This window comes from Rhineura floridana, chromosome 11, assembly GCF_030035675.1.
Source record: "Rhineura floridana isolate rRhiFlo1 chromosome 11, rRhiFlo1.hap2, whole genome shotgun sequence".
Classification (NCBI taxonomy): domain Eukaryota; kingdom Metazoa; phylum Chordata; class Lepidosauria; order Squamata; family Rhineuridae; genus Rhineura; species Rhineura floridana.
This window is the reverse complement of record NC_084490.1, coordinates 34,486,015-34,558,103: the sequence shown is the minus strand read 5'-3', so window position 1 is coordinate 34,558,103 and position 72,089 is coordinate 34,486,015. Positions and strand designations below refer to the sequence as shown.

The 72,089-nt window shown below is 43.0% G+C and overlaps 3 protein-coding genes across 3 annotated transcripts; 1 reads left to right on the top strand and 2 right to left on the bottom strand.

Moving 5' to 3' along the window:
• Positions 1-26,228: 26,228 nt before the first annotated feature.
• Positions 26,229-30,799, bottom strand: LOC133367889 (olfactory receptor 13G1-like). Its single transcript, XM_061591975.1, has 3 exons — positions 30,794-30,799; positions 28,805-29,732; positions 26,229-26,257 (listed from the first exon to the last, which is right to left on the bottom strand). The coding sequence occupies exons 1-3, from the start codon at positions 30,797-30,799 to the stop codon at positions 26,229-26,231; spliced, it is 963 nt and encodes a 320-aa protein (XP_061447959.1).
• Positions 30,800-40,239: 9,440 nt separating this feature from the next.
• LOC133367888 (olfactory receptor 13G1-like) lies at positions 40,240-56,218 on the bottom strand. The gene is made up of 4 exons (XM_061591974.1): positions 55,933-56,218; positions 53,856-54,000; positions 42,317-42,332; positions 40,240-41,178 (listed from the first exon to the last, which is right to left on the bottom strand). Exons 1-4 carry the CDS (start codon positions 56,216-56,218, stop codon positions 40,240-40,242), a joined length of 1,386 nt encoding a protein of 461 aa, XP_061447958.1.
• A 4,093-nt stretch (positions 56,219-60,311) lies between these two features.
• Positions 60,312-69,249, top strand: LOC133366320 (olfactory receptor 13G1-like). The gene is made up of 2 exons (XM_061589300.1): positions 60,312-60,325; positions 68,334-69,249. The coding sequence occupies exons 1-2, from the start codon at positions 60,312-60,314 to the stop codon at positions 69,247-69,249; spliced, it is 930 nt and encodes a 309-aa protein (XP_061445284.1).
• The last annotated feature ends 2,840 nt before the right edge of the window (positions 69,250-72,089 follow it).

Below are 72,089 nucleotides of genomic sequence, written 5' to 3'. Positions count from 1 at the left end.
TCTTACCTTCATTCCTCTCTGCTGCTGTTTATTTTTTCTTAGCTGTTTTCTTTCTTTGTATAGCCTTGAATTATTTTCTGTTTCAGCATCTGGAAACCTCCAAAGCCAATTGACTATCATTAATCTGAACAATGCTGACAATTAGTTCCTATCCTGTTGTAGAGATATTTACTTTCTTAATAAAGCCATGGCATGTTTGGAATCTTTCTTTTAATCAAATAGTGGGACTATTGGGAGAAAGACCTTTGAGGCATCCCCAAGAAGGTGAGAAGTATTCTTACTACTGCTTATTTCAACTTTGGATGCATTTTCAAATACCCAACTTATCTTTCTATTTTCAGAGAATTATCTGTTCATGTGTAAGCACCACTGTTTTAAACACATTCTTAACTCCCCTGCTGAACTCTAAGAAACATAAAAGTGTTTAACACTGGCTGCATCATGACAGTTAGGCCATCCAACACGCACACACAAACACACTCTTCTCCTTCTCCTTCTTATTACTACTACTACTACAGCAACTACTACTACCCACACATCACAAGCAAGCTCCAGGGCAGGGTTACAACCATTTAAAATTCAGTATTAAAAACAGTTCAAACAAATTACAGTCCCAGGAATAGTGTTAGTCTTCAAAACACATCTCAGGTGTCAAAGGCCAAGGTAAAGAGATGGGTCGTCAGCATTTGCTGAAACTATAAAGTGAAGGTGCAATGAGGTCCTGGCTCTCCAGGAATGACTTTATTTCCTTGAGGCCAAGGTAGCAGACCTGGAAAAGCGGAGAGAGGCAGAGAGGTGTGTGAAGGAGGCCTTCAGGGACGTTATAGCTGTGTCCCACTCCAACGATGATAGCTCTCCTGCTATCATGGAGAACGATGGTCTCGGGGAAGGAGACCATCCGGAAGAGGGAAACAATCCCTTAGAAGGGACCCATTCCTTGGGGGATGAGCACCTATCCTCTTCTGATGAGGATATATTTCCAGGGGGTGGAGGGATCCTTGTAGTGGGTGATTCGATCATTAGGAACATAGACAGTGAGGTGTGTGATGGGCGTGTAGACTGCAAGGTGTTTTGCCTGCCTGGTGCGAAGGTTGCGGATATCGCCCGTCATTTAGATAGTTTGGTAGACAGTGCTGGGGAGGAGTCAGTGGTCGTGGTGCATGTTGGCACCAACGACATGGGGAAATGCAGCCGTGAGGTCCTGGAAGCAAAATTTAGGTTGCTAGGTAGGATGCTGAAAGCCAGGACCTACAAGGTGGCTTTCTCTGAAATGCTACCAGTTCCACGCGCAGGACCAGCCAGACAGGCCCAGCTTTGCAGTCTCAATGCATGGATGAGACGATGGTGTCGGGATGAGGGGTTTGGATTTGTTAGGCACTGGGGAACATTTTGGGACAAGCTGGGCCTGTACAAAAGGGATGGGCTTCATTTGAACCAGAATGGAACCAGACTGCTGGCATTTAAAATTAAAAAGGTAGCAGAGCAGCTTTTAAACTGACTGAGGGGGGAAAACCAACAGGAGCTGAGGAAGGTCCGGTTTGGAATAAACCTCCCCCCTGGGATAAAAACCAAAGAAATGATGAAATTTTAAAAGGGGTAGGCCTAGAAGTAGGCATTGTGAGAACATGGGCACAGGATATAAATTCAGAAGAGCAAAATTACCACAGGCCAAACCACAGGCCAAACCACAAGTGCCAAAGACACTTGAAGAGAGACACTGCTTACAAGTGCCTGTACGCTAATGCTAGGAGCCTCAGAACCAAGATGGGAGAACTGGAGTGCTTGGTCTTAGAGGAGAGCATTGATATAGTGAGCATAACGGAGACCTGGTGGAATGGAGAAAACCAGTGGGATACGGTTATCCCTGGATATAAACTATATCGGAAGGACAGGGAAGGACGTATTGGTGGTGGAGTTGCTCTATACATGAAAGAAGGCACTGAATCCAGCAAGCTCGAAACCCCCAAAGAGGTGGACTCCTCCACAGAATCGTTGTGGGTGGTGATACCATGCCCCAGGAGGGACTTAATACTGGGAACAATCCATCGTCCCCCTGATCAAAATGCTCAGGGAGACCTTGAGATGAGATATGAAATTGAGGAAGCATCCAAACTAGGAAATGTGGTAGTAATGGGTGACTTCAACTACCCGGACATAGACTGGCCGCATATGTGTTCCAGTCATGACAAAGAAGCAAAGTTTCTAGATATTCTAAATGACTATCCCCCAGACCAGTTGGTCATGGAACCGACCAGAGGGACGGCAAGCCTGGACTTAATCCTCAGTGGGGACCGGGACCTGGTGCGAGATGTAAGTGTTGTTGAACCGATTGGGAGCAGTGACCACAGTGCTATTAAATTAAACATACATGTAAATGGCCAATTGCCAAGAAAATCCAACACGGTCACATTTGACTTCAAAAGAGGAAACTTCACAAAAATGAGGAGATTGGTAAAAAGAAAGCTGAAAAACAAAGTCCAGAGGGTCACATCACTCGAAAATGCTTGGAAGTTGTTTAAAAACACTATATTAGAAGCTCAACTGGAGTGCATACCGCAGATCAGAAAAGGTACCGCCAGGGCCAAGAAGATGCCAGCATGCTTAACGAGCAAAGTCAAGGAAGCTCTTAGAGGCAAAAAGTCTTCCTTCAGAAAATGGAAGTCTTGTCCAAATGAAGAAAAGAAAAAGGAACACAAACTCTGGCAAAAGAAATGCAAGAAGACAATAAGGGATGCTAAAAAAGAATTTGAGGAGCACATTGCTAAGAACATAAAAACCAACAACAAAAAATTCTATAAATACATTCAAAGCAGGAGACCATCTAGGGAGGCGACTGGACCCTTGGATGATCACAGAGTCAAAGGTGTACTAAAGAACGATAAGGAGATTGCAGAGAAGCTAAATGAATTCTTTGCATCTGTCTTCACAGTGGAAGATATAGGGCAGATCCCTGAACCTGAACTAACATTTGCAGGAAGGGATTCTGAGGAACTGAGACAAATAGTGGTAACGAGAGAGGAAGTTCTAGGCTTAATGGACAATATAAAAACTAACAAATCACCGGGCCCCGATGGCATCCACCCGAGAGTTCTCAAAGAACTCAGATGTGAAATTGCTGATCTGCTAACTAAAATATGCAACTTGTCCCTCGGGTCCTCCTCCGTGCCTGAGGACTGGAAAGTGGCAAATGTAACACCAATCTTCAAAAAGGGATCCAGAGGGGATCCTGGAAATTACAGGCCAGATAGCTTAACTTCTGTCCCTGGAAAACTGGTAGAAAGTATTATTAAAGCTAGATTAACTAAGCACATAGAAGAACAAGCCTTGCTGAAGCAGAGCCAGCATGGCTTCTGCAAGGGAAAGTCCTGTCTCAGTAACCTATTAGAATTCTTTGAGAGTGTCAACAAGCATATAGATAGAGGTGATCCAGTGGACATAGTGTACTTAGACTTTCAAAAAGCTTTTGACAAGGTACCTCACCAAAGACTTCTGAGGAAGCTTAGCAGTCATGGAATAAGAGGAGAGGTCCTCTTGTGGATAAGGAATTGGTTGAGAAGCAGAAAGCAGAGAGTAGGAATAAACGGACAGTTCTCCCAATGGAGGGCTGTAGAAAGTGGAGTCCCTCAAGGATCGGTATTGGGACCTGTACTTTTCAACTTGTTCATTAATGACCTAGAATTAGGAGTGAGCAGTGAAGTGGCCAAGTTTGCTGACGACACTAAATTGTTCAGGGTTGTTAAAACAAAAAGGAACATAATAACATAAGAACATAAGAAGAGCCTGCTGGATCAGGCCAGTGGCCCATCTAGTCCAGCATCCTGTTCTCACAGTGGCCAACCAGGTGCCTGGGGGAAGCCCGCAAGCAGGACCCGAGTGCAAGAACACTCTCCCCTCCTGAGGCTTCCGGCAACTGGTTTTCAGAAGCATGCTGCCTCTGACTAGGGTGGCAGAGCACAGCCATCATGGCTAGTAGCCATTGATAGCCCTGTCCTCCATGAATTTGTCTAATCTTCTTTTAAAGCCATCCAAGCTGGTGGCCATTACTGCATCTTGTGGATTGCGAAGAGCTCCAAAAAGACCTTTCCAAACTGAGTGAATGGGCGGAAAAATGGCAAATGCAATTAAATATAAACAAGTGTAAAATTATGCATATTGGAGCAAAAAAGCTTAATTTCACATATACGCTCATGGGGTCTGAACTGGCGGTGACTGACCAGGAGAGAGAGTTCAGGGTTGTAGTGGACAGCACAATGAAAATGTCAACCCAGTGTGCGGCAGCTGTGAAAAAGGCAAATTCCATGCTAGCAATAATTATGAAAGGTATTGAAAATAAAACAGCCGATATCATAATGCCGTTGTATAAATCTATGGTGCGGCTGCATTTGGAATACTGTGTACAGTTCTGGTCGCCTCATCTCAAAAAGGATATTATAGAGTTGGAAAAGGTTCAGAAGAGGGCAACCAGAATGATCAAGGGGATGGAGCAACTCCCTTACGAGGAAAGGTTGCAGCATTTGGGGCTTTTTAGTTTAGAGAAAAGGCGGGTCAGAGGAGACATGATAGAAGTGTATAAAATTATGCATGGCATTGAGAAAGTGGATAGAGAAAAGTTCTTCTCCCTCTCATAATACTAGAACTCGTGGACATTCAAAGAAGCTGAATGTTGGAAGATTCAGGACAGACAAAAGGAAGTACTTCTTTACTCAGCGCATAGTTAAACTATGGAATTTGCTCCCACAAGATGCAGTAATGGCCACCAGCTTGGACGGCTTTAAAAGAAGATTAGACAAATTCATGGAGGACAGGGCTATCAATGGCTACTAGCCGTGATGGCTGTGCTCTGTCACCCTAGTCAGAGGCAGCATGCTTCTGAAAACCAGTTGCCGGAAGCCTCAGGAGGGGAGAGTGTTCTTGCACTCGGGTCCTGCTTGCGGGCTTCCCCCAGGCACCTGGTTGGCCACTGTGAGAACAGGATGCTGGACTAGATGGGCCACTGGCCTGATCCAGCAGGCTCTTCTTATGTTATTATTTTCTTAGGTGCCTGATGCATCTCTGTGGGGAGGGAATTTCAAAACCTAGGGATGCCAATGAAAATTCTTTCTCCTGGGCCACCTCCCCAATTTTCTGAGGGTGGAGGGACTAGAAAGGGAGTTGTGTTTCTGACCTTAACACCAAAGAGAGTCTGTAGGGAATAGGGTTGCCAGGCCAGAAGCATCCCAAACCCTGAGATTTCAGCGGTGGGCCCTTGTGATGTCATGGGTTGGGACCCAATGCTGCCAACACAGAGACAAACACATTCTCTTCTTCTTCTTCTTCTTCTTCTTCATAATATTACTACTACTACTACTACTACTACTACTATTACTACTACTACTACCCACACTTCATAAGCAGGCCCAGGGCAGGGCTAGAACAATTTAAAATTCAGTATTAAAAACAGTTCAAACAAGTTACAGTCATAGGAATAGGGCTGTTCCTCAGAACACATCTCAGGTGTCAAAGGCCAAGGTAAAGAGATGGGTCTTCAGCATTTGCTGAATGTAAAGTGAAGGTGCCCAATGCATCTCTGTGAGGAGGGAATTTGCCACCCTAGGCTTCTTTGCCACCCTGGGCTCCTGCTGGGAGGAAGGACGGGATATAAATCAAATAATAAATAAAAATAAATAAATAAATTTCACAACCTGGGGGCTGCCATAGAGAATGCCTTCTCCTGGGCTACCCCCCAAACTTCCGAGGCTCATGGGGCTACAAAGTGACTTGTGTTTTCTGACTTTAACACCAACGAGGGTCTGTAGGGAATAGGATTGCCAGGCCACAAGTATCCGAAAACCTAAGATTTCAGGGGTGGCCCCTTGTGATGTGACGGGGTCGGCCCCTAGTGATATCATTAAGCATGATATGTTAGTCATCAACCACAGTTGCTTGCAGCATACTGTTCAAATTAAAAAAAAATCTCCATTTTAAAATTAAGACAGAAATCTTAGCTAAATGAGGGTGTTCCCAGCTCCAACTGAAGTAACAGGATAATTCCTTCTTAACTGTTTAGGGGGGCTGGGTAGGAAACATGTGATCTACCCTACTTGCTTCTACCAGGAAGTGTTCAAGTGCCCTCAGGCCAGGGCAGTCACCAGAAGACCATTATTAGAAGAAGGGAGCCTAGTGTTGTCAAGATATTAGATAGGTGCACTCAGGAGTAAAGATGGATGCCCTGAAGGCTGCAATTCTAAACACTCTTATTAAGGTACTAAGCCCCATAGATCTCAACAAGTAGATATTATTGTTTCTTCTGAGTAGATATGACACCCCGCTCGCTGAGCAGCTGACGAGCGGGGCCTGGTGGCAGATGGGGGCGAAGCTGCCGCCTCCATCTTTGAATGGGGCAAAGTCACGCGTCACGCCAATTGCATGCTCACGATGTGCGGCATGGAGGGGCGGGGCTTCTGGGACTATTTAAGTCCAGCCGCCCCTCCTACCTTCCTCTTTGCAGTGCGACGTGGACGATGAGGGACGTAGCAGAGAGGAGTGCAGATGAAGTGGCAGTGGCCATTTTGGAGTAGCCGCGTGTTTGGCACCATTTTAGGGTGCTAGTTCTTGGTTGCATGGAACATGTTGCAGGCCGTTTGTAGGCCTCATTAACTTCCCCGGTGGGGCAGAGCTAGAGGCCGAAGGGGATTTGGTGGCGGGAGCTGCGACGGCTACAACAGGCATTTTAGAAGGGCTTGCTAGCCGAATGCTGCGGGACCCCCCTCCCGGCTGGTGGGGGTGGGAGGCACTTGGCGTCTTCCTGCAGTGTTGCCTAAGGGCGGTTTAAAGCAAGATCACACACTCAATCTAACTAGTATAAAGTGTTTCCAATCATTTGAAGCGAAAGCGCTCCAAGGCTTTGCATAATCAAGGCTGTTTTTCTGCAGCCAGTTAAACAAGAGTACACTCCTTAACATATACGGTAAGGGAAATAATTTAAAGTGACAGAGATAAATTAGAATAAAAGGGCTGCAGGGCTTTCAATAAATTGATCATACCTTGCAGACAGTAGCTTAATACAGGCAGTGGCTTATGCTACTGCTTTTATGATATGCAAACACCTTAAAATAAATTAGAGTAAAAGAACTGCAAGGTTTGGAATAAAAGGCTCCTACCTTGCAGGTAGTAACTTACTGTAGTTGGTAGATTATATTATTGGCTGCTGCTGTTTTCATAGTCAGTGGCTAATCATACTGATACTAACAATAATCATAATATTATTATAAGCTTGGGTGGACTTAATAATCATGCCATCCAAGAAAGGGAAAGGGGGGGCAAAAGGTAAACGGAGGGCCTCTAGGCCTCCACAAAAATGCCCTCGCCCGGCACCCAGGTCCTCTGATGAGGAGAAGGCACCACCATGGGCTGCCATCCTAGCATGCCTGGAGGCTTTAGAACAGCGGGGGAGAGTGCCGCCAACTCCCGCTCCCGGGTCAATGCTGACTGCTATGGAGCACACAGCCATGCCTGGGACTTCTACTGGAGGTGTTACCAGGCCAAAGCGAGCAAAGGAAAAGGCTCGGGGTGGCACGACTTTGGGTCAGCGACATGGGTCTGACACTAATGCCCTTGCATTGATTTTGGCAAGGCTCAAGGCACAGGAAACCTGCCAGAAAGCTACCCAGATGGTGAGTGATGGGCCTGTGGCTCCTCCTGGGCCAACAGCGGCAGTAAGAACTGGAGGAAAGGTGGTGACACCCCAGGCTGGAGTGACATCAACAGCTGCAGTGGAGTGCCCCGCTACAGGTGTGGCTGCACCGCTGATGGGAATGGGTGAGTCTGCCAGGCCTGCTCAAACAACTGGGTCACCAGGTTGGGGGTGGACTTCTCAGGGTCCATGGGTCACCAGTCCGGGTATGGTATCTGCCACTCCTTCTAGACCGGAAGTGAGTGGTACGTCTCAACCACCGCTCCATGCTGCATGCAGCCAAATTTGGCAACATGCAGGCAATGGACAGGTGATGGCATCAGCTGTGTCACCTGGTAGGCTGGCTCTGACGGCCATACAGGCGGAGGAACAGCAACTGGCAACTGCAATGCCAAGTCAGGGTAATTTGTCTGACCCGTTGGGGACGGTTGCAGCTAATGCCATACCTTTTGGGGAAATGTCTGTCACCTTAGGCTTCCACCTGCTCCCTTCGACGAAAGAAAGAATTTGGCGTGGGGAGTTATGTGGATGTCTTTTCACTATTACATAGGGAACACCCTAAAAGGGACAAAGACAAGGAGGCTGAGGGAGATGTGACGAGGCCCAGGCATAGGAAGGTGGACCACACATGGGCCAATTAGTTACCAGCGTATTTAATATACGCTGGAGTACTGATGGAGAGACAACCCCAAAAGGGTCTGTCTCTCTTAAAGTACTTGGATATAATCTACAGGGCTTATGTGGAGTTCTCAGGACTGGACTGGCTGTCTTATGACGAGGTATTTCGTATGCGGGTGGCATGCGATGGGTCTCTGCCATGGGACAAAAAGGAACCAGAGCTGTGCCTGCAATTTACGACTGTGGCCAGGGCCATGATGGGTGACAGGTGTGATAGTGGGCATTTAATGAGCAGGCAGTCGACTGCTACCCTTCCCCATGGTAATGCAGGGCAAAGAGTTCAACAATGGCTGCTGTGCTGGGATTTTAGTTCCCGAGGAGTCTGCACATGAAAACCATGTCGTTTCTGCCACAAATGTTCCATTTGTGGAGCAGCACACCCTTGTACTGCCTGCCCCAGGGGCAGGTTTTATAGAGGGGGTAACAGGGATCAACAGGGAGGTGGAAAGCAGCCCCCATCTGGGGCTGCTCAAGGAAAAGGGCCCCTCCCCAATTAAAATGCAAGTGTTGCAAAACTTGCTTGCTGGTTACCCAGCAGTTGGGGATGCACATTTTCTTTTCTAGGGGTTTTTGTTGGCCTTCCGAATTCCTTACAGTGGGCCAAGGGCCGCCTTCATGTCCCAAAATCTAAAATCTGTTATGGGCATGGAGGCAATTGTGCAAAAGAAAATTGACAAGGAATTGCAGGCAGGGCGGATGCTTGGCCCATTCCAGTCACTCCCACTCCCTAACCTCAGGGTACCCCACTAGGTATTGTGCCCAAGAAGGCAGTGGGTGAGTTTAGGCTAATTCATCATTTGTCCTACCCGCATGGACACTCAGTTAATGATTTCATTCTTGACAGTCTTTGTACAGTCCATTACACCTCCTTTGATGCTGCAGTGCGCATGATGCGCACTTGTGGCCAAGGTGCATTCATGGGTGAGTGTGACATTAAATCAGCTTTCCGCCTTCCGCCCGTCCACCCTGCAGACTTTGAGCTGCTGGGTTTCGCTTTTGCAAATAAATTATATATGGATCGAGCATTACCCATGGGATGCTCAATCTCTTGCACAGTTTTTGAGCACTTTAGCACCTTTTTGGAATGGGCTATCAAGCAAAGGTCGGGTCCGAATTCAGTGGTCCATTACCTGGATGACTTCTTATTTACAGGTAGGGCTGACACAGATGAATGCCTACACTTAATGGCCCAGTTCCAGGACCTGGCAGAGGAACTTGGGGTTCCGCTTGCCAGGGAAAAGACAGAAGGTCCAGCCTCCGTTCTGACTTTCTTGGGCATTGAAATTGACTCTGGAAAGCATTGCTGCAGGCTGCCCCAGGAGAAATTTCTAATCCTCCATAGGAAGATTGCAGAAATTACAGGCGCAAGGAAGGTTTCCTTTCCACTCTCCAGGAGTTAGCAGGGCACCTAAATTTCGCGTGCAGGGTCATCGCGCCTGGCAGAGCATTTTTAAGGTGTGTTTATGATGCCATGGTTGGGCTGTTACGACTCCGCCATAGGTTTTGGGTTACAGCAGTAATGTGCGCTGACCTTGCTGTGTGGTCCTCCTTCTTACAGGATTTCAATGGGATATCCTTCTGGAGGCAGGACCGACTCATGGAGGCTGAGTTACAGGTGCAGTCCGACACGTCTGGAGGTTGTGGCTTTGGGGTAGTATTTGGGTCTTCCTGGTGTAATGGGCAATGGCCACAGACATGGGTTCATGAAGGCTTAGACAAGGATCTGACCTTTCTGGAATTTTTCCCCATAGTGGTGGCTGCTTATTTGTGGGCCAAGAGGCTGAGGAACTCTACGGTCCATTTTTGGTGGGATAATATGGCCACGGTCCATGTTATCAACTCTCTTACATCCAGGAATGCCGGGGTCATAGGCCTTGTCTGGGCTTTTGTTCTCCAATGTCTGCATTTTAATGTTCTTTTTCAGGCACGGCATGTTCCTGGCATTGACAATAGTGTTGTTGATGCTCTGTCACAGAACCAGATGGGCCATTTCCATCAGCTGGCGCCGATGGCCAGGGCTCAGCCAGAACCTGTGCCCCCTGCAATTTGGGAGATTGGAGAGCAGAGTCAGAGAGGGCCATAAGCCTTTCCATTGCCCCCAGCATGCTTGCCAGTTACCAGAGAGCAGGTAGGGCGCTTCAGGAATTCTGGGCTGGCAAGGGCTATGCACCAGAGTGGCCTATTCGAGTGAGTCAACTGCTGGAATTCCTGGTGGATGGCAGGAGGCGGGGCCTGTCACTCTGTGCACTGCAAGGTAAGCTGGTGGGGCTTTCCTTCTTAGCTAAGGCAGGTGGTTTTCCAGATTATGCAGGGGACTTCAGGGTCTGCCACATGTTGGCAGGGTGGGCTAGAGAACACCCTGCCACACCTGATTCCCGTCGGCCTATCTCAGTAGACATTTTACTGGGCATGAGTGGTCAGTGGAACACACTTTGCTCTTCCAGCTATGAAGCCAAGCTATTCCGGGCAGTGGCCCTTATGCTGTTTTTTGGAGCTTTTTGAATAGGAGAAGTGGTAGCTGGCTCAAAGCGAAACTTATCTCATTGTGCCCTCCAGTTTGCTGAAGTCTCCATAGGAGGAGGGTGTGCTTTCATAAATCTGAGAAGGTCTAAAATGGACCAGAGGTGTAAAGGAAGGCACGTCCGGTTGGCCCCATCCTTCATTCCTAACCTCTGCCCAGTGCAGGCTTTACAAGCATTTTTAGGAGACAGGGGAGCTGGGGATGGATATTTATTTATCCATGTAAATCAGGATCCCCTATCCATATACCAGTTTTGGACATTAACAAAATGAGCATTACAGGGGCTAGGGTATGACACCTCCCAGTTTGGAACCCATTCATTCAGAATTGGAGCTGCTTCTACGGCAGCAGGTCTTGGTTTTCCCCAAGCAAGAGTACAGGCAGTTGGACGTTGGTCCTCTGATGCCTTTAAGGGCTATATTTGCCCCCTTTAGAGGGCTTGGGAATGCAAAAGCCTAAATGTTTTATTTGTTTTGACAGGTTGCTGGACAGGGATGGAGCAGATGCACATCCTCATATGTGGCCACAGCATGATCTTCTGGGCAGCCTGGAGGGCAGCGAGGTCAAGCATGGGCTCGCAGCTGGGCCTCAGTCGATGGGCTACGGTACAGTGGCTTGGCCGGTGAGGAATGCGTTGGGAGGGGCTCCTACCCACTCTGTTCCAGCAGAATGTAGTGCAGACGGCCCTGCACGTGGTGGTCATTCACCTGGGTGGCAATGACCTTGGTTTGCTGCAGGGCAAGGCCCTCAGGGTGCAGGCATGTAAGGACATGCAGGTAATAAGGCAAAGGTGGTCTTTGGTACATCTGCTATGATCAGACATGCTCCCACACAGGGTGTGGCGTGGTGTATGGGATCCTTGGGCAATTGATAAAGCACAGAAGAAGGTCAACCTGCATACTTGTTTGGCTCTTCTTGGGCACGGGGATTTAGCCATTCCGCATCCCCATATTCAGCATTCAGAGGTTGAACTGTACAGGGCCGATGGTGTTCACCTGTCGGACACAGGTAATGACTTCTTCCTGAAAGACCTGCAGAGGTGTCTGCGAGAGGTGCTTCTTGGCAGTGGGGTAAAAGGGGCTAAATAGAGATTTGTCCCCCTTTTTGTGGCGGAAGGTGCAGGAGGGAATATAGGTAAGGACAGCTAGGTGGCCCCCTTAGGCACCTTTGGAGGTGATTGGCAGTTCTGGAGGCCTGTCTGTCAGGGCTTTTCCGGCTTGAGGACAGGATATGGGCTGCCTCTGGGGCCAACTTATCTCATCTACCCAAGGGTTATCCGGCAATGGGTGGGGATGACGTAGGAAGGCTCCCCTACTCACCTACAAGGTGTGGCCTGGGTAAAAGGTAAGCACATGGGCTTGCCCTTGCCCCAGCAGGGGCTGGTCACCTGAGCGCTGTATGGCAAGCTACTTGCTTATAGTCAGTTCCCGCACCTAGGTTTCCCTCTGCAGGTCACTTTAAATTGGGTTTTGTTTGCTGTAATTTAATAAAGTGGCCCCTGTTCAACCCAAGCTGATGTCTCTGTGTTTTATTCTCCCCTCAACTGCAAATGGTTTGGATTGTGCTACTAGTAAGACTTGACTAGGAATCCTTTGCAAAGATATCAATATCAAAGCAGGGTTGGCAACCCCCTGCCTGGAATGCCCTGCCTGCCATTTAATGTGGCTGCCCCAAACCTCTTTACACACCTGACTCTTCACTGCACAGAGAGGTTTGGGAAATGAGTAAGAGTTTAAAAGATTCTCTATCCTTTCCTGCCTATCCTATAAACTCACTTTTACAGCTAACCCAATTCCAGTGAGTAATAATTTTCAGAGAGTAAACACACATGGTTTGGTTTACCTTCACAGGCAGTAGGTTGGGAACAACAGCAATTGAAGCCACACAGTATGTGAATTTTCTTTTACCACTAATGGCAAACAATCATCATGCAAACAACAAGGTTAATCATCAGTGGGTTTAAGGGAGTTCAGCTGAGCACATGGAACCACTGTTAATGAAATGCAAATATAAAAGAAAAAGGAAAGACAGTGATGATTCCCTAAATGCAACACCATACCATACCTACTGGGAGGAAGGGTGGGAGATAAATCAAATAATAAATAAATAAATACATAAATAAATAAATAAATAAATATCAACCACAAGAAGATTCCTATGAGTAAGGCAGAAAACTTAGCATCCCAGAACTGGTCAGGATTCCTATCAAAAACCAAAACTAAAAATTCCTGGCAGCCAGTTAGCCAAGGTCACATAAATCCTCATGCAGCACAACCTGATCTGGGGTCTGTAGTTAGTGCAGAATGCTGTGGCACATGAGTGAGACCCTGAGAGCACATAATATATCTGCTCTGAAATCTGCACTGGTTGTTGATTTTACTACCAGGCCAAGTTCAAGGTGTGTTTTCCATGTTACCCGTGTCACATAGCACTTGTTCTGCTCTTATAAGAAATTCAATCCTGTATTGTGGCAGCACCTCCTCTATGGAACTCCCTGCCTATTGGCATTAGGCAGGCACCTTTATTGTACTCATTTCGGCACCTGCTATAACCATTTATTTTTTTTAGGAAAGCCTACTGAGGCATGTAAACACTATTATGCTTTTTTCTGTTTTTAACTCGTTGCTGGTTTTATTATTTTGAATGTTTTAAATATCTGTTTTAACTGTTTTTGCCAATAGTTTTATTAATTCCTTCTGTGAACTGCTTTGAGTTTTTTTTACAATGAAGTGGTATATAAATTTTGGAAGTAAAATACATACATTTCAAAGTTACTGCGGCCCTTGGGTCTCTTTTCTCCTTTAGGAACAAAGGAATCTGCCTTATACCAATTCAGGCCATTTGGAACCATCTAGCTCATTACTGATGACATGAACTAGCATTGGCTCTTCAGGATTCCAGGCAATATTTTTTTCTAGAGATTGGATTTTGGACTTTTACATGCAAAGTGTGTGTCCTACCAATGAGCTACAGCACTTCCCCTGCTTAAAAATTATCTTTTAAAATTGCTCTTTTAACTTCACTAATGAATGCACAATATACTTAGTGCAGATCCACAGCATGAATTTAAAGGACATTCAACATACATTTGAAGCACATGAATCTCACCACAGAATCATGGAAACTGTAGTTTGTTACGGGCAGTGGATACTATAACTGTGAGGGGAAAACTACATTTCCCAGGATTTTTGGGGGGAATTCATGCACTTTAAATGCAAGTTGGATGTGCTTTAAATGTAATGTGTGTGTCTGCATTACTTCATAAGCTTTGCCTGCGTATAAATCATTTTAATTATATTTTAAATGGACATCAGCTCCAAAGTTTACTTGGCGATCATGGTCTACTCACCATCTCTCAGCCTAATCTGCCCCTCAGGGTGAAAACAACAGAGGGGGACCATGACTACCCCAAGCAAGAAGTGCACACTTACAATGTAGAGAAAATAATAATGTACAACCATGCTGTTAAATCAGATACATATTGAGATATAGTATGAAGAAATATTTATATATGCATGCATGCCAAAGATATGTTATTATTTACACAACCTATAAAGATATTTATAGGGCAATCCTAAGCATGTTTACTCAGAAGCATGTCCCAATGTATTCAAACAGGGAAGCATGGACATGACTGCAATCTCAAATGTTAAGAAACTTCACTCACCTAATCCAAAATTCAGAATCATGGCACTATAAGCTGTTTTGCAACTGTTTTAAACTTGTTTTGTGGTTATTGGGTTTTAAAGGGATTTGTTTCTTGTTGTAAGCTGACTTGGTTTACAACCCTACCTTACAGGGTTGTTGGAAAGATTCCATATACACACACACTGGAGATATAAAAATGCATACACTCTGTATAATAGCTTATTGTCAAAACCAGTTGGTCACTGCAGTATTTTAAAAAAAATAGTATTAGTTTCCTACCAAATAAAAGCATTGACCTTTGAATGAACAGCAGGTAATAAATTATAATTCTAATAATAATGCTTAGTCATTCATTGATTGGCAATCACTCGTGGCTGAGTAAGATTGTCTTCCAGGATAAGGTCTTTAACAGTGGGTTAAGCCAATTCTAGATCCCCACAGCCTCCCACAGTAAAGACATAGGTTTCCACATGGAAGATGGTAGTGATGAGGATTTGCTTGACGTGCCTTCCGCTTAGTTCATTTGTCCCTTTCACCTTGTACTCATGCTTCTTTAAAGTCCATAGCACCTTTGATGATGGCCGACCTCCAATTGGGACGTTCATCGGCCAAAGCTTCCCAGTTCTCAATGCTCATGTTACATTATTTTTATATTAGCTTTAAGAACATATTTAAATCTCTTTTGCTGTCCACTGATATTCCATTTTCCATCCTTAAGTTGGGAGTAAAGTAGCTGCTTTGGGAGTCGGTGACCAGGCATTCGAACAACATGGCCGGTCCAATGAAGTTGATGTTGAAGGATCATTGTTTCAGCACTGGTAGTCTTTGCTTCTTCCAAAATGCCAACATTAGTCCATCTGTCTTCCAAAGTAATTTGCAGAATTTTCCAGAGGCAGCATTGGTGGAATATTTCAAGAAGCTGGGAGTGGCATTTATAAATGGTTCATGTTTCACAGGCGTACAATAAGGTCGGTAGTACAATGGCTTTGTAAATAAGCATTTTGGTCTCCCTGCAAATATTCTGATCCTTGAACACTCTACGCTTCATTTGGGAGAATGCAGCACTCACAGAGCTCAGACGATGTTAAATTTCAGCATCAATGTCAACTTTTACAGAGACACGGCTGCCAAGATAGGAAAAGTGATCAACTTTCTCCACCGTCCCACCATTAAGCTAGATTGATGGTGCTACAGAGGGACTAAATCTCACCTGCTGATGAAGTACTTTGGGGTTTTTTTATATTAAGTGAGAGCTCAAGCTTTCCATATGCTTCTGCAAAGACATTTAGGATAGTTTGAAGATCTTTCTCTGAATGTGTGGAAACTACATTATTATCGGTAAAGCTTGGAAAAATACTTTTTTAAACTACAACTCCCATCAGCCCTAGCCAGTATGGCCACAGGATTGGGCTGATGGGAGTTGTAGTTTAAAAAAGTAACTTTTCCAAGCTCTGATCGTTGGCATATTGAAGTTCTACAACAGAGGTTGACATTACCTTACTTTTTGCTTTCAGCCTACTGAAATTAAAAGGCTTTCCATCTGTTCCATATATGATTTCCACACCAATAGGAAGTTTCCCCTTAATAAGGTGTAGAATTATAGCGATGAAGATAGCAAATAAGATAGGAGCAATGACGGATTCCTGTTTTATGCCTGATTCAACTCTGAATGGATCGCTCTGAGAGCCATTGTTATCTAAGATTGTCACTGTCATGTTGTCATGAAGGAGTCACAAAATTTACAAATTTACCAGGGCATCCAATTTTCAGAAGGATGGTCCAGAGAGTGGTTCGATTCACAGTATCAAAGGCCTTTGTCAGATCAATAACTGCCATATAGAAAGGTCAATTCAAGGTGAAGGAGGTGGGTGCTTAGCTGGATGCTTCGGGGCCTTGCCTTTTCCCTTAGGACCATACTTGCCCTTCTTAGGAGGCATGTCTTACAACAATATCCACAACCACAACCATAATAATAATAATAATAATAATAATAATAAACTAGCACCCAGAATCACCAACCTTTGACCAGGAAAGCAGACCTAGGGACTTTCCAGGCCCTATTATAGGCCCAATGATCTTCCAAAAATGGCTCCCCACTGTTCTACTGGAGTGAGCCAAGCAGATGGAGGAAGTAGCCAAAGGCATCACAGAAGATTATGACATGGACTGGGAACCAGGTGCAGGGGTAGACAGTGGGGTGGACTCTCAGGGCACCCCAGCCCCCATTCTTGACAGCTCAATCCCATTGTGCCTGAGCTCCATGTGGAAGCATCATCTGGTTTGTCACACTGTCTCCAATTGGACACACACCCATTGCCTATGCCTGAGGCGCAGCCCAATATGTCAGAAGTTCCCCGGCCGTGTGCTGCCCTGTTTCCCACACTCAAATTGACTGTTAGCAGCCCCCTCCATCTGAGGGGGAAGTCAAGTTCAAACCAACTTCGCTCCGTGCTAGGAGGCACCAGAGGCAGGAAGTTCAACAGTCAGAACTGCGGCAGAGCAAGCCTTTGTGCATGAGGGCCAAGTCTACTTTAGCTGACTCAGGAGCAGCACCCTGTTGCTGAGCCAATGTCTTAGAGCAGTGAACTCATGCTTAGTCAGAGTAGAGCATAGGTGAGTTCCTAGAAAGAGTAGCTATGTGCATGAGGTGCACTGCTTTTGATGTATCTATTACTTTAATAAAAAGAGAAGAAGTCACAACTGAGCCTCAGTCTGAATCCCGAGACTTCAGAGAGCATAGTTTGACTCAGCCATCACCTCTTCCAAATGGCGCCACCATGATGGATAGAATGGAAGCAAGGGACAGAGCAGGGGTGGACATACAGATTTAGTCGAGATGTTCACTAAGTGCTGAAATGTTTGTGTATTTGTTCCTGTTTATTTTTTTGGTATTATTTCATTTATGAGTATATTTCCATATGCATTTGTCTACAACTTCTACATTATTTGGGCCATTATTGATTATGCAAACCTAATCCATTAATGTATCTCATGTAACAGTAAAGTTTAATGTTAAAATGAACATAAATTTGATGTAGTTCTTAAACGTTTTTACTTCGAATTCTATTGTTTTCTTACCGAATTTTCACTTTAACCACATGAAACTATGTATAAATGTAAATACATTTAGGCTGTGCGTATGATATTGTAATTTAAAGGTGTAATGTTAATTTTGCCAGTTGTTTATGTCACTACTATTGCCATTACATTCAGTGATATATGGGAATTACGATTTACAAGTAACAGTACAAAAAACATTTCTAAGGATTCTGTATGGTCTGGTACGGGAGGAGGTCCATGGGGGTGACACCATGAGTTACCGCACTGGGTGACACCAACCCTAGTAATGCCACTGCTGGCCAGTCAGTTGCTGCACCACTCAATCAATCCAAATCCAAAAGTATACCTATGGCAAAGAGGTCCCTCCTATGTGTCTCTAAGCAGAAAAAAAATGTATCCTGCATCTGTTTCAGCCCCTGTTGGGAAAGTTGCCAATCCATCTGCTGTTGTGAGGGCTATACAGCAACCTCAGTAAAGAACTTATTAGAACTTCTTTGCAGGGCAGTTCAAGCATGTTCAGAGCTGTTTCCTTAAAGGCCACACCTCAAAGCACATTCTTTGCAGCTAGTCAGAAGAGTGTGGTTGCCCATTTGAGCAGCTTTTTAAAAAAAATTAAAAGAAAGAAATGGTGGACAGAATGTGTGAATATCTTTCTGTAACATCTAACTGCATTTATGTGAATGGGGGAGGAGGATTGGGAGGGGAAATGATTGATAGCTTCCTGTGTGTGTTGCAACTTTTAAACTTTTAAACTTTTAATCATGTTATCGGAATTGTAGGGTCTATGTGCGTGCTTCTAGGTTTGGGAGAAATGTGGAGGGTTTAATTCCTGTTCTTTCATTTGGTTGTGTGTGTTTGTTTGGCTGGCTACTGTGAGAACAGGATGCTGGACTAGGTAAGCCTTTGGCCCGATCCAGCAGATGCTCCTAGTGTAGTGATTAAAAGATGTACTGTTTATACAAAGGATAATGGTTGTGGAATCACCTTATGAAATACAAACTGAGGTTCATGAATGGTGAGCATGCACATGCCATTTCTCTCTGAGTTCTTAATCATGTCTCTTCTGCTCAAGTCTGTGAGAAGAGGCTGTGGTTTGTAGGGAAAAGTTGGTGGTGCTTATAGTTAAAACCCTTAGGCTGCATTACACTTTGATTGGGTAGAATATTGCATGCATATTTTTCTTCTCAGTAAGTCAATTGGCAAGAACCTTCGTGTATACCTTTAAAAAACAAGCACACCAGAGGATCTGGAGACAACCTCCTCTCAATCACTGGCTCATTGTTTGTTGCTGGATATATTAATCTGCCACATTTTAAATAAAAGGGTAGCAAACTAGATGCCAAAGAACTTTCTTGTTTCACATCCCACCCCATTTCCCTTTTTGTTAGGGAATATTCATCTTGCACAAGGAGAAAACACTACACCATGGAAGATAATTGGTGAAGCTCTACTATGCATCATGGAAGACAATTGGTCAAGCCCTACTATGTGTGTCAGTGGTTTCTGCAGATCTTATATCAGGGATTTTGTAGAAGCTGAAGTGGATCCTTGCTTCGTGAAACATTTTCCCCCCATGAAACCCCTGGGATATCCCCTGGGTTCCTCCATTACTGGTCTATTCCTTGCTCCGAAATAAAATTCCCCTTGTTAGCAGAGTGACTGAGATAAAACACAGAGATAGAGAAACTAATAATACTTTACTGATGATAGCAAACTGAACAAGTATATTGCATTATTTATTTATTTATTTATTTATTTATTTATTTATTTATTTATTTATTTATTTATTTATTTATTTTATTATACTTGTATACCACCCCATAACCGAAGCTCTCTGGGCAGTTTACAGTAACTAAAAACATTAAAACAAATACAGTTTAAAACAGATCTTATAAAAACAATTTAAAACACAATTTAAAAATTTAAACAGTATAAAACACATGCTAAAATGCCTGTGAGAAGAGGAAAGTCTTGACCTGGTGTTGAAAAGATAACAGTGTTGGCAGCGGGCGCACCTTGTCAGGAAGATCATTCCATAATTTGTGGGTCACCAATGAGAAGGCCCTCTCCCTTGTTGCCATCCTCCAAGCTTCCCTTGGAGTAGGGCCTTTGATCTTGAATGTAGTGTATGGGTGGGTTTGTATCGGGAGAGGCGTTCCATCAGGTATTGTGATCCCAAGCTGTGTAAGGATTTGTAGGTCAAAGATGTGACAGGAAAGATGGCCGCCGAGTAAGTTGCAGTTTGCCGGAGCTGTGTTATGCATAGCGCTTAAAATACTTAAAACAACTGATTATAACTGATTACAAACCATTAATTTAATTCAATTTGACTTAGAGCCTTTCATGCCTATTACGAAAAGTGATAACAGTGAGTCATTGGGTTTCTTCCAAGCTCCAAGGTCGGTGGTTCTGTTGGCTGCTGGTTTCATCCTCCTAACTGTATTTCACCTTCTGCATCAAGGAAATGAGATGTATGCCTCGACACAGATAAGTTACCTTGCATGAAACTATGGTTTTCACAAGGAAAATGTACAGAGATAACGACATGCAGCCAGAGGAGTCTTCTAGAGAACAGTTGAAAGGGGCTAAACAACTTAAAATTACTCATTTCCTCCTCTCCTCTAAAGCTGAGAAGAGTTTGTCACGTTCCTGTAGCTCAGACGCTGTCTCTGAATTAAAGGAGCCAGACTGTATTATTAATTCTAGCTTACTTTCTTCTCCCTCTGGAGTCGAGACAGATTGGTCACTGGACCTCAGAGACACATATAAGATTTCTGAGCAGCCTCCAGGCAAAAATACAAACTTGGCGGTAGAATTGGGCCGGGGAGAACTTCAATCAAACTCTCAACCCTGCATCAGAGGAGGTTCTTATAGGATTCCCCTACCCTCCCTGGCGACGGACATACATGAATCCCTGAGCTTCTTAAGCTGTCAAGGCCTTCACCCACCCCACCCCCTTTCTTACTCAGAGACTACCCCTATGGAAGGTGATGGTGTGAGACAGTCTCTATCTCAGCCTGACTATTTACATTTGAATACTCAGTTGGCGATCGCCTCAAGCGAAATAACTTGTATCAAAACCTTTATTTCAGAGACAAATGGCTTATTAAGAACCCTGACTCAGGAATTTGCCAAGATAGCTCTAATGATGAAGCCTAATAACTCTGTTGCTACAAACCCAGTATCTTCTTCAGCTCTGGTCAATAACCAGAAACGTAAACAGAAAATTAAAGCTGCACCAAAAGGCAAAAAACCTAAGAACATCAAGAGGTACAAACATCCTAAAGGCAAGAAAATGGACTTTCGGAAACTGTTTAAATTGTTAGAAACACTGCCTCCTAATGGTCAGACAAAGGATTGTCCCTCTTGCACAGTTTCCTCTCAAGTCACTACGACTGCACCACATAGTGAATTGCTCCATCTTCCTCAGACCTCTGCACAGTTATCTTATGGGCCATCTACAAGAGGACCGTGCTTGGAAAGGCAAGTGGTTAAAGATTATTCTACCAAGCCCTCTCCGCCAATTGGGGATGCGAAATATTGGCTTTTAAAATATGACCGGAATTCAATAGCCCTACTCAATCTCCCCGACCATAGTATTAAACATTATAATGTCAACAAGAAAGTGTACATCTATAAAGTCCTACAAGTCATGAACTTGACATTCATTACACTGGAGGACATTATACAAGTTGAATTTCTTCCGAATATACCTACAAAATTGTCGGTTTTACTTACCTTTCGATTCCAAGTGACGGCTAATTTACTACTGGTTTGTAGGCCCAAGTTACTCAAGCAAGGGATTTCTGTTCAAAGACATTTTCTCAACCAGGCGCAACCCCATCCCTTGGGTATGTCCCAACGCCAAACAGCTTCTATTTTAACAGCCGCTCAACCAAATGACAAGTTCCATCCATTGGATGGAAGCCCTATGAGGGCCCCTATTGTTCCTTGGCCCACACAGGATTCTTTATAAACTCAAAACCAGAACCCTGGAGTTATTACCTCGATGGACATTTCTGAATTTTTTCCTTCTAGGTCTCAGAATAAATCAGGCTCCTTCGATCTAGATTCATCCAGCAGTAGCAAATTCATTGTCATGGACGAAATAATTACTGTTTCCACCTCATCGCCTACACCATTGCCCATGAGCCTGCCTAAGTCTTCGGCCGATGAGCCGAATACAGATGATTTAGAGTCTGCATCCTTTCTTTTCTCCTGTGAAGGTGAGGAGGAGCTAGTAGCCAACTTTCATACATTTTCTGATTACGCCCAGCGGGACATTATAAACAAACTGCAAAATCTGCTTAAAACCTACAAGGAAGGAGGGCACCATTTAGATATCTGGAGGACTTTGGATTAGGCTCACCATCCAAAGATTACACCTCTAACCAAACGCCTCCTTCCCTTCTCCCACCCTTGAATGGACCAAATGTTTATAACTCTACTTTGAGTTGTGATGTGGAAATCCATCAAGAGGGGTTTATTTCCCCTTGACATATGGCTCCCAAAGTGAGTCAAGCTCCGCCCCCTCTCACCGTCATTTCATGGAATGTAGCTGGCTGGCTGTCCAAGCTGGCCGACCGGGATTTTATCGAGTTTTGCAGGTGCTTTCAGATTGTATGTATTCAAGAATCCTGGGTTTCCTCCCTACCCTTTCCTTCCCTCCCTGGTTATGTCGTGTTTTCTATCCCTGCTATTATCTCCTCTAAGGGGGGTAGGCCTCAGGGTGGTTTGGCCACTCTGATTTCGGTAGACTGGAACCCAACAGCTTCAGAGATTAATGTGTCCACATCTAAAAACATCCTTATTTTGAAAATCTCGTGGCCTGAGTCACCTGAAATAATTGTGATTAATGTATATGTTCCCCCATCTCCCAAGGCCCATTTAGATGAGGCCCGTAGCACCATGTGGTTGGATCTTGAGCAGGTGTTGTTGCTGATACATCAACAGTACCAGGATCCCCTCTTAATGCTTACTGGCGATTTCAATGCAAGGGTGGGTTCAAATAATCTGACCATTGGTAGTAAATTGGGACTGTCTTCGGACTATTTATCAGTCCTCCCTTACAGGAATTCCTCAGACAGAGTTATAAATTCTGCTGGGCTTTCTTTCTTTACATTAATATATAAATTTCAGTTTCTAATTTGCAACGGTTCTGATTTATTTCCCGAATCAACTGCACATACCTTCCTTGGTCCTTGGGGAAGGAGTGTAATTGATTATATGGCCCTCTCCAATTCTCTTATCCCCCTAATAAAATCTTTTGAGGTCATTTCAAGACCGGAGAGTGACCATATGCCCATATATGCTCTTTTTTCTATTTCACTTTACCTCCCACCTAGTACTTATTTTCGGCCTGGTCCCCTTGTATCACAGGGAGAAAGAAGGATCCACTGGAGTGGGAAATTGAATGAGTCCCTTACTCTCTTTTTAAATTCCCCTCGGATGCTGGACTTGAGAGATCGTTTCTTAACTACCAATGTTTCTCTTCAATTATATGATTCCCTTGTTCTAATGTTAAGGCCCCTGTTGGTTACCACCAAACCTGTCACACAGAAGAAGCCCGGGTGGTTTGATAATCATTGTATATTAGCAAAACGTAGTTTAAGTACGGCCATCAGAGCTTTCAGGCGGGATGAGTCACCAGTGAAATTTAAGGCTTATCCGTTTTATAGACGGTCCTATAAAAAGCTTCTTAACAACAAAAAAGCCAGCTATGTGCAACAGCACTGGAGGGAACTTGGTCTCGCCGCTTCAGAGTATAATGCCTCTAAATTCTGGGACCTGGTCTCCAAGGGCCTGAGGCTGGAGCGTCATGATATTGACAACCAGATAACATCAGACAATGGAAAGTCTTTTATTCCAGGTTATATAATGACCCCTCATCTTATCCTCAAATAACACCAATACCGTTTGTTAGTGCCCTAAACGGTTACCCAGAGTGGGACCCAGTCTCGTCTGATGAGGTTGTTTCCTTAATTTTTATGTTGAAAACCAATAAGGCTCCAGGTGAGGATATGATTCCGGCAGAGCTTTTTAAGTCTAACCCCGAATGGTGGGCTCCTATATTTGCTAAATTATTTACCTTTATTAACGCCCATGGAGCTATCCCCAATGGCTGGCGAACTAGCACAGTGGTGCCAATTTATAAAAATGGTGCCAAATCAGATCCCAGCAACTTTAGACCAATCAGTTTATTGGATGTTGCTTCCAAACTCTATTCTAGGTATATTTTAATGAAACTTAACAGATGGGCTTCTGAGAATGACATCATTGCCCCAGAACAAGCAGGATTTTCCAAAGGTAAATCCACAGTGGATCAATGCTATGTTCTTTTTCACCTCATTCAAAAATACGCATTCCACAAAAGAAAAGAATTGTTTGTGGCATTTGTAGACTTTTCTGCTGCCTTTGATCGGGTTGATAGGGGGCGCCTTTGGCAGAAACTCGGCGAAACTAACATAGATAAAAGACTATTTATGCTATTATAAATTCTGCACCGTGAAACTTCCCTAAGAGTGAGATTGGGAGCAAATGGTCTTCTTTCTGAGATAATTCACACCTCCCAGGGAGTTAGACAGGGATGTTTATTAGCACCTTTTCTTTTCAATTTTTATGTGAATAGCATTGTTAAGGAATTATCAGGCCCAATGTTCTTTCCTCCGTCTATTTTATCAACCAAACTATCTGTTTTGTTATATGCGGATGATTTGGCCCTCATCTCAATGACCCAAATTGGAATGAGGAGATTGTTGCACAGTTTAGGCCTTTTCTGCTCAAAAGAGTGTCTCCATATAAATTATACAAAGACAAAAGTAGTTGTGTTTGGAAACAAAAGTTCCAAACACATATGGAGACTAAACGATAAAATAATCCAAGAACAACGGAGTTATTGCTACCTGGGCATGAATTTTTCCTCAAATCTATCTTGGAATCTCCACTGTAATGCAGCTAGGCTGAAGGCTACCTGCTCTGTCCACCAATTATGCCGCTTCTTCCATAGTAAAGGTGGCAGACTGGTCCCTCCTGCTCTGGAAATTTTTAATAAGAAAATCATTCCCCAACTTCTCTATGGGGCAAAGATCTGGGGTTACAGCTTTACCCCCCAGCTAGAGAAAGTCCAGAACGGCTTTCTTAGGTCTATTTTGGCTACCCCTCCTGGTACCCCTTTCCCCTTTTTAAGGCTGGAGATGGGATCCCACCCATTGGAGGCATACACCCACATAGCCTTGGCGTCCTATTGGTTGCGCCTAGCTGGGATGGATAACTCCTGTTTACCCAAAAAGTGTCTTTTGGAACAGTTGCATTCACCCCATCACTCCTCTTGGATTGATCGAGCCAAATCTAAACTGGCTGTTTATGGGATCTCTATTGTCTCCTTACCTTCCCGTTACTCTCCAAAGGCCAGAAGACTGCTCAAAGAAAGGATTCTTCTATATGCCCAAAGGTGGACACTCTATTTGGCCTTTCTATCACCCTTGTCCCTTTGGTATTCCTGGTTTAAGACAACATTCCATATGGAATCCTATCTTTCTTTCCTCCCCTCCCCTTGGTTGAGAATATCATTTATGGTGCTCCGCTTTCAAACGATGCCCACAGCCATTCTAGAGGGCCGTTATAATAAGATCCCCTTCAATTCTCGGGTGTGTATTTGCCATATGGGAGTAGAGGATACTGGTCATTATCTCTTAAGATGTCCGTTATATAAGGATCCTAGAAATAAATTTCTTGCCCCCATTATTTCTAACCTGCTGGATAGACTGGTTTTAGAACAAATTGCCTCCCTATTAGTCGACATGGATAAATATGTGACTACTCGGATAGCTAACTTTGCATCGGCGGCTAGGAAGATCAGAGCTAAAGTTACAAATAATGCAGAGGTGATCTGAGTTAATTATTTTTAAAAGGATGCAAGGAGTTACCCTCTTTACGGACACATTCTACAGATGTATATCTTTTATGTATATAATTTCCTAAGACTGGATGCCAGATGTGTTTTACCTAACAAGGTATTTTTGTATATATTTCATGTAAATCATGTATCATGTTTTTTGTATTGTTTATTTTAACTCCTTTTATTTTATCTTTTTTAACCTTTTTTGCAGTGGCTATATAGCTTTAAGCAAATAAAATTTCTTATTATTATAGGTCAAAACCAGCACCTTGAATTGAGCTCGGAAACATACAGGCAGCCAATCCAAGTGGGCCAGAATTGGTTTTATATGTTTGAACCATCTGGTCCCTGTTACCAATCTGGCTGCTGCATTTTGCACAAGCTGCAGTTTCCGAACCGTCTTCAAAGGCAGCCCCACATACAGTGAATTGCAGTGATCTAATTTGGAGGTAAACAGAGCATGGACAACTGAAGCCAGGTTATCCCTGTCCAGATAGGGATGTAGCTGGGCTACCAACCGAAGTTGGTAGAAGGCACTCCGTGCCACCGAGGCTACCTGAGCCTCAAGTGACAGAGATGATTCTAGGAGAACCCACAAGCTACGAACCTGCTCTTCCAGGGGAAGTGCAACCCCATCCAGGACAGGTTGGACATCCACTATCTGGTCAGAAGAACCACCCACAAGCAGCATCTGTCTTGTCTGGATTGAGCCTCAGTTTATTAGCCCTCATCCAGTCCATTCTCACAGCTAGTCACCGGTTCAGCACGTTGACAGCCTCACCTGAAGAAGATGAAAAGAAGAAGTAGAGCTGCATGTCATCAGCAAGCTGATGGCAACTCACTCCAGAGTTCCGGATGACCGCACCCAATGGTTTCATGTAGATGTTGAACAGCATGGGGGCCAGAACTGACCCCTGCAGAACCCATACTGGAGAGTCCAGGGTACTGAGCAATGTTGCCCAAGCACCACCTTCTGGAGGTGACCTGCCAAGTAGGAAGAGAACCACTGTAATGCAGTACCGCCCACTCCCAACTCAGCCAGTCTCTCCAGAAGGATACCATGGTTGATGGTATTGAAAGCCGCTGAGAGATCAAGGAGAATCAAAGTCACACTCCCCCTGTCTCTCTCCCGACAGAGGTCATCATACAGGGCGACCAAGACAATTTCTGTGCAAAAAACAGGCCTGAAACCTGACTGAAATGGATCCAGATAATCGGTCTCATCCAAGAGTGTCTGGAGCTGGCTTGCAACCACTCATTCAAGGACCTTGCCCAGGAATGGAACATTTGCTACTGGCCTACAGTTATTAAGATTTTCTGGGTCCAGGGAGGGTCTCTTCAGGAATGGACTCACTACTGCCTCTTTCAGGCAGCCAGGGACCACCCCCTCTCACAGAGAGGCATTAATCACCTCCCTGGCCCAGTCGGCTGTTCTATCCCTGCTAGCTTTTATTAGCCAAGAAGGGCAAGGATCCAGCACAGAAGTGGTTGCATGAACCTGCCCAAGCACCTTGTCAACATCCTCAAGCTGCACCAACTGAAACTCATCCAAGAAATTGTGATACGGCTGTGCTCTGGATACCTCGCTTGATTCATCTGCTATAACACTGGAGTCTAAGTCCTGGAGGATGCTAAAGATTTTATCCTGGAAGTGCCTAGCAAATGTGAGGAGAAATAAAACAGAAGTTTGTCTGAGTTCCAAGCTTCAATACTACACAGGAGGAAAACTCCTTTGGAACCACACTTTCCAACTGCCAAAACGCTTCCTCATCCAGACCAATAACAGAACTATGCCTTAATGACTGCTACTGTTGTACTTCCAACACCTCTACCAACAGATAGCAAAGCAGGAAGTCAACTGAGTGGAGTGGAGTCCCATTGACTATGTCTCCTGGAGATGGGAGGGGTTCACTGAAGGAAGAGGAGTGGGACTCCACAGAAACCCACAGTGCCACCTGGAATTCTGAGGAGCCTGCTGTCACAGTTAAGGAGCATGAGTAACCCAGCCCCAGAGACTCCTTGCCTGGCACTCCTGTCGATCCCACATACCCCATCTGACTCCCACACATAGGTTGGCTTTGGACTTTCCTCTTTCATCTGCAGCCTCCCCCCCACCCTAAAGTGGAGGCAGTGTCAGGCCTGGTAAGAACTCCACAGTAGATGGAGGAGTGCTCACAGAGCAGCTAGAAGGCTTTGATGTCAAGAGTCTATTTGGGAGAAGGGAAACACCAGAGAGGGACCAGGTACGCATTGGGACCAAGCATGTGACCAGAAAAGAGGAGGATTTCCTGAGAGTTAATAAGCCTCCTAGTCTTTCCTGGTCCTTTGTTGTGATAACTTTTACCTATTGGGCTCCATAGGCAGCTCTGTTTTGCTCTGCTCCCAAGTATGGGAGCAGGTACAGGGAACTGATGATGATGATGGACACTGAACCTGTATCAAGGCATTGGTTCATCTAGTCCAGTATTGTCTAATATCAATAGCAGTGGTCCTCTAACATCTCAAATAGAGCTCTTTCACAATCCTGTTACCTGGGATCATTTTAACAAGAGATGTTATGGACTGACTGTCGTACCATCTCCATGGAAAACAAGCATGATATGACTGTAATATGCCACTCATTGCCAATTCCTTATTCAATGTGGCTTACAAAACATAACCTCTCACATGTGGCTCAAAATTATCATCACAATTTGTTTATATGCCACATTTCCATGGAAAAATTACATAATTTACCCTCACAGTTAAAAAAAATGTAACAAAATGTAAATAGTCATAGAATAAACTAATGATAACATCTCAATAAATATAAAATAAAATTAAGCAAGCCAACATACAAAAAATTACCAAACTACATAGAACAAACATACGTAGATATATGGGCAAACAGAACACAGATCTAAGCAGAGAAATCCCAGGTGAGGTATGGAAGTTTCGGTTCCAAAAAGGGTCCAATTTTTTGATCACAACAGCATTTAATGAAAACTGCATAAAGCTGGCAGTTCAATGGAACTGGACTGATGAAGAGGAAGGGTACATATGGTAATTAATACATTGTAAGAGAAAAAAGCTATGGCATGTGTGATAACTCACTTCATAACTCACAATATACTATATGCATGCATTGTATGCTTCAAGATTGATCTCTTTTCCAAATGTATTGTCTGAAAAATCTCTCCCTACACATCAATTCATATTAATTAGTGTGGTACAGTAGAACACTTTGCAATTAACCATTTTCAATTATTTTGGTTTATTTGTTACTTAACTGAGATATCTTAGTTTTTTAGATATCAGTCTTGAGTTCTTGGGAACAGCCTCCCCCTACCAATAATTGCCTTGAGTGAATCTTTAACTTCCTTGTTTCTCAAAGAATATATGACAGGGTTAACAACTGGGGGTACCACTGAATAAAGGAGAGAAATGACCTTGTCTTTGTCTAGAGAGTAGACAGAGGTGGGCCTGATGTATGTGTAGATGACGGTGGAAAAATAAAAACTAACTACAATTAGATGTGAGGAACATGTGGAAAAAGCTTTCTTCTTCCCTTCAGTGGAATGAATCCGGAAGATAGCTCTCAGAATAAAACAATAAGAAGTTAAGGTCAACCCACAGCTACTGATCCCAAAGACCACATCTGCCACAAAAGCCATAGTCTCATTCAGGCTGGTGTCAGAACATGAGAGTTTTAAAAGCGGGGGTAAATCACAGAAGAAATGATTGATGATGTTAGAGTTGCAGAAAGACAGTTGCAGCACAAGTCCAGCATGAACTGCAGAATTGATCATCCCTATGACCCACACTCCAGTGGCAATGCTAACACACACTTCCTTCCTCATGATGTTTGTATACCGTAAAGGTTGACAGATAGCAGCATAGCGGTCAAAAGCCATACATGTGAGAATCAGAAGTTCTGTTACCAATAGCCATATGAACAAATACACTTGAGCGATGCATCCATAAAAAGAGATGATCTTTCTGTGGGTCCAAAGAGTCTGGAGCAACTTAGGAGTTGTAACTGAGATGGAGAATACATTCACTAAGGACAAATTGATGAGCAGGAAGTACATGGGAGTGTGGAGTTTCCTGCAAGTACATATGGTAAAGATGAGGAGGGAGTTCCCTGCCAGTGCCATGGCGTATATGAATATGAAGAATGGAAAGAGAAGTGTCTGCAGTTCAGGTGAACTTGTTAAACCACTCAGCATGAATACAGCTGACTGGTTCCTTATTTCAATGAGTTTGATGCTGAAGACCTAGATAGATAAATAGTATTTTGTTAGTTCATTCATCTGTCTCCTTCCTTCATTCTCTGTCCATCCCTTCTTCTCTCTCTCTCTCTTTCTGTGGTTAAAAATAGGCAGCTGCTGACATTATCAGTCTTTTTTAGATCACAGGAAACGAATGAGAAAACATTAAATATTCTACCACAAAATAACTTGGATTACTTCACATTCAGTTCACATGCAGACCTTCTGTTCATTTAGAATTCTTGAGATATATTTGCAAAGTTTTGGGGACTGTTAGCCTGGGCTACCTATTTATTTAGCATTCATTCTGATTTGTTTGTGGAGAGGTTATATTGTGTTGCATCAAAACAAAATCCACACTTTCCCATTTACTCATCACTTTCCTTTTTACAAACATTCTGATTTAAAGGAGACATTGGATTGTTGTGCAAGAGCACCAAATCAGCTTTAATTGTGTAACCTGAATTCGGCAGTGTGTGATAAAAAATTATGACACTCTGGAGGCCCCCTCAGCCACATTTCCACCATCGATAATATGTGGCTTACTGAGTCTTTGTTCTGTTTACAATGCAAAAAATAACATTTTGAATTAATCATGTTTGAAATTACCATTGCTCGTCATATGTGTTCACTATAAATAGCATATTTTATTATGTGGCCTGCGGATTCAATCCATCTCAAAAAAACATTTTATTTGCAACATACGGATTACTCAGGCCCTATGGTTTTTTACAAATATCAAGAAGTTGTAGAAAATTTGCTGAATGCTTCATTCATAAGGATTTTTTAAAAGTTCTTATAAAGCAAAATGTTGGAACCAGAGTACCTTTGCCCTGTTGAGAAGCCTCCAATATTTGGAGGTCTCTTCCTGTCTCTTGGAAATTTCTGCTTAATCGTTTCCAGAAATATTCTCCATTTTATAGAACTTTATTGAATTTTTCCAGTTTAAATCTCACAAGCAGCATCTTTAAGTTTAGCTTAACAAACATTAGTGAGAGTCTAAACAGCTAGATGCAGTATCTTGTAGGGTGTTCAGGCTGAGGATAATGATGAAATGAAACACTTACCTTCATTACTGTAAGTTGTTGACCTTCCAAAACTTCTCCCAACTCCTAATTTTTGCTTAGAATTATTTTCTGATTTATCATTTGGCTACAGAAGAGCACCAAAGTCAATTGTGTGCCATCAGTCTGATGGGGGTGTGTGAGTGTTACATCAATCCTCTTAAAGACACACTCCCTTTCTGAACTATACCAGTTAGCAGCTTTGAACACCTTCTATATATAACATAGCTGTGCCACTGGGAAAAAGACATTTGAGATATCATTAGGAAGTTATTCACTAATAGGCAAAAAACCTTGCGTTTTAAGAATGTACCTATAGCCCACAGATATTTCTATCGAACTTTAAAAAGCAGGGAAATTGGGCAGCTATCGTGAATGCACCAGGGGAGCAGGAGACCTGCCCTCCTCTCTGATATATTGGACTGCCCTGCAAATTTGTCAAAATGCAAACACAAATTGTGTTGGTCTTTCACAATCCAATCCACTTGCTGTGTAGCTTGGAAGAATTTGGTAACATGTGCAATTGTAGCATTATATTGTATGTGTAAAATGAAGGCCTATAGCTTACATATTTGGAAGACTTAGAGCATAACCTCCCAATGATGATGGCTAGAATGTTCATGACTAGTTTATCCCTTCAATGACCTACACCAGAGAGGAGCCCAGGAAAGCAGACAGCGACCACTGAAAGTTCTTGCCCTGGCAGTATCAAGCAGAAAGCTCTGAAACTGGGTATTTTCATATTGCAGGGATAGAGTGCTGGCAGATTTGGATCCAATGGAATTGAAGCTCTGCAGACCCTCCAAGAACCCTGATTTATGGACCCTTCAGCCACTCTAGCTGGTGGGGAATGGTCCCCACATTATGTCTTAGCTAGTGTGAGCCTGCAGGGCTTGCAAGTCACCTGTGGATCCACCAGAGCTTGGAAGTAACTCGTTAAAAATAACGAGTTACTTGTAATTCATTACAATTTTAAATAACGAGTGGGTAATTCCATTACATTTGGCAAGTAACGGAACAACTAGTAATTCCCCTACTTTTCAGCTGCGACTTAAACGTTTCCACGTTAGGCTGGACGTTACTTGGGGGCGGGAACAAGGGGAAGTCTTCAGCTCCTGGCTGTGATTGGTGAACACAAGACATGTGGCCAGAGCTTGGAAAAGTTACTTTTTTGAACTGCAACTCCCATCAGCCCCAGCCAGCATGGCCACTGGCTGGGGCTGATGGGAGTTGCAGTTCAAAAAAAGAGAGAAAACATGGATGCTGGAGGAAGCCAGGGCAAGGGCAACGGAAGAGAAGGCAGCAGCAGAATGGTGAAGAGCTGTGGAGGTGAGTGACGATGATTACTTGGGGGCGGGAACAAGGGGAAGTCTTCAGCTCCTGGCTGCGATTGGTGAGCACAAGACATGTGGGCAGACCTTGGAAAAGTTACTTTTTTGAACTGCAACTCCCATCAGCCCCAGCCAGCATGGCCACTGGCTGGGGCTGATGGGAGTTGCAGTTCAAAAAAGTAACTTTTCCAAGCTCTGCGCTCACATTGGACCTCTGCGCAGACTCTCTCTTCCCTCGTGATCTGTGTTAGGAGGCACGAGGGAAGAGGTGAATAGGCAGGGGATTGTGGAGCACTAGCGTCTAAGAGAGAAAAAATGGACACTGGAGGAAAAAGCCAGGACAAGGAAGGACAACGGAGGAGAAGGCAGCAGCAGAATGGTGAAGAGCTGTGGAAGTGAGTGACGATGATTTGTGTGTGTGTGTGTGTGTGTGTGTGTGTGCGCGCGCGTGCGCTCCCTCACGCATCCTGCCGTCCTCCTTGCATGTCCTGCTCCCCCCAGCACTGCTTGTGCCCCCTGCCATCCACACTGCCTCTCCTTGCCTCGCTGCTGCCTCCGCAGCACCTTCTGCCCCCCCAGGCTGGGGAGGGGTGAAGTCCTCTGCACAGGCTCAGAGGCACTTTGGCATGGCTTCAACCTGCTTGGCTCCCACAGAGTTTGGGTGGGGGGTGCCCCCCTCCCCATTTCCTCAGTGAGTTTGGGGGAGGGGTTGTTTCCCTCCTGCTCCTCTGCACCCCCTTCGCTGCCCGTCTGCCCAGGGGTTGGGGGGCCTTCCTGACCCTTCCACTCCAACTGTGAAGAAATAGAGCTGCCCTGCTCTGGCAAGCAAACCCCTCCCTTTCCCAGCCTCTGAATTTTAAACCACTTTCCAAAGCTTTGATCTGGATCCAGGACAAGACAAAAATGGTTATGCTATGCAGGGCCAGGCATTGCTCACATCATGCCACCTCCATTGCCAGAGTGATGGGATGAAGCTGGGCTCACTAACTTTTAACCAAGGTTTTTCTTAGCTCTGGGTAAGAGTTAGTTGCCTGTCCCAAAAGAGAAACAACACTCTTTTTAAAGATGTGTTCTCTCTCTGACTCTCACAAGCGTATCAGATAGGACATTTGCTACCCCCTCCATCAATCACAAAGCACTTCTAAATCTTTGGCCTACTTCTCTTCCTTCCCCCCCTTTTTGAACTCTCCCCCTTGTTCCCATGCATACCCGTGTGCTGTATTTATCCAGACAGAGCACTCCTGCCTTTTAAAATGTCGGCTAGCTTTTTATTGTATATTTATTTGAACTCCATCTTTCTTTTTATTTGTATTTTTGTCCTGTTTAATCACAAGACTGAATTGTATGTGGGACAAAAACTGTCTCAGTAATAATAATAATAATAAAAATAAAAAATCATTAGGCGTATAATAAATGGCTTAAGGCTCATTTTTTTGTTCTTGGCAGAGATGAGGTAAGAAGTAGGGTCCTCGCAGCTCCTCCTCTCAGTCCCCCAGCTCTCAAACTCATGTTCTGTGAGAAAGAGAGAGATTCCCAGTCCCAGAGAGAGACAACTCCTGTAAACCCCATTCTCTCCAACAGCATCGCCAGGTGGGGTACCTGTGAAGATCACCTCTTGTTGAAAAAAATCCATTTATTGCAGCTGAATATCTGGGCAATGTAAAATTAAAATGTTTAACTGATTAATCCTCTCCCTTTCAATAAATTGATCAATTACATTTTAATTGATTTGCTTATCACCAAGACTTCAAATCTATGAGAATTTCCAGAATATAATTGTCTTGAACTCCTTTTAAAGACAATGAAGAATTCAATACAGAAGCTCTAGGGCACACAGTTAAAAAAAATCAAGGCTGATTTTTGTTATTGTTTCATGCATTCCCCAGTACAGTAACACACAAAATTACTCTAAAAACAATAAACAAGTGTCTCATATTAAAACTCATTCTTACCAATAAAAATTAATCAACTCTCCTTTTAGTTAATTAATCTGCTGAAAATTAAAGCTTGTAGCCCTAGAGTTGGTTTTTTTTTTTAAAAAAAAATCATTTGACCAGGAAGACAAGTACCGTTCAGTTCGCATACAGTGAATTTCAGAGTTGAGATTAATCTGTTCTCATCACAGCCCAGGCTTGTGTATTTATGTATTTATGTGTATTTATGTGCAAGCCTTTTCTTGATGACATTGCCATGTGGTGACCAAAGCAAGGAGGAGAGAAGTCTCAGGCTGTGTGGTGCAGTCGCTGCAACACAATTGCTGTCTAGAAAATAATGTGCAGGTGCAAAAAGCAGAAGCTCAAGTAAGCTTCAATAAGATGAACAGCCAAAGCTGCACAGGCTGCATTAGGCAATGTTGAGGGGTTTCATCATTACTGCTTTTTAGGAAGTGAAGGTCAACCACTGTCAGTGCCGCCCTGGGCTCCTACTGCGAGGAAGGGCAGGATATATATAAATATAAATAAATATATATATATACAGAAAGAAAGAAAGGAGAGATATAAAGGGGAGTATTTCTTTAGAAGTTACCCTACTTTCCATTTTTGCTTTCTATTTGCTTCTAGCCCTATTCTGTCACTCTCCAGTACACATGAAGAAGGGGCAGTGAGGGCAACTCCCAACCCTGGGTGTTGCGCCTCCAAGTTAGTTACTTAGAACTAGGTATGCCTTTCCTATCTACTATGTATTTCTATAAATAAAATAGCTTTTCATATTTTACTAAGTCTTAAGTCTCAGTGATCTCAGTGCAGGGTAAAAGCCTGCCACAAACGCACACATTGGCACACACAAGCATTATAGACTGTTGACAATCTCTGCTAATATCTATACAAATGTACATAACATGCATCACCTGAACTCACATGATCTAGAGTTACCTTAGATCTTGCAAGATTTGCAAATGAGAAGCAATAGGGTTTTATATTAGTTCTGATTGTCTATTGGGCTATCATAGGTTATATTTTTTTCATTTTCTATGGCAAAAACTCCAACTTCAGTGGAATTTATGTGATGTGTTCTAATCATTTGAATTTGGCTAATGAATGCTTTATTCTTTCATCAGAACTTTAGCAGTAGTACTAAAATATTAATAAAAAAGAAAAGGGAAAGAAAAAAATACTTTACATACATCATTCAGCTGTATTGCTAATTATAGATATAGATATAAAAGATAAACGGCATTTTGTCAAAAGTATTTTTGTCTACATTTTATACCTCATCCTTGGTTTTCCAAGCTTGGCATGGAATGCTTCTCATACAGAATTAATTTGAAATGCTGCATATTTATTATCATAATCATCATATTCAAAATAAAAAATATATGTACCGCCTTCAAGTTGATTCCAACTTATGGTGACCCTATGAATAGGGTTTTCATGAGGCTGAGAGGCAGTGACTGGCCCAAGGTCACCCAATGAGCTTCATGGCTATGTGGGGATTTGAACCCTAGTCTCATTTTGTTCTCACAACAACCCTGTGAGATAGTAGGTTAGACTGGCCCAGGCAGGGTTATTCAGTGAGCAAAAATGATGCAAATAGGATCTCTTTTAATTGTGCTATCGACCTGCTTACTTCCACTCTGACTGGGGGATCTTGCAGCATGGGGAAGAGATGGGGGCACATCACAGCTGAAGTTCACCCATATAGGAGCATTATCTCTTGTTTACTACAGAGGCGCCTGTTGCAGGTTTTGCTGCTGAGAGCAGCAGTCAGTTAGTGCGGCCACTTGAGTCACAGCTTGTTGATCCTGAGGAGGCAAAACTAGAAAGTGAGGTTCAGAAAGGAGGCCCTGTGCATGAGGAGGAGGAGGGCATGAAGCAGTGCCAGTTGCCCACAGCCACATCTGCAGAACAGCAAGTACCATGGTTTGGCTTTGAGAAAGCTTGTACATTTGTGAGCCAGAGTGGGAAAAATGTTGTTGTACGATGCAATTACTGCCTTCCAAGGATCAAAAATCTGAGATCAGCTGTTTCCTCCTCATCCAATGTGAAGAAACATTTTGAGGTAAGCCTCCTTTGTCATGCTGGTCCTCAAAGAGTGTCCATTGTCTATTTATGTTTAAATTGTGAAGTTCCTCTTCCATTTTTTCTTGGATTCATGCTTTGTTCTTCTTCCTCAGAGGGCACACCCTGAGAAGCTGAGAGCAATTGAAGAAGCAATAAAGGCAAGGAGACGTGGCCTTCCTGAACCAATGCATGACACCCCTCCTCCCAAAATGCTGAAGCAGCAGCAGACAACCCTTGAGAGGTGGGGATCTGGCAGGGAGCCTGTCACCCAGAGCAATCTCGACAGGAGAATCATTGATTTCATTGTAGAGGAGACATTACCACTTCAGACTGTGGACAAACCATCATTCATTAATCTGGTTCGCATTGGACTCCCCAAAGATCTCACCATCATATATGCCAAGACTCTGAGAGACAGAATTGAGAAGAGAGCATGCCACATGAGAGAAACTCTTGCAAACCGAATGGGTGCTGTGGCATATATAGCAACCACTTCCATGTCATCATCCACAGGCTCAGGCTGGACCCTGAACCAGGGGACATGACAAGCATCAGGAAATGAAGAGCAGATGATGGTTTCCTAACATATATGTGTTAACATATCCTCTCTCTTTCTTAGATACACAATGGAAGCCTTGTTGAAAGCTGAAATAAAGATGGGTGTACTTAATGAGGACAGTGATCAGTCTTCAGATAAAGACCAGGAAGGAGATGACTTAGAAGATGACTTCTTTAACTTTCTGCCCCAGGGCAAGAAGTCAGCAGTGGACACTGCTGAGGAGGAACTGGTGAGGTACCTGAGGTCTCCCAGCAGGGAAGTGTCATCACTCCATGGCTTTCCACGTGTGCTGCAGTGTTTTTTGCAGCACAACACAGGCATGCCTTTAAGCGCCACAGTAGAATGCCTGTTCAGTACTGGTGGCAACGTAATGACTGTAAAAAGACATTCCTTGTCTGACATGCTCTTTGAGCATCTTGTTCTTTTGAGACATAACAGAAACATATTATAAAAGCATTTCAAGTGTAAAATTTGATTTCAAGAGTTGGGGTATCATCATTGCTTGGCGGGATGTGAGATTCTGTTATGCCATTATGTTAATCTTACGGATAATTTTTTTTATTCTACTACCCCCTGTGTGTGTGTGTTTATTTTTAATATTGTTTTAGGCTTCTTAGATGTGCAGCAGCCAAGGCCAGCACCTTGTAGGACTTTTTTAAAAAAAGTAACTGAAATGTAATTGTAGTGATTACTTTTGAGGAAAAGTAAAGTAATCAGTTACTTTCAGAGCAATTGTAATTGTAACAGTAATTACTACTTTTTTGGGCCAAGTAATTGTAACTGTAATTTATTACTTTTTAAAAGTAATCTTCCAAGCTCTGGGATCCACTGATCTCCTTTTTCCCAACTGCACTTTGAATTGCTCTATGGCCTTATTTCCAAGTTAGCCTAAGAATTACAAAAATTCCACGAGTAGCATAGCCTCTTTCAAGCTGGGGTCAGAGCATGACAGATTTAAAAGTGGGGGAAGAGCACAGATGAAATGATTGATGATGTTAGAGTTGCAGAAGGACGTTTTCAGCATATGTCTAGTCTGAACTGCACAATTGACAATACCTATGACCTTCACTCCAGTGGCAAAGCTAACATACACTTCCTTTCTCATGATGCTTGTGTTCCGCAGAGGACAGATAGCAGCATAGCGGTGAAAAGCCATGCATGTGAGAAGCAGATGTTCTGTTGACAATAACCATATGACCAAATACACTTGAGTGATGCATCCATAAAAAGAGACGGTCTTTCTGTGGTTCCAAAGAGTCAAACTTCAGAATTGAAACTGAGATGGGGAATACATTCACCAAAGACAAGAAAGAATGGAAAGAGAAGTGTCTAAAGTTCAGAGGAGTTGTTACACTAATCAGCAGAAATATGTCCCACTGGTTCTTTATTTCAATGTGCTTTATTCAGACAAATAATATGTTGATGAATAAGTTTTCAAGACTCATATTTAGTTGATTCATCTATCTCCCTTCTTCAGTGTCCATCTCCATCCCTTTTTCTTCCTCTGTGGTCTGATCCACACCATGTATTTAAAGGGCACATTTAAAGCACATGGCTTCCCCCAAAGAACCTTGGGAACTGTGATTTTCTCCTCACAGAGCTACAAATACGCAGCACTCTTAACAAACTACAGTTCCCATGATTTTTTTTGAGAAACATCATGTGCTTTAAATGTATGATGTGGACCTGCCCTCCCTCAGCATGTAGCAGGAGGTGCCCATCTTTTTGTGACCTTGGACACATTTGCAAACTGGAGAAACCGTCATGTGCACCACACACACTCTGTAATCAAGCACACAAAGTACTCTTTTACTGGATATGATAGAATGCTTCTTTGAAGCCTAAGTTCAGCAGGGGGAGGAGACTCTGTGGTTACAAAGAAGGCCTATGCAGGTGCATGTGTGCCTTCAGCTGCAACATCGGTGACTCCTGACATGTATCAGGGTTACATTTTCTATTTGGAGTACAAGAAAACAGAATGTGGAATTTCAATAGCTGCAGTTATCAGAATCTGGCGTTTGAGGGCACAACATATTTTTGTGACCATGACAAGAGGGTAAATAAAGAAGTCATGATCAGTCACATCTCAGGACAATGACAACTTATAAATGGAAATGTCTCCACTTTGTTCTTTGTCATCCAGTCACTCAGGCTTCTCCACCATCTTGTCATGGCCCCGTCAGAGGACTCCTCCAATGAGGACGACTCGGGAGTAACAGCAGCAGACCCAGGAGCAGCAGACCCAGAAGGAGCTACGGAGGAAACTCCTGAGAATCCAGCTCCTTCTCCCCCTCAGCTGCAGAGCACCTCAGATACAGCAGAGGCCCTGCAGCCAGACGCAGACAGTGAACAGGATACTCCCCCCTCACCTGCAGAACGTAGACAGCAGAAGGTCAGGCAGAAGAGAGGCCGGCCTGTCCCCTTAAGACTCAAACACTGAGGGCTCACACCTGCTGTCAAACCTGCTCCTTATTAGGGACCCCTTGGGTTCAGCTGGTTGCTGACTGCAACGGCAGGCGTGGCTTCGTGTATTCCTGGTTTCTTGGCAACGTCTCTTGGACTGACCCCTTGGCACTTGATCCTGGACCTCTACTGACCTCGCTTCTGGACTTCTGACTCGGCAAGTAAGCTTCGGACAGGCCTGGCCCTTATCAGGTTCTCTCCTCATAGGCCTGGCAGATTTACAGCCAGACTGCCGGCTAAGGACTTTCTTTCTCTGCCAACAACGCAGGCATTTCCAGCCCCCACCGGCACTGCTGACTCAGTGCAGAGCTGACACATCTACTGCCTGAAACCAGCAAGTTTTCTTTCCAATATGATAATGGATCAGGGTGGAAGACAGAAAGAAATGTGGATGGAAATATGGTGGCTTTATGCCTCAGAGCATTTATAGGCCCCAGGATTGAGAAAGAACACGATAAACCTAGTCAGGAGCCTTAGACATAGTATACATGCAGAAAACACCTCTTTGTGGCAACCACAACATTACTCATGAAGAATTACTGTGTCTATTAAGTCAGATGGTTTCCACTTCAAAATACAAGCCGGTAATGAGGAAGATTTTAGGATCCACGTGGATGTATTTTCAGTGAAAACCTATAATGCGTACAGATTTAAGAAAGCCTGGATTTTATTTATTTTATTATTTATTTATGTGTTTGATTTATATTCCACCCTTCCTCCCCATAGGAGCCCAGGGCGGCAAACAAAAACACTAAAACCACTTTAAAACACCATAAAAAAGACTATAAATATAATAAAACAAAAAATCATTAAAATATAGTAAAACAAAACATATTTAAAAACATTTTTAAAAAAGCTTTAAAAACATCTTTTTTTAAAAAAATTACAAAACATATTAAAGGGCAATCCCAATGCAGACACAAAATAGGATAAGGTCTCTACTTAAAATGTTTTTTTATGATTCTCAATCATATGGATCATGTTTTGGTGCACATTAACATTCCAAGAGTTTGCTTCTGCCAAGTTATCTCCTATTTAACTCCTCCCACTAACAAAAACAGCAGCAGCAGTCTTGTTATTGAAGATCTTTGCTGATCAATCTTGAGGTCTCTGGAGCCGCCGGCCTCTTCCAGTAATTGTCTTGAGTGCCTCTTTTACTTCTTTGTTTCTCAGAGAATATATGAGTGGATTCACCACTGGGGTTACCACTGAATAAAGGAGAGAAACAAATTTGTCTTTGTCTAGAGAGTAGTCTGAGCTGGGCCTTATATATGTGTAAATGGCTGTAGAGAAGTAAAAACTGACTACAATGATATGGGAGGAACATGTGGAGAAAGCTTTCTTCTTCCCTTCAGTGGAACGGATTCTCAAGATAGCTCTCAGGATAAAGAAGTAAGATGTTAGCGTTAACCCACAGCTACAAATCCCATAGATCACATCTGCCACAAAAGCCATCAACTCATTCAGGCTGGTGTCAGAACATGAAAGCTTTAAAAGTGGGGGTATATCACAGTAGAAATGGTTGACTATGTTAGAGTTGCAGAAGGAAAGCTTCAGCATAAGTCCAACGTTTACAGCAGAATTGGCTATGCCAGCAAGCCACACTCCACTGGCTATACCAACACACACTTCCTTCCTCATGATGAGTGTATACTGCAAAGGATGGCAGATAGCAGCATAACGGTCAAAAGCCATAAATGAGAGGATAAAAAGCTCTGTTCCCAAACACCATATGAACAAAAACACCTGTGTAAAGCAGCCATAAAAAGAGATGGTCTTTCTGTGGGTCCAAAGAGTCTGGAGCAATTTTGGAGTTGTAACTGAGATGGAAAATACATTCACTAAGGACAAATTGATGAGCAGGAAGTACATGGGAGTGTGGAGTTTTCTGCAACTACATATGATAAAGATGAGTAGGAAGTTACCAACTAAAGCAGCAGCATAGATGAGTGTGAATATCCCAAAGAGAAGTGTCTGTACTTCTGCAGAGCTAGTGAGACCGACTAGTGTAAACTCCATAGTAGCAGACTGGTTCTTTATTTCAGTATCTCTGATGCCAGTGTCCTAAACACATAAATTGTATTGTAAGTTGAATTAATTGTCATAATTTGTACATAGTTCAAACCTTTCTCTTTCACTTATTCTCTTTGCTTCTAACCCTTTCTCTCTTTCTATGCTAAATGAAGAAAATTGGCATCTGTTTGACTTCCCCCATTATTTGCAAGATTATGGGAAACCAGTCTTGAAATCTCAGATTATGTTCACCCTTAGATACAATTCCATGCACAGTTAGTTAGAAATAAGTCCCATTGACATCAGACATGCCCAAGACATTCAGGCTGACCCCCCCCCAAGAAAAGACGCATAGGTGTTCCCATATAAGCAGGGACCCAGGGCCTGTCAAAAGAGCACCATGTTCAATCTTTACTTACATTTGCCATTCCTTGATGAGGATGAGTACCATAAATGGTCTCAGTGAATCATTTGTAGGTGAATGTGAGCATTTGTTGAAACATACTGATAATTGTTCCCAGTTTGGAAAGTCCCTGGATTCATAGTGCTATTGTTCACTATAAGTGACTGAAAAGGTATTGCTATGTGTGTGATTTAAAACAAACTAACAAAACAACATTTGTACACGCAGATATGTAAATCTACAGGTGATCAGGTGAAGGATCCTCTGAATTTGTATATGGATATAAATCCTTAAAGGACTAATTCATGATGCACAATCATTTGTAGCTCCCTATGGAGAAGCTCCAGTGAACATGGTGGGACGTGTTTCAAAGAAAGATTGTACTGTTTGAGGTGATATCTTACATCCTTTCTATGTAAACAGACTCATTTCACCATGCTCTCTGGTTAAATTAGTTTTTTAAAGTTTTATTGATGAAGCAGATTATAACAACCTCATCACAAACACAGAAGGGTTGAAAACAAATCATAGTTACATTTACATAATCAAACAGTAATTTAAACAAAAGAAAAGAAACACAAAGTAGTTATTCTACTACATCATCTAATTATAATTAATATTGTTCAATTTTTTAACTAAAATTTCTTCTACAACTTGTAGGGGTTGGATTTGATGGCCTTACAGGCCCCTTGCAAGTCTACTATTCTATGATTCTATGAACTTCTAACAACTTATTTCTGGCATTCTGATATTGACTTTTCTGATTTCAATACTTGTTGAGCCAAATTAATATATTCAACAATTTTATCAATTCAATAAATAAATGCAATAGCATAATAATGGTAATAGTAATAGCAATAATATTAATATTATTATTATTAGTATAATAATAATAATAATAATAATAATTTACTATGAAATATATTGCTTTTCTATTCTCTTGAAGATGGAATATATCTTACTCTTTTCATATCTAAGCAGGACTAATTCATTATCAGCTTTGTACTCTTAAGTGATAACAATCCATCCAACCTCACTGTAAGTTGGGGATGGGAAACATTTTCAGCCCAAGGGTTGCATTTTCCAAAGGATAATCTTCTGGTAACCACATTACCAGGCCTTATTACAGATCAAGGACACATTCCAGTCATGGAAAAGCATTTGAAGACAGTGGTGATCAGGGCCAATGGAGGTGTGACCTAGAGACAGAGGGTTTGGCCTAAGGAGAAATGGCTTGGGAAGAGTCCCAAGATTGGGACAGAGTAGATTGGAGTGTATACTCAGCCCCCAGGCCATAAGAGGACTATTGATCCACTGGTAATTTGGACCCAGCAATCTTTTCTTTTATAGAACTCACCTTAGCTCAAAACAGTATGTCTTTCAAGTTCACCAAATAAGTTCAAAATCTATAGTCTTGCTGACATCTCCAACAAAATGCATTGGATAATGAAAGGTATAAAGTGCCTTAAGTACAGAATCTTATAAAACAATACTCACACAGAAACATCCATTAAAAAGCCTGGCCATTATGACGCATTGTCTTCCATTGGTTTATCAGACATGCTCTTATTAAAACTTTCCCCCAGCTTACCTTAGTTGGTGTCTCCATTCTTGAATCTCTGATGAAATAGATCAACGTGAAAACTAAAGTTTGGAACTACAGTTGTTCAGTTTTTCCTCTCCCCTTCAAAAATAAGGATATATTTATATATAATGCATTAGTTCTTGAGAATGTAATTAAACTGTTGTGAACTGTTGCATCGAGGTTTTTTACATTCAAGTGAAAAATTAGATTTGTTAAATAAATATGTATTAAAATATGTAAAATGGAAACTTCAATATCTTGTTGAGCCAAATCAATATATTCAAAAATTTTATCATTTTAATAAAGTAGCATAACATAGCATGTTCTTTCTACACCCTTTGTCTTCAATATATGGTATATTCCAGCTTGCTTAAAAGTCATAGTACATTCTAGCTCGCTTAAAACAATTCAAAGAGGTCCAGGCTATTTGTCACACTGTATCTCCATATATGAGCCTAACCAGACCCTGAGATCTTCAGGAGAGGCCCTTCTCTCAGTCCCAACACCTTTGCAAGTGTGATTGGTGGGGACACGCGATAGGGCCTTCTCAGTGGCAGCTCCTAGGTCCTGGAACTCCCTTCCTAGGGAAGCACGAATGGCTCCCTCCTTGCCATCCTTCCGTCGGCAAGTAAAGACTTTTTTTATTCCGACAGGCTTTTGAGATAGAAGGTGTTTAGGATTGGGCTCTACAAGGTTTGTTTATTGTTTTATGCTGTTATTTGTATTATTCTAAAATATTTTTTAGTATTTTAAGTGCCTGTTTCATGGTTTTAAGGTTGTGTATAGTTTAATTGTATTTTAATTGTATATTTTTGTATGTTTTTAACTACATGTAGTTTTATTTGTAAGCAGCTCTGAGTTCCAGTTTGGAAAAAGGGCGGGGTAAAAATAAAGTTTCATTCATTCATTGATTCATTCAAAGAAAAGAGTCATTAATGGAGAGATTCAGGGAATAGTAAAGGTTAGTTATTGGCCCATATTTGCAATATCACATCCCCAATTGTAATACCTCTAATTTCCTTATTCATTCATTTAATGCAAGGATAGGAAAACTGTGGACCTCCAGATGTTGTTCCATCAGCTCCGGCTAGTATAATGGCAAGGTTCCAAATAACATCTGGTCTTGGGACTTTTATTTGCTCTAATTCTGAATGGGCACTTTGATTCCTCTGGGTCACTGCGTCAACAGGCTGCTGGAAAATACTGGTTAATATTGAAACCTGCCAAGCTTTGCTTGTTTTTTGTGTAGCTTTGAACATGATTCTAGGAATCTTTCAATCGAAAATAAAGTGATCAATACTAGTGTGAAGAGTTTAGATAAAATACTTAACAGAATGATTAAAATCATTTTTAAAAAAAAACAAAACCCAAGGGTACAATACAGTCCCACATCCCCTATTGGCATGGCTCTCCCGTGTGGCAGAGACACCACCACCACTGCAGCCTGGCCATTCTTGACATCCGTGGTAGAAGAGGGGCCAGAAATGTCAGACATTGATTGGGTTTGATGACATTACACACTGGCTCGGAGACTACCTCGGAATACAGAAGATCCCTGGCCAGCACAGCCTTGCTTTGTACTACTTGGCCCAATATTAAGGTTTGTGAGTGTTTGTAGCAGCATTTTAATCTGTACTCTGGAAAATGCCCAAACTCACCAGGAGATGCTTCAGCAACAGCCTAGTCATTTCAACCATTACAGCTGCAGCTGCAATGATAATTTATATGTTATAAGCTGGTAGCAAAGGGTTGGTCTCACTGCAATCAGTGTGAAATATTAGTCATCCCTAATTTGTCCCATTGATTTCAATGGGAAGTAAATGCAACGATGTTAAGTCTGCATCCAGCCCAAGGACTTGGCTTCTTTAAAAAGTTTGTATAGTGTCTACCACAGCATTGAGACTCAAAGAGGCTCTACTTTCTCTCCTGTTCCCACCCCCCACCCCCCAGCTGAATCAGGAATAATGCTATCACAGAACTAAAAAGAGACTCTCTTTAGATATGTCTCTATTCACCGTCTTAGAAACAAAATACCACATAGCCAAAGAAGAAAGATGAATGCTATGTGCACCTATCTGCCATCAATGCCTTTTCTGACTGCCAACATTTTATGGCTTGGATCCTAAAACGGGTTAATTTAAGGAACTTCATAAAAGAAAACTTTATTGTTCTGACCTCTATAGACACCTGCATCTTAGAAGGGTCAGGGATATGCCTGAACTCTATGGGAGGGGGGATGCTAGCAGAGGGAGTTTGTGTATATATACACAAACAAACTGAGAAACCTACATGTATATATAAGAGTACAAATATGGGGAGATAATAGTAAAAACCACAAGAGAAAAATTAAAAAAGAGAAAATAAAAAATAAAAAATAAAAAATGTAAATAAAGTGTCAGACTCACTCGTCAGACCCTGTCAAAGGCTCTCCCGAACAGAATAGCTTTTACAAGTTTCCGGAAAACCATCAGGAAGGGAGCAGAACAGGCTTCTTGAGGCAGGGAATTCCAAAACCTAGGAGACACAACTGAAAAGGCTCTCTCACATGTACCTGTCAGTCTGACTTCTTTAATTGCAGGCGCGCAGAGGAGACCAGAGGTGGATGATCTTAAATCCAGGGCAGGGGCATATGGACGAAAGCAGTCCCCCAGATACACTGGTCCAAAGCCATTTGGGGCTTTAAATGTCAAAACCAGCACTTTGAATTGAGCCCGGAAACTAACATTAACTTTCTGGCTGCAGCATTTTGAACCAACTGTAGTTTCCAAACCGTTCACAAAGGCAGCACTATGTACAGTGCATAACAGTAGTCAAGCCTCGATGTCACCAAGGCATGTGTCACTGTAGCCAAGTCAACTACTGGCTATAGTCATAGTCACTTGGCTATATTGCAGTCACACAAACATTTCCATACACATACAGTACATATGTATCTGTCCATCCTTCATCCAGGTAAGCAAGATGCATTTTCACCATGCAAGGTCACATTCAAAGGGTGCGTGGAGAAACACTAGTAAGCATCCATATGGGGCATGAGAAGCCAACATGGTGTCCCACACATTATTGCTCTGCTATTGTATTTTGTAGATATTTGTTGTATCTTGTAGGGTATTCAGGCTGTGGATAATGATGAAATGAAACACTTACCTTCATTACTGTAAGTGGCTGACCTCCCAAGACTTCTCCCAACTCCTTATTTTTGCTTAGAATTATTTTCTGATATATCATTTGGCTACAGGAGAGCACTAAAGTCGATTAGTGAGAGCAAGATTGATCCTCTTCTAGACACACTCCCTTTCTGAACAATGCCAGTGATCAGCTTTGAAAGCCTTCTTTATATAACATAGCTGTGCCACTGGGAAAAAGACATTTGAGATATCATTAGGAAGTCATTATCTCATTCCAGGTATGTATCCTCCGCTCTCCTCTCAGTGGAGTAGAAAAAAAATTCAGCTACGCTATCAGGTTTAGTTTGCTATGAATGAGAGACTAGATGCTTATAATGTCTTTGCCCTATTTGCTTTCTGTACAAAGATAGAACCAGAACATAAAAGGAGGTTATGAGGCATTCCTACAAAGCAACATTTTTATTATCGTCAACTAGCCTTTAAAGAAAATACAAACTGTATAATGAGTAAGAAGATTCTCTACCCCTTTCAGTCTCCCCTGTGGGCTGCTATAAACTCAGTTTGTCAGCCAATCCAATTCCAGTGAATATAATTTACAGATTTGGTCTACCTTCATAGCCAGAAGCATGGGGACAACAATTGCAGCCATGCTGCCCAGTATGTGAATTCTTTTTTACCGCTATTGGACAAGAAACAAACAACAAGGTGCATCATCGATGGGTTTAAGAAGGTTGAATGGAGCTTATGGAACCACTGTTGTTGCAACCAGTACAGATTTCAGAGCAGAGGTATTATGTGCTGATAAGGTCTCACTCATGTCAGCAATTGTGCCACAGCATTCTGCATTAACTGCAGCCCCTGGGTCAGGTTGTGATGCCTGGGGATTTCTGTGACCTTGGGTGATTGACTGCCAGGATTTTTTTTAGTTTTGGTTTTTGGCTAGAAATCCTGACTGGTTTTCGGATGCTGAGCTTTCTGCCTTACTCGTAGGAATCTTGTTGTGGTTGGTATGGTATTGCAGTTAAGAAATTATCACTGCCTTTTGTTTTTGTTTTTCTATTTGCATTTCATTTACTTTGTAAGAAACTGATCCGTTAGTATGGCAGCATCAAAGCTTTGGAACTCCCTGCCTATTGACATTAGCAGGTACCTTCATTGTACTCTTTTTGGCACTTTCTAAAAATACTTTTGTTTAGGCAAGCCTAACCAGGCACATATAAGCTATTATTTTTATCTATTTTTAACTCATTGTTGGTTTTATTATTTTGAATGTTTTAAAATACCTGTATTTAACTGTTTTTGCCAATAATTTTATTGTTTTAATTCCTGCTATAAACCACTTGGAGGCTTTTTACATTAAAACAGCATATAAATGTTGTACATAAAATAATTAAATTTTGGAGTCACTGTGGCCCATGTGTCTCTTTCCTCTTTTGTACCGAGTCAGGCCATTTGGTACCATCTAGATCAGTACTGATGACATGGACTAGCATTGGCTCTCCAGGATTCCAGGCAATAGTGTCTTCTAAAAAACTGAATTTTCGACCTTTGCAGCAAAGCATGTGCCCTGCCACTGAGCTACAGCCCTTTAAAAAATGTATCTTTTAAAATTGTTCTTTTCAATTCACTAAAGAATGCACAGCATACTAGGGCAGATCCACACCATGCATTTAAAGCACATTCAACATACATTTGAAGCACATGAATCCCACCACAGAATCCTGGGAACTGTAGTTTGTTAAGGGTGGTGGGAACCATCACTTCCAAGGATTCTTTGGGAGGTCATGTGCTTTAAATGCAAGTTGGATGTGCTTTAAATGTATTGTTGCGCGCCTCCCCCAATCTCCGAGCGGTGAGATTTCAGGGGGTCCCTGTGCCCATCCAGGGTTTGGTTTCCTTTGGGAAGGCCAGCGGAGACTGCGGTGTCTTTATGAAATATGGTTTATTTATGTGCACACATTCCAACCTGAGCTTAGGATGGAGGGGTTCAAGGCATCAGCAGTCTAATATCTAGCTTTTCCATCTAGGTGCAGGGGCATCCTATCGCCACGATGCAGGGAGCCAGCCTCTCTGCATGCCTGCAGCCCTAGTTCTCCAGTACACACACTTCCAGTTCCAAACACACTTCTCGCCACCCAGGAGTGGGCGGGGAGACTCTCCTCCAGTAGAGTTTAAAATGACAAAAAGGATCTTCCTAGCCCCTTTCACCAGTTGCCGGGGCAACTAAATAGGACCATTAACTACCTAGCCACTCTATTTGATTAACAAAGGAGATTCATCTGGCTAGCAGAGCCAGCCTCCCAGGCATAGGATTCCAAATCAGAGGCTGGAAAGGTGACCCACAGAAATCATCCATTCCAGGCCCCCCCATGCTCATAACACTACACCCTTCTCTGAAAGAGGTCTGTCCCAGACCTGCAAAAACAACAACAGAATAACAACTTTTCCTACAAAGAAATAACAGATACTGGTTAGCAAGACATTGCAATATACATCATTAAAAGCATAGTCATATTACAGTCTCATTTCCATACAAGTACAAAAACAGTCCATTCCCTTACAGCACCTTTTCCCATTAATTACTCTCTTTGGGCTTCCTCTTCTTTCTTGGAGCTCCCAGTCACAGTTCTGCATCCAACAGCTTACCCAGTCCTCATAACTTGGCAGTTGCCTGAGTTCCTGACATGTTTAAGCATGCCCTCAACCACATGTACATTTACTCCTTATTTCCCAAACAGTTGTACATACACCCACAATCCAAGTCACAGAATAACAAATCCTAAACATTAAAATCTTATTACAAAAAACCCCTATAGCATGATTCCTAAAAAAACCCATTAAACAGCTCATATCCCCACCAGCATGCAGAAAGGCACAAATCAACAGCATTACACAGTCCCATAAGCACAACCCCCACCCCGAAGCCATGCGGTTGCCAACATGGCCCTTTGTCTTGGGGCTTCATGGTGTTCCCAGTCCAAGCTGATCCCTGCTGCTGCCTGCAGGGGGTTGGGACTCCTTTCCAGGAACAGATTTGTTTCCTCCCCAGCACATGGCAGGCTGTAGCCATGTTCTTGCCACTCTCTGCTCTGGGAAAAGTCTTCAAGCCAGTCCACTTGGTCTCCTGCCCCAAACGCCAAATCAAAGTTCTGCCACAAGTCTTTATCCAGGGGGATCTTCTTAAAGATTAGCTGGCCTAGTCCACCCAGGCTGGCAGAAAGAAATCTTCTCTGTCCTCCCTCACAATCTCCAGTATGAAACATGGGCCCAAACAGAGGCAGGAAACCCTCCCAGTGTCTCTTACCCTCCAAACTCACTGGGTACTGGGTGCCTCTCACTGCTGGAATTCGCCCAAGGACTGCACCCATCATAGGAGCTGCATCCCACCCCACAAGACCATTATGGGGCACCCAAGGGACAAAGTCACTTGGGGATTTTATCTCACCCATCTCTCCAGGCGCTGGGAGCTTCTCTTGGACTTGAACTCCCTTCTCAGGTTTCTCCTGCTGCACCTTTTCTTTCACAGCCATTTCTCCAGGCACTGGCAGCTCCTCTCCAGCCTCTAGTTCACCTTTGTCTGAAGCTTTTTCTTCCTCCTGCACTTTCTCTTCCACAGCTGGCACACAGGGAGCAGAGAAATCTATCAGCAGCATCTCTTCTCCAGCCTCTATTTTACTTTCTTCGAAGGCATCTTCCTCTTCTTTTTCCAGCCTGTCCTCCTTCAAATCTTGGGGCTTCACTTCCAGCTCTCTGCTGTTTCCCCCCCTGGCAGGCTCCTGGACAATCAAAACTTCTTCTTCCTCCACTACTGACTGCAACTCCTTACAGCCCACTCCCTCCAGCTGCCCATCCACTTTCTGGATCTCTTTAGCCACCTCCATCTGGGTGCTCTGCAGCTGGACTCCTGGGTCACCGTCGACCCCTTGTAGTGGCTGATCAGGCAGGGCTCTCACCTCCTCACATGGGGTCTCCTTTTTCTCTCCAAAGATGCTTTCATATATCTCTCCCATTCATTTCCAATGCTCCTGGTGCTCCTGTTGCCTTTGCTGCTGGTCCTCCTGGCGTTCTTTCTGCCTTTGCTGCTGGTCTAGCTGGAACATCAATTTCATCTGTTCCAGGAGAAATGCTGTTCTCCCCTCAATCTTGACTCAGGCACACCTTGCTCCCAAGGCTTCTTCTAGGAAACTCAATCCCACGACTGACACCAGTGTTGCACGCCTCCCCCAATCTCCGAGCGGTGAGATTTCAGGGGGTCCCTGCACCCATCCAGGGTTTGGTTTCCTTTGGGAAGAAGGCCAGCGGAGACTGTGGTGTCTTTATGAAATATGGTTTATTTATGTACACACATTCCAAACTGAGCTTAGGATGGAGGGGTTCAAGGCATCAGCAGTCTAATATCCAGCTTTTCCATCTAGGTTCAGGGGCATCCTATCGCCACGATGCAGGGAGTCAGCCTCTCTGCATGCCTGCAGCCCTAGTTCTCCAGTACACACACTTCCAGTTCCAAACACACTTCTCCCCGCCCAGGAGTGGGCGGGACACTCCTCCAGTAGAGTTTAAAATGACAAAAAGGATCTTCCTAGCCCCTTTCACCAGTTGCCGGGGCAACTAAATAGGACCATTAACTACCTAGCCACTCTATTTGATTAACAAAGGAGATTCATCTGGCTAGCAGAGCCAGCCTCCCAGGCATAGGATTCCAAATCAGAGGCTGGAAAGGTGACCCACAGAAATCATCCATTCCAGCCCCCCCCCATGCTCATAACAGTATTATGTGGATCTCCATTACTTTATAAACTTGGTCTACATATAAATCATTTTAATTAAATTTTAAAATGGAAATGAGCTATATAGTTTACTTGGTGACCATGTGCTATGCAGCATCTCTCAGCCTAACCTGCCCCTCAAGGTCAGGGACCATGACCGCCCCAAGGAAGAAAGGCACACTTAAAATGTATACCAAATTAATCATTTGTAAATTCGTTTCGTTTCGTTTATTAATAATTTGTGTGTAGCCATAGGCTGATACAAAAGAAATATAGAAATATATACATTGAAACAATAAAACAATTCTTGAATTGAATATGAAATTTGAACATTATTAGAAACCACTATTCTTAACAAAACTGGTTCTAAGTTTCTTTGCCGCCAAGGCAAAGTGTGCGGTAGAAATTACTACGTGAGGTTGAACCGAAGATAATAAAAAAATTACTTTTTGGGACCTATTCAAATCGTCATTCATATCAAATAATGGCAATAGAAATTTTGTTCTTGGATAAGAGAACATTGGACAAGCTAATATGTAATGTAGTAAATCCTCTGGCACCTTACACCCAGCTATACATAGCCTTTGATCGAATGGAATGCCGAGATATCTACCTTTAAAAAGGACGAAGGCATCACCTGAAAGCGGAGTTCGGTATAGGCTCTTCGAAGTGGGGCTCTTGTCAAAATATCTAAGTAAGTGGGCCAGGCGCTATTAAAATTAATGTGCTGGTACCATCTAGAGAAGTGTGAATTTACAATCACTGCACTACCTTGATGTGAATCACAGTCATAGCTCTGATTGCGCAAAGTATTGGAATTAAGGTTACAGAGCAAAGAGGGGGATAAGAGGTACTGTACGCCTAGGGCTGGAAAGTTTTTTGCCCAGCCCCCATTTACCAGCTGCTCCTCCCAACACCATTTAGCCAAAGAGGGCGGGTCAATAGCCGACAGTTTTTTCCAGTAGCGTAAATACGCTAGATCAATTTTGGCCATTAAGGAAGGGTAGTTGAGTTCGGATCTCAAATGAGCTGCCAGTGTGCCTTTAGGAAGACCTAAGATATGTTTATAGAAGGTGTTTTGGAGTGGCTCAAGGGAAAGGTGTAAAGAAGGGCCCCAAATCTCACTCCTGTACAAAATTGCCGGTAAAATTTTGGATGTATAGAGTTTGACCATGGGTCTCATCAATTGGCCTCCCTTAGAGTAGAAAAATTTCTTCAGCAGGCCAAAGGCCCTTAACGCTTGAAGCTTTATATGGGCCAATTGATGCGACCAAGACAATTTGTTGTTGATATATATCCCCAAATATTTGAAGGTGTGAACTTGTTCCAGGCTATGTCCATTTAAAAGCCATGTGGTTTTAGCCTTGCTATGTTTTCCACAGACCATTACTTTGGATTTAGTATAATTGATTTGGAGAGATTGTGAATTGCAGTAATCTTGCAGCTGTAAAAGCATTCGTTTGAAACCAATCCTATTCTGCAAGAGGAGAAGTAAATCATCGGCGTAAAGTAAAACAGGAATTTTCCTTTGTTTAATTGCAGGGGGGGAAAATGCAGGAGAGGCCATGGCGGAAACAATATCATTAATGAAAAAAATAAATAAAAAAGGGGCCAATATACATCCTTGCTTTACACCCTTTGTCATTTGAATATTTTGGGACAAGCCGCCGCTAAAACCAAGTCTAATTCGTAAGTTGGTGTCATAGTGTAAAATTTGGAGGAGCCAAAGAAGTCTTTTGTTGACACCAGCCTTATCTAATTTCCTCCATAGCAGGGGACGATCAATTGAATCGAATGCAGCTGCAAAATCGATAAACACTAAATAAAGGGAATTTAAAGATCTCATTTTTACTTTCATGATAAAATGGTGAAGGATATACAATTGATCGATTGTGGAAGCCCCTTCCCTGAACCCTGCCTGGACATCTGCTATAACAGAGTGTTCCCTGTCCCAGTCCAGAAGTTTATTTAGAAGGTAGCACCCATAAAGCTTCGCCGCTACATCCAACAGACTAATCAGGCGGTAGTTGGAAGGGATGGTGGGATCGCCTTTTTTAAATATCGGGATTACTATACTCGTTTTCCAACCGGGCGGAATGCATCCAGTTTCATTTATTTTTGTGAATAGTATTGCCAGAATAGGGCACCACCAAGTGGGAAAGGCTTGATATAGGTCTGGGGGAATCATGTCTTGGCCTGGGGCTTTTCCGGAGCGAAGTGAAGAAATTAAACTATCAATTTCAGCTTCAGTTACCGGTAGCCAATTTGGGGGATCTGAAGGAAGGGAGGGTGGGACATGGGACTGAGGAGATAAATCTCTGAAAACATTTTGAAAGTGAAGGGTCCATGTTTGTGGGAGAATCGGGGGAGATGTAATATGTGGTTTATCAAATAAAAAGCCATGAACTAAACTCCAAAACTCCCTCTGGTTACCCTAAAGGGCTGCCAGGCCAAGGCGTTGCCAACTTGTGGTAGTATAAGTTGTTCGTTTATACTTCAATAAGTTATTATAATCTTTTTTTAATTTTAGAAGTTTGGCTATAGCCGTTTCTGAGTAGTGATACCTAGTAAAATGTATTTGATAGTAAAGTTGTTTCTTTTGGGCTAGGCAATACTTGTCAAACCACAGTTTACTGCCAGGATGTGCATTTGCAGACTGAGTATTGGAAGTGGTAACTGTTGAGTAAAGATGGTTAAGAATTCGTTTGAAAGTCTCACTGATATCATTTTCTGGGATAGAGGCTTGTGCACATAAGTCCATCATAGTTGGGGATATTAAAATTGATTTGACCTGTTCCACTAATGTTGGGGACCACCTTCGACGTTTCAGGCCCAGGACTGCCTCTGGATCAGGGAAGGTCTGGGGGTCAGTCATGAAGCTGATTGAAAAGGAGAGTTTTAACGATAGAGGGAAATGATCACTATCAGATCGGTCCTCGATGGTAAAGTTTTTTAAACAATCTAGCAAACGAGGAGAGATCAAAATGTAATCAACCACACTAGCTCCTCTTTTAGTTACAAAGGTAAAAACCCCCTTGGACAAGTGAAATTTTGACCCATTGAGACATAAAAGATGTGCACTAAGGAGTAGCCTATATAAGGCATGGCCATTGGAATTAGTCACCTTATCATGTGAAGAGCGGGGCAGTACCACCACATCCCCCAGACAAAGGTCAGGAGGAACTGGAGATTTTGGGAAACTAGGGCCCAGTCTAGCGTTGAAATCCCCTCCAATTATTAAATTGTATAGAGGATACTCTTGATAGATCAATTCAATGAATTTAGAAAACTCCTGCCATACTTGGGAGCGAGGGAGTGGGCCGTGAGGGGGAAAGTACACATTAATGACTATGAAAGGATAAAGGGGAAATTTCGATGGGGTGGGAGAAGAAGTAGGAGATATAATTAAGACCGCAGTAATCATGGGACGAGCATGTTACCTCTGTTACTGTGATATTTAGGTCAGTGGAGATTAAAAATGCTAAACCTCCACTGGGCCGGCCTTTCTGGGCCAAACGTTTGGCAGGCTTAGTCCAACATTTGAATCCATTAACATAAAGATCTTGATCATCTGTTAACCAAGTCTCTTGGAAACATAAGATGTCATAAAGATGGAGAAAAGATAACAGATCGGGGTCAGAAGCTTTATTATTCCAGCCTGCTATATTCCAAAATAGTAAGTTGGTGGCAGGGAGGGGGAAGGTGGGTCAGGAGGGGTGGTCTGGGATGCAGTGCCAATAGGAGGTGACAAAGGATTTCAATGAATTGAATCATCAAAAGGGTGAATTTGTTCTAATTCGGGTCTTATTACACTAACATTTGAAATGGGGAAAGTGCCCCCCCGGCAAGAAGGCCGTAGGTGTTGAGAGGGCTGGGAAGTTACTTCAATCTCATCAGGAGTCAAATAACACCTTTCCTTCGAGGGAAATGTGGAAGGGATTATAACTCCTGTTAATGGAATAGGAAAAGCCACTGGGGAAGAACCTTTAAAGGGAGAAGGGACAGAGGAAGGAAGCTTTTGGTGAAGTCGCAAGTCTGCCTTTAAGTGGTCAAGTCTATAAATTATTTTTGTTTGCTCTTCTTGAGAGAGCTCAGGGAAAACTTCAATGAGCTGGAGGTCTTCCGACTCTCGCGATTCATTTTGGAAATCATGTGAAGGGCAATGAGGCTCCAAATCGGGCACATGCGTGCAAACCGAAGGAGGAATTGAACAGTTGCTTACAAAATTACTTGATCGAAGAGCTCTGCACACCAAAGGAAAAGGCGGTGCTACATTTTTGAAACAGTGAGCAATGAATAAGTCATGCTCAGCCAGATATGTTTTTAGGGAATAAAATTTCTTTGATAACTGGTTGGTTGTGAAAGTTACTACCACTCTGGTTGTGTGTTGGTTACTATACAGATAGAGAATTCTGCTTATATCTGCAGGGGGAATTTGAATAGGTACAAGAGAGGTTATATACTCACAGAACTGATATTTATCAGGATAGTGACCACGTTTCCTCAAAAAGTTGGGAAAGTTGAGGAGGACCACTTTGTTTTGCTCTATGACTAAATTCATGTGGCTAGTAGACAGTTCATTTTCTATTACCTTTTGAGATAAAGGTTTCTCTTTTGACAGTATTGGGTGCTCCTTTCTTACAGGCAGGTCGGCCTCATTATTAACATTAGGAAGTGAATTTTGAAAATTTTGGGAAGGAGAGGAAGGGGGACAATTGTTCAGGCGATTTAAATGATTAGTAATGTTAGGTATAGAAGGGTCCAGGAGGGGGGGCTTGAAAGAGGACTGCAATGTTGTAGAATCTAATACTTTCAAAATTTCAAATAAAGGCTTAAAATTAAATTTCTTATAAGAAGGATGCTTAACATTCTTCACATTCTTACATTTCTTACTTTTCCTCACTGGTTTCTTGAACTTCTTGGATTTCTTTAGGTGGACTGGATGAGTGGCGGGCTCAGCGATTCCAGCAAGGTCCACCTTATTTGGTTTAACTACAATGTCCATTGGGAGCAATGAATTATTTGTCATGAGATTTTTCGCTATTAATGTCAAAGTCTTTAAAAGAGCATTACATTCCATGAAGAAGGTTTTCATTGAATCAAGTTCGTCAAGGACCAGTAATAGTAATGGGCCCATGCCATTAATGGCCGGTGGGACCTCCAGGGGATCATCAGTCATCGTACTCTTGTTTGAAGAAGGAGGAAATGATGGCAAAATAGGAGCAGGTTGAGGACAAGCATGTAAGGATAAGAGGCGGTTGGTTGAATTCCCCTTAGTTAATGTGTCTGCAGCAGCCAGTTCTATGCTTAGGGGGGTCGAATAAGAGTCTTCTTCCAGAGGCACAAATTCATTTATATGATTTAACGACCAATCCATAACTAAAGGTGTCATCAGAGCGGCAGATTCCATCGGAGAGTTTGTTGAATCAAGAGTGTCGGGGGGAGACTTACGTGAAAAAAAATGCAGTAATTTTCGTCTGGCAAGTTCATTGTAAAGAAGGTTGGATCTGAAGCTGTTGGCTGTTAGCCAGCTCTCTGCATCTTTGCCTTGTCAGGACCATTATGGAGGCCGGGTAGTTGCAAAAATAGTCAGAAACTTAAACTAAAGTTTGAGACTATTCAGCTTTTAATTCCATTAACAGTTCAAAAGCCCACCAGAACAAAGCTATTCCCTAGACGAGCGCCAGCCGAAAGAGGATAGTAGGAGTAGCAAATGTTTTCTTGGCATAGAAGTTTTATAGCCGGGAGTGACGGGAGTGACTGGAGTGGGAGAAGTAAAAACAAACTTGTCCCGGCAGCTGACTTTGAAGAATAAAGACTAGGAGTTGGATAAAGATTAAGTATTCACAGCAATTGTGACAAATTGGCTTAAATAAAACAATAAAAAGCTGTAAAAATAACTTCTTACAGGGATCGACATGGAGGAACTCGAAGCATGATTGCCATCTTGAAAAGCCCCCTCCCTTCTCCCCATTTGTAAATAATCATTTACAACCATAGTGTGAAATCAGATACATATCAAGACATATTATGAAGAAATTTTTATATACGCATGAATATCAAAGATGTTTATTATTTACACAACCTGTAAAGATATTTATAGTGCAATCCTATGCATGATTACTCAGAAGCAAGTCCCAATGTATTCAATGGGGCTTACTTAGACAGGGAAGCATGCACAGGACTGCAACCCAATCCAAAATTTAGAATCATGCCACTTTAAGCTGTTTTGCAACTGTTTTATATTTGTTTTACAGTTATTGGATTTTAAATGGTTTTATTTCTTGTGAGCTGCCTTGGTTTCCAACTCTACCTCACAGGGTTGTTGGAAATATTCCATATATGCACACACTGGAGATGTAAAAATACATACACCCCATAGAGTAGTTCATTGTCAAAACCAGTTGGCCATTGCAGAACTTTTGTTTTAAAAAACTAACTTTTCCAGTTTCCTGCCAAATAAAAGCAGTTACACCTACCTAAGTAAGCCTTTTAAAAAAAAAGGATTAGAGGGGGAGAGAAAGATTTACAGCACAATCCTTTTCTATGTTCACTCAAAAGTCCCATTGATTTTCAGCACAATCCTAACCATGTCTACTCAAAAGTAAGTCCTACTGAATTCAATGGGGTTAGCTCCCAGGTATGTGGAATTAGCATTGACGTTTTACTCCCAGGGGAAAAAAAATATATTGGAAAGGTTTTCAAAACAAGTTATGAATAAGACAAATAAACTGCCCTCTTCCACAGTCTTGTAAAATTTAAACTTTGTTTGACTCCTTAATTAGAAAAGAATAACACTGAAGCATGTACATGTTTTAAAACTTCTGTTCAAAAATTGAAAAATATATACTATAATATATGATTTTTGCAAGTAATTAAAAAAACCCTCTACATTTACACATTTATGCCTACAAAGATCCTGCTGTGATCTTCTGTTGTACTGCAATCCTAATTTACTCAGAAGCAAGTCCTAATCCTGTACAGAGAAAGTCCTCTTTGGCAGCTGAAACTTATATATTACTGAATTCCTGATGGGAGACAGGAAGAGGGAACTGTTTTCAGAACCTGAAATGAGGATTAGTTCTTGCTCTTGTCAATCACAACTCTGACTTCTTATTGGCTAAAAACCTGAAAGGGCAGGGATTAGAGCAGAATTTAGAGCAATTTACGGAAGGTGTGGTGTGTGTGTGACGTTTTGGTGTATATCTCGGGAACCAGACCACCTAGAAACTTAATGTTTTAAAAAATGAAAGCTGACTGTCCAGAGATTAAGGTGAGTCACCCAAAACCAGAGTTCCCACCCAAAAGCCAGACATCCTCGGCTCAAGTCTCTGCGTAGACTCTAAGGATGGAATCCTCTCCTCTTTTACATTTTGTTTTTAAAGTGTGGCCCTCTGGTGGTCATTAACAATTTGTTTATTCCTCATTTATCAGTATTAAATTATATTCATTCCACTTCTCTTCCAAGGAGCTCAAGGTTGTCTCCTTTTCCCATGGTATCCCCACAGCAACCCTGTGAGGTTATGCTGAGAGACGGTGACTGGCCCAAGGTTGCACAGTAAGTTTTATGGCTGCTTTTAACACTGGTCTCCCAGTTTTTGCTCCATTTAATATCCTTACACCTTATTCCACATTTTTTAAAAATGTAGAAGCTGGGGCAGGGGCAGAGCTTGGAAGATTACTTTTAAAAAGCAATGTGTTGTGCTGCAAAAACCAACACAGCACCCCTTTCAACTAAAACACATTTTGATCAATATGGCAATCCCCTATCATCAAAGAAAAATGCAAACTTTAGTACTTTACTAGTTGCCTTTGTAATTTTTTTTGTCAACAGTCTAACTTCGAGGTAAGTTAATCCTTTAGGTACTTACCAGGAAGTAAGTCCCATTGAATTCACTGGGTAGACATATATGCATAATTGAACTGTCAGAAGTAGAACTTAAGAGACATAATGTAGGTAAACAGAAAATGCACATATAAAAAGTAATCCACCAGCATAAATGTCATCCTTTCTCCTACAATTAAAAATGTGGTCTTGCCCAGCATATAGTGAAACTATAGAATTTACTACCACATGAAGCAGTGAAGGGCACCAACTTGGATGGCTTTAAAAGAGGATTAGACAAATTCATGGAGGATAAAGCTATCAGTGGAACCTAGCAATGATGGCTATGTTCTACTTCCACTGTCAGATACAGTATGCTTCTGAATATCAGTTGTTGGAAACACAAGTGAGGAGAGTGCTGCTTTTGCACTCAGGTCCTGCTTATGGGCTTCCCTTTAGGGCATCTGATTGGCCACTATGAGAACAGGATGCTAGGCTAGATGGGCCACTGGTTGCATCCAGCAGGTTCTTCTTATGTTCTTGTATGTATTGCAACAAACAATGAAAGTTACTTGTGGGGCCATACAGATCAGGGATAGCCAATGTGGTGTCCTCCAGATGTTGTAGGACTACAATTTCCATCATCCCTGATAATTTTGACATGGTGCTGAAGTTGGTTCCTAGTTCCCAGTTCCTTATTTGCTTGAAAATTCAAAACACTAAAAAACAAGAAAAGTTCACAGCTACAGCAATTCCATAGGAATCGTCTTTTGGCATCACTTTCACAGGGAAAATGTTTTGTGAAGTTTGACCTGGCCCAGGCCAATCAGCAACTGTCTGTGGATGATGCTACTGCCGATGCTCAGACTTATCACCATTCATCATGGAACATTCAGAGTAAAACGCCTCCAGTTTGGTGTTTCTGTGACCCCTGGAATTTTTCAGAGCTTAATGGAGGACATTCTTAAAGGAATATCAGGTATCACCATATTTTGATGGTATCTTGGTTGCTGGCAAGTCATTGCTGAATTTGCAACACGAGTGTGGGATGTACTGCACCGTTTTGCTGTTGCTGGTCTCCGGGTCAAGCATGAGAAATGTGTATTTGGTGTCTCCCAAATTGAATTCCTTGGCTACAGTATTGATGCTGCAGGCATTCGGCCTACCCCGGAAAAAAATTAAGCAATTCCTGAAGCTCTGGTGCCCCATAATAAACAGGAACACGAAGCCTTCTTAGGACTCTTGAATTTCTATCACACCTTCTTGAAACATAAGGCTACAGTGGCAGAGCCATTGCATCACCTTCTTGATAAGCATGCTGCATGGCAGTGGACAGCTCGGCATGATAAGGCTTTCCATGATGTAAAACACTTGTTATCGTCTGAAAGTGTCTTGGTGTACTGTGATGAATGGAAGCCCTTGATTCTCATGTGTGATGCATCTCCATATGGTATTGGAGCTGTCCTGAGTCACCAACTTGAGGACTCTCATGAGGTGCCTATTGCATTCTACTCCAGAACAATGTCTTCAACAAAACGGAATTATGCCCAAATTGATAAGGAGGCTCTGGCTATTGTGGCTAGTGTAAAGAAATTCCATGACTATGTCTATGGTCGACCATTCACTATTGATACTGACCACAAGCCGTTGTTGGGATTGTTTGCCCCTAACCAGCAGATGCCTCAAATATTATCTCCATGCATGTTGTGGTGGGTGATTTTCCTGAATGTGTATGACTACACCTTACAACATTGCTCTGGCAGGAGCATCGCCCATGCTTATCCTTTGAGCCTCCTTCCTCTCCTTTCTTCTGAGGTTGATGCAACCCCTCCACTGGACGTGCTGTTATTAGAGTCTTTAAAGGAACCACCACCACCCCATGCTGGGGATATTGCCACTGCATCATCCAAGGACCCAGTTCTTGCCCATGTCCTCAACTGGGTGTGGAGGGGATGGCCATTAGGGAAACCTGAAGAGAAATTCAGACCATTTGTATCCAAACAACATTATCAGTGCACAAGGGATGCCTCCTCAGCCCACCCTTCATAGGTGGCAGCAGGAGGGTTGGATTCCCTCAGTCAGGTCCTCAGCCCCACCAAGATAGCCATTTTGCATGGCGTGTCCTTGGCCCTCCTTCATAGGCAGCAGTGTAAGGGCAGTTTCCCTTGCTCATGTCCTTAGCCTAGCAAGATTGCCGCTTCGTGCCACTGACTCAGGTGACAGTAATGAGACCCCCTCCAGAGGCAGCAACAGGGGACAGGATGCCCTGTGCTCGGTGTGGCCTGCAGGTGATGAGCCCCAATTCCCAACTTGGCAGTGTGTGGCATAACCATGGATGCTGCCTCCCTTCCCTGCTGCCTCCCATGCTGCTGCCGAACCCTGGTCTATGAGGGCAAAAGCTGGCAGCGTTATGGCCTAACTGCTGGCACTGCCTTCCTATATGCCACTCCTCAGTGGGCCCTCTTACTTTATCACAGTAGGATGGAGGTTGGAGGCCTGTGGGGCCCATTGCTAGCTGCCTGCCTCATCTGTAAGGTTACTAAGGGGAAGGAAATTGGTCCCTACCTTCCAGTGCCATGTTAAAGGCACCCAGTGAAGGCTGTAATGCAGCCTGGGCCTAGCTGGAGTTGGGCTGTACTCTGTAGAAAAGCATTACCATGCCTGCAGATGGCTCAGATTCAGTTCCTAGCATCTCCTTATAGGGTGGTGGATGACACCAGCCTGTAATCATAGAAAGCTTCTGCCAGTCAGCATTGACAACAATGAGCTAGATTGACCAGTCATTTGTCTCAGTATAAGGCAGTTTCCAAAGTTCCAGTGTACTTGCTCAAGGGATAACTGGTTTGCTTGATGGTTCAGGTCATGCCAGGTCTTTAACTTGTTGTCCTTGTAGCCTCCCTTATCAGTCGAATCACCCATGAAGCATGCAACAGCAGCTCATAACCTGTCTTTCCCCCCTTGTAAGAAGGGTGTTGGGAGAAGAGGGATGGGCCTTCAGCCGGCATCACCCATTCTGCTGCTACAACCCCCTTTGACTCCATATGGAGCATACTAATAGAGATGCATGAAGCAATGGGGCTTTGTGCTACCAGCCAGCAAACTCAGGAACCTGGTGATTCCCTGTCTGAAATGCTCACCTATTCCAGATCCAAAGAATCCATGTCAGGGCTACCTGGCTGGGCATGGCACAGGAACTTACTAGGTCAACCGCCTCCCCCAGGGAAGTTTGGGGAGACAACCTCAACACTCCCGTCAAGCCAGACCAGGGCCCGTTCATTAAGAATGTTGACTATCTGCCTCTTAGGCTGCACAAAACATTTTCAATGGCCATTTTGTGGGTGTCTTTTCCCTCCTCAGACCCGGCAGAAAGGAGGGCCACTCAGTCTCCAGACCTCCAAGGAGCCATAGTCAGCATGTGGAGCGGACCTTTCACAACTGGGCACTGGGATAGTTGGTTTTCATTGGGGTGGTAAATGTGGCCTATCCTGAACTAGGTTGGTACCTGTCCAACCCAGAGCTTGGAAAAGTTACTATTTTGAACTACAATTCCCATCAGCCCAATCCAGTGGCCATGCTGGCTGGGGCTGATGGGAGCTGTAGTTCAAAAAAGTAACTTTTCCAAGCTCTGGTCCAACCACATGAGCATTGTTTACATGGCACGTGACAAGGCCAGTGGCAAGACAGCACTGGAATACAACAAAATATTACCTTATCAGACTGCCAGCAAAAGGAGCATGCACTGGGACTGTATCTGCAATAAACTGTGGCTGGAGGTCAGCTGTAGGGGCAGACCCGAGTCCACCAAGGGCAGGAGGTGCACTACACCTCACACTGGGATTGGGACTCTGGGGTGTGTTGGGAATTTAACCAAGGAAAATGCAACTGCTCCAGATTTAAATTTGCTCATGAGTGTGAATCCTACTCTGGCCCACATTCCAGTCTGGGCTGCCCCAGGCCCAGGCGCACTCAGGGCTTCTTCCAGCAGGCCTCTGCTAGTAAGAAGAAATAAAATGCCCCCTCCACAGCCCCAGCTGGCAGCTAACCGGCTGGGGTGGAATCCTTATCATTGGCCCCCACCCATGTCCGCCCATGGGCCATATGGGCCTTCTTGACTTCTATCCTGATAGGGAGGTAGCACAATATCTGTGGGGAGTATTTACTGAAGACTTGTGCATTCCTGCATTTGGATATCATGGAGCCGTGGACACACACAGTCAAAAATCTTTAATGGATTTGCCAGAGATTGCTGCCAAAAACATTACCAAGGAGTGTGCACTAGGTAGGCTAGCATGGCCATTTGCTTCCCCCCCGACCTATGTATGTCACTTCTAAGTGTGGTACCCCCAAAAGCCCCAGAGGAATATCACCTCATTCACACCCTGTCCTTCCCAAAAGGTTTTTCTGTCAATAACAAAATCCCTCCTGAAATGTGCTCACTTGGGTATGCCTCCTTCAACCAGACAATAGAGATGGTCCAAGAATGTGACCTTGGGGCTCTCATGGCAAAATATGACATACAGTCTGCCTTCCGCCTGCTCCCAGTTAATTCTCAGGATCACAACTTACTGGGCTTCAAATCTGGGGACTGGTATGTGAACAAGACAATGCCTATGGGGTGCCTGTGCCACGTGTGAGACCTTTAGCACATTTCTTGAATGGACAGTAGGTGCTGCGGCAGGGAGTGATCAGGCAACTCACTACCTGACTTCCTGTTCGCCGGCTCAGCAAGAGCTTATGAATACAAGGAGTTGCTGAACACTTTCCAAAGGCTGTCAGAATAATTTGGTGTGCCCTTGGCACCTGAAAAAAACCAGAAAGAACCTCCACCACCCAAATGTACTTTGGCACCAACGAGATCCCTTTGCAGCCTTTCCAGCCTCCCACATGGCAAGCTAGCCACCTTGCAGGCCTTCTTGCAGGAGATGCAGGGCAGGATCGAGTGTAATCTCTGGGAGCTGCAGGAACTGCTTGGGCATTTAAACTTTGCTTGTCAAGTTGTGAGTCCCAGCCAGGCCTTCTTTGGTTGTGCGTTCTTGAGTGCTTCAGTGGGAGATCATTCCAGAGGACACCCTCATGTCAGGTGCACATTTACAAGTACAGTTAGATGCCTCTGGGAGGCTGGGTTTTGGGGACCCTGGGAGGCTTGGTTTTAGGGTAATTGGTGTGCCAAGCACTGGTCTTTACACTGGGTACCTATGGGCATCACATGTGACCTTACGTTCATTGAACTCTTTCTCATTGTGATAGTAGTCATCCTCTGGAAGGATCATTTCAGGAATAGGGAGGTCCGCTTTTGGTGCAACAACCAAAATCTGCCTGGCCAAGGTTGGCTTTGTTGGCTATTAAACCGAAGAAGCAGAGGTTAAATTTCCACAAGTGAGCTACGTGGAGTAGAAGCGAAAAGTTGGCAGAGCTCGAGCCATCCCAAGGACATGTTACCAGGCAACCGTGGCTCTTGCAGCTGGCCTTATCTATATAGAGGGCCAGCAGACACTTGTAGAGTGTGGGGGTCGAGGAGTTTGTTAGTAGAGAGAAAGAGCTTGTAAATGTATCCTGAAACTTTTCATGTCAGTAAAAGTGACTCTTAAAACCTATGTCTTGTCTGGCTGAGTGATTCAACTGGGATCTAGCCTGTCACTATTCTGTTCTGCATTCTGGGCATCTCCTTGTGCCCAATCCAACATCCAACAGGCTTCATTGCAAGTGAGTTTGGGACACATTCTGTCAGAATAGGGCTGCTAGTTCTGCAGCAGATTGGGGAATGCCAGCAACCCAGATAAAAGCCTTGGATCCCTGGAAATCATAGGCATTTCAAGGGTACATCTGCCCCCGAGCCAATTCTTGCTCTGCCAATAATCTGTGATTTATATCAAGCTGGAAGAGGGTGTGGATTGTCAGGCACATCATTGTGCACTGTGTGGAACACCTCACAAGATCCATACTCTGGTCTGATCAGCTGGGCTTGTCGGCTTGGGTATGCATTTCCTGGATTTCCAGACAAGGTATGAGATGTAGTGAGCTACACGCCCTAACTGAGCAGTGTATCCAGTGTTGTGGCCCTCCTGACCTGCTGCTTGTTTATCTGGGGGAGAATGACCTCTGCAAGGTATAGACAGAGTTAGCAGTGAAAGCTGATCTAGCCTGCTTGGCTGAGAACACCCTTCCATGATTTTGGGCTGGTCAGCAAAGGCTGTGAACACGTTCAAGAGAACCCCAGAGGACTGAAATAGCCCACTGGTATGTGAATAAATCCCTGGTATGCAGAAGGTTGTTTCTCTCCCATTGATTAAACACAATTACCCTGAAATGTTCCACCCAGATGGTGTTCATCATTCATCCATGGAACCCAGCACCCGGCTTGGCAACATCACACAGTGTGTAATTCCTTGGTAGCAGTATGTGAGTGGGGTTGATGCTGGATCTGGAAGCTCCGCCCCTCCCTTGGGGTGGAAATGGCATAAGATAGGATCAAACATAAAGGCCCCAATGGGGGAGTAACACCCCTAGCTTGGGTGGGGGCTTATTTCATAAGGTGCACACCCTTTCCCATTGGTTGCCCAGCAGGAGCCCAGGTATCTGGGTTTGCACCTACCTGGGTCCAAAGTTGCTGGCCAACTTCCTCGACTGCATGACAGGTAGGGAAGATGTTTCCTCAGCATGACACACTCTTCTGCCATGCCAACCCCACTTGCTTGCTATAATCAAAGTTGAGGCCTTGATTTCACCCATACAAACCACTGTCTTGTTAATTTATTTCTGAAGCTGTTGAGGATCGCAGCATGCACCTGCCACTGAATATTGCTTGCATTTTCCTTCTCAGCAAAGCACTTGGCAAGAGCCTTGTCTTTACACATTTTAAAAAATGAAACAGAACAACCCACCAGGAGATCTGGAGGCCTAATTTACATTGTGTGGTATTGGGTACATTACCCTGGTACACCTTCAATCAAAGGTGTAGCCAATTAGCCATGACTTACCACAGAAACAAAACAATTGTTCTGGAGCATGGATTGCACCCTGCCCATGTCAGCCAAGACAAGCCTGTCCCAGAAGACAGCCACACATTGGATTTACCAAGGACACATGTAAATTCTAATGCTTGTAGGCCTAAATATCCTGGTTCTGCCCCAGGTTTTCCCCCTCCACACACGCACCTTTGATTTTTAGCAGGTGTGTGTGTTCCTCCTCATTATTCCAAACCTGGCATTGCTCTCCCAGTTCAAATTCAAGGACAGACAGGTTGGACAGAACCTTTTAATGTTTTTCTTGTTTATCAGCATTATGTTTATATTCATTCCACCTTTTCTCCAAGGAGCTCAAGGTGGCATTCATGGGCCTCCCTTTCCCCATCTTATCCTCACAACAACCCTGTGAGGTAGGTGAGGCTGAGAAGCAGTGATTGGCCCAAGGTCACCCAGCAAACTTCATGGCTGAGTAGTGATTCTAAACCTGGTCTCCCAGCTCCTAGTCCACTTAACATCCCCCCCCACACACACTATTCCACATTCTGGGGAGAAAAGTGTAGAAATGAATAAACTGGTGGAGGGTACAGTAGGGCCCCGCTTTACAGCGATTCGCTAATACAGTGATTCACTAATACAGCAGTCTCAATTAGACACAATTAGAATAAAGCCCCAGTCATATGGCGCTTCTTCCGCTTTTACAGCCGTTTTCGGGCATCGCTTGTCATTGTATTCAATGGGTTCCACTTTACAGTGGTTTTCGCTTTACAGCAGGGGTCCAGAACGTAACCCGCTGTATGAGTGGGGCGCTAATGTAATATTTCCTTTAAGTCTAGCAATTTATGGGAAAGAAAATCCCATGGAATTCAGCAGGACTTATTTTTTCATAATGTACAATTTGTTGGCATCAGAAGCACTAGAAATTGAGGCAACAGGGACGCCTTCTCAACCAAAAATTAAGACACAGGTGCTAAGTATTAATAAAACTGCAATGTTTAAGTAACCACTGTTGCAGGAAAGGAAAATGGGAAGAAAACTAGAACATCCTGGCCATCGCTGCAACCTCCTAGCAGCCCCACCAGGTCCAGTGTCTGCCAGCTACTAGGGTAAACTCTGAAGCTGCACACTCTGTCCTGTCTGCTGTCCAGAAGAAGAGAACCATCTATATATGATAATTTATCCTCAGTCTGACTTCAAATGTCCCCTGGCTGAACGTTGGCACTAAGAAGATCTTCAGATCAAGTTTCTTTGTCATGCTTTATCGGTGTGCAGATGCACATTGGGAGTGTAAGGGGTGGGGGAGGGTAAAATGAATGGAAGGAATCAAAAGCTGTGGAAATCTGGGCAGACAATGTTCTGTACAGATTCAAAACAACACTTTCTCTGATGCCACCCCCCTCCAAAGTAGAGTATTCCTAATACGTTTGATCTGCGTTGGACTGGATCCAAGACCAGGTAATTTGGAATTCTAACGTCCAGAAAGAATGTTAGACCAAGACAAAAAGTCTGTAATATTACATTCTAAATTTATTTGTTACAGATTTATAACTGAAATACCCAGCCATGGGCAACTGCATTTGACCACCTGTCCTAATTGATAAATAAAGTTGTTGTTGGTACAATGGTGTCTCTATATTTTTAGATAGTGTTTTTAAATTGCTTTCTAAAAATGTGTTTTTAAATTTGCATATTTGTTTTTAATGTTTTTAATTGTTGTAAGCCGCCCAGAGAGCTTTGGCTATGGGGTGGCATACAAATGCAATAAATAAATAAAATATATTTATGGAAAACTGATTAAAATTAAAGAGGAAGGATGCTGTTTCTTAGATGAACAAGAATTTTAATTGATCCTTCAGAGTCCAATGTGAAGTTCCTTTGAGGATTACACTCTCTATGTGGATGCAATATCCCTCTGTATGCAGCACTGTAGATTATCTGTGTTATATTGTAATAGAACCAACCGAAGTAGGAACAGTCCACAGACGTGGAAAAGAACAGACCCATGGAAAATCAGTACTTTGACTATGTGTAAGTAAACTCTCCTTTAGTCTATTCACCAGAAGCAATCATGTTTTCTTAACTATTGCAACACATCACTGAAATATATTTATATATCATATAGTTATTGAAATGTTAGCCTCAAAATAAGTATTTAGTAAATATCACAATAAAGTTAATGGCAGCTGATATTTTTTCTAGCCATTCCAAGTGATTAGAATTATGAATAATAATAAATTTGATTTTTTTAGAAAAAGAACCAGTGTTAAATGAAAGCCTAAAATGCTTGTATTGCAAAATAGATGCTCTGATATAACAGTTACCTTTAAAGGAGGAGAAATAAGGGCAGGTAGAAAAGGAAGGATTAAAGCAACTATCTATTAAAATAAAACATTAGGATAAATACACTGTTTGTCATAGTTATGCATTCGTATTACTGTTAAAGTTATAGAGAAGTTGTCATGGATATTCTTTTGCATTAATAGATCATGTGGCAAAGATGCAGTGAGAAACAGGAGCTGTGTGACCACATTCATGATCTTGGGCCTTTCCGACCATCCTAAGATGCAGATCCTCCTCTTCATTCTTTTCCTTTGCGTTTATATTGTTGCCCTGATAGGAAACCTAGCAATCCTTGCTGCCATTTTGTCCTGTCGCAAACTCCACAGGCCCATGTATTTCTTCCTGTTCCATTTGGCTGTGGTGGATATAATCTGCACCTCCACCATCATTCCCAAGATGCTGGCAAACATAGCAACTTTCAGCAAGGACATCTCATATTCAGGCTGCATCATCCAGCTCTATTCTTTTTCATGGTGTTTAGGAGCTGAGATGGTGCTGTTCACTGTCATGGCTTATGATCGCTATGTAGCTATATGTCACCCCTTGAATTACACCACCATAATGAACAAGAAGATATGTCTAGCCCTCTCCACACTGGTGATCTTTATAGCCGTTACTAACTCATGGGTTCACACTGGACTGATTATGAAGCTCAACTTCTGTGGCCCCAATGGTGTCAATCACTTCTTCTGTGAGATTCCTCCACTTCTGGCACTCTCTTGCAGCCCAGTAAAAATCAATGAGAGCTGTCTCTTCGCAGCAGACATCTTCCTTGCTATGGGGGACTTCTTGCTAACATGCTTATCTTACTGCCTCATCGTTAGGGCAATCTTAAAAATCAAGACCTCTGAAGGGAAGAAAAAAGCTTTCTCCACCTGTTCATCACATCTCATTGTTGTCACCTTATTTTACTCCCCAGTCATCTATATTTACATACGTCCAGCCTCCAGCTACTCCTTTGAGCGGGATAAGGTAGTTGCTGCCTTATATACACTGGTTACACCAGCTTTGAATCCTATAATCTACACTCTAAGAAATAAGGATGTCAAGGCAGCTTTCAAAAAAGTCTTCTTCACCACATGAGTTAGAAATCACAAGAAAGTATCACATTTTTTCTCTAGCAGAAGCTCAGTATTTTATTAAGAGCTGTGGTTCTTTACTTTGTTTTTGTTTTTTGGCGATGGAGAACTTATTGTTCCATCATGGGAACAATAAGTAAAAAGTTAAAAAAAAACACCAATGTTGACAGCCCCTTTAAAAGACACCAATAAAAGGGCTTTATTGGTGATTTCTTGGGGGATCATGTTCCGTAAACAGAGGGGCCAACACAGAAAAGTCCCTGCCCCTCATCTTTTTTCTGTTACTTCTTGCCAACATGGACAAGTCTTAGAATATTCAAGCTGACTTGAGTATGTATGTCTTTATTTGTTTTTTAAAGTAGCACTTCTCATCCACAGAAACAAGAGAGGCAGCCCCCCCCCAGTGCAAATAGTGCACTGCCCCAGCTTTCTTTTTCCTGACTTCCTACTTACCATAATTTTAATGTTTCTTGTAAACACCTTAGAGGTCTTCATACAATCAAGTGGTATATACATTTTGTTAAATAAGTGCAGAAATAAATAAAACATCTCATTTGTAATATCTTATAAATTGTAATATTTGGTTTAAAAATGTACATGTAGCCTGGTTCTCTGCAAGTTTGACTCAGAAATTAGCGTCCTTGTTTTCAGTTTGATGATTGCTATAGAGTGTCTTCCTATGTTTTGTAGAAGTGGGACAAGGAATGCTTAATTGAGTAACACTTCTTCTGGTGAACCATGCAATCCATGGTAAATCCATGCTGTGTTGTATATATTGGCCAGGTTTCAAAGAACTTTGAGTCCTTGGAAATATTAGACTTGAAAACTGGAACTGCTTGTACATTTACATTCAAGGATACACCACATAGCCTGAGAATCTAAGATATTTAAGGGGGAAAAGCTGGAAACTTCCACTAGATTTTGGCAAGTCCCTTATATGAGCTTTAACCTCTCTTTGGAACTTGTCTGTATCCTTTCTCTACTCCTTTTTTTAACATAGTATATTAGGAACTTGGTCTGAAACTGTGATCTGATTTGTTAATTTCAGCATATGACAATGTAATCCTATTGAGACTTACTCCCAGATAGGGTTGTGATCCATTAGTTGATGCAGTTCAGTCATATTCCATTGAATTGACCAGGCAGCTCTGTCCTGAGTTATTGTTTTGCTATTTTTTGCTGTTACCAGTCCATTCCCCACCCCCAGAAAAATGATATTGGTATTGTTCTTCAGTCCCTTTTCTGAATCTAGGTGCAGCGACAACCCAGAAATTCCTGCCAACGATAGAAGAAAGTCAGACCTTGGTAGTGATCCTTAAATCATTGCAATGCAGAAATTGAGCAGCAGCCCTCTCCACCTTTCACACAAAATAGATCTCTTCCTGGGATCTGTTTTGATGTTTAGAATGTGTTTCCATAGAGACAAATTGTTCTCCTTCATGTTTGCACTGAAGGAAAGTAAGATGTGCACACAAGCATACACACACACACACACAGGGGCAGTTCCTGTGCCAGTTTACAAAGAATAAAGGAGATGGAGAGAATGCAGGAGACATCCCCTCCCCATTTTATTGCAATCTGGAAAAGAAGATATATGTGTGCGCATGCAGCAAGAGGTCAGGGACAATCACGTCTTCTGGGGCAAGAGAACAGATGTTAATATTTTGGTCAGGGTGTTTCTATGGGGCAATTAAAGCAGCTAATGGCACTTGCACCTATCAACAAGTGTAGTGTAGAGCAGAGCAGACAAGTTTGTAAGGCTGAGCTCCTAGGATTCCACATAGCACTGTTCCCCATATTCCATCTGACTGTAGCACACAGAAAAGGGAGTGGAGACTCCTGAGGCAGCTGCTCCAAAGTCTCCTCCAACATCCTTATGAATGATGAAGACAGAGAATGGAATGGAGAGAGTCATGGACAACAGCTGCCTCTCTCTCTCTCTCTCTTTCCTGTGTGTGTGTGTGTGAGACCCTCACCTACTGGAACAAACAAGCAGGTGCAGCCACTCCTATCAGCAAAGCGAACTGCAGACTAGTCAATTTCACCTTAGCAAAATAAAGAATAGACTGATCATTTTCACCTGCAAAAAAATCTTGGGTTGGGAAAATCTGCCGGAAGTTTGCAGCACTCAGATCAGTAAGGATTTGGTCCCGAACCTGCACATTATCCCAAAGTCCAATTTCAATTCTGATTTTTAGCAGAATTCTACCCCATCTCTACGCTACACTAGTGCCACTCTGTCCTTTTCTGAATCAAAGAATGATTCCTATCCAACACTCTATAGCAGGTTCCAATCTAAAACTTTTTTTCTGTTCACACCTCTACAGTAATCAAACCATTATTGAGAACAAACAAGAATGAACATTAGATTTAAGAAAAGTCCGCCAGAAATGATGTTCTGGGCACTGTAGTGCATTGGGACAGGATTGTGGAGTCACACAGCTGACCCACAGTGAGGAAGAGGCCAGCTCTGATGGATCTCTCAAGGGCCTGCAGGATATTGCGGAGGGGGAGGCACTGCAGTCTTACAAAAATGCTTGGCTTGTGTGTGTTCATGTTAATAATGTTTGTTTATTTTTGAAGTATAAAATCAAACAAAACAGTGGCGTACAAAAACAGGAAATTAAGAATATCTAACAGCATACTGAAAATTAACAAAAGTATATAAAATTAATTTTTTCTGCACCTAGAAAAAAAGTATAGCACAAAAAAGAGTTAGTTACCTTTACAAAATCCATAGTTTGTAAAAAGCGTTGGAAAACTTGATATTGCTGTCTGCTGTGATAGTATGAGAAATAAAACTCCACCATTCTGCAACACATGTGTCCTTTTGTTTTCTTCTTT

Bases quoted from the DNA above. Each gene is read 5' to 3' on its own strand.
- LOC133367888 (XM_061591974.1), bottom strand. From the start codon at position 56,218: ATGACTGATGATCCCCTGGAGGTCCCACCGGCCATTAATGGCATGGGC. The intron at 54,001-55,932 runs GTAAGAAATGTA...CTCGTTTGCTAG, and splicing joins CAAGAAACCAGTGAGGAAAA to ATTGTTTAAAAAACTTTACC.
- LOC133367889 (XM_061591975.1), bottom strand. The intron at 26,258-28,804 runs GTAGGGGGAGGC...CATCTTCTTCAG, and splicing joins TTCACTCAAGGCAATTATTG to GTGAGGCTGTCAACGTGCTG.